General features: G+C 46.5%; 3 protein-coding genes and 1 pseudogene across 4 annotated transcripts in view; 2 read left to right on the top strand and 2 right to left on the bottom strand.

The window, feature by feature from the left end:
- LOC135537110 (zinc finger protein 850-like) overlaps window positions 1-24079 on the bottom strand; it is a 27777-nt gene extending 3698 nt beyond the window's left edge. Inside the window, exons 1-14 of one of the 2 annotated variants that reach the window (XM_064963304.1) lie at window positions 23572-24079; window positions 22583-23164; window positions 20891-20954; window positions 14857-15092; window positions 12977-13373; window positions 6750-7071; window positions 6330-6419; window positions 6127-6222; window positions 5823-5952; window positions 5424-5607; window positions 4663-5159; window positions 1339-1557; window positions 528-711; window positions 3-149 (exon numbers count right to left, since the gene is read on the bottom strand). In XM_064963304.1, the coding sequence (XP_064819376.1) occupies window positions 3-149; window positions 528-711; window positions 1339-1557; window positions 4663-5159; window positions 5424-5607; window positions 5823-5952; window positions 6127-6222; window positions 6330-6419; window positions 6750-7071; window positions 12977-13373; window positions 14857-15092; window positions 20891-20954; window positions 22583-23164; window positions 23572-23580 (3157 nt within the window). In that variant the 5' untranslated portion in view covers window positions 23581-24079. The remainder of the gene's footprint in view (window positions 1-2; window positions 150-527; window positions 712-1338; window positions 1558-4662; window positions 5160-5423; window positions 5608-5822; window positions 5953-6126; window positions 6223-6329; window positions 6420-6749; window positions 7072-12976; window positions 13374-14856; window positions 15093-20890; window positions 20955-22582; window positions 23165-23571) is intronic. The other variant, XM_064963305.1, reaches the window with a different exon arrangement.
- A 3072-nt stretch (window positions 24080-27151) lies between these two features.
- LOC135537117 (gastrula zinc finger protein XlCGF52.1-like) lies at window positions 27152-31740 on the top strand. The gene is made up of 6 exons (XM_064963316.1): window positions 27152-27168; window positions 27247-27766; window positions 28038-28156; window positions 28916-29109; window positions 30629-30797; window positions 30925-31740. The coding sequence occupies exons 2-6, from the start codon at window positions 27247-27249 to the stop codon at window positions 31201-31203; spliced, it is 1281 nt and encodes a 426-aa protein (XP_064819388.1). The 5' UTR covers window positions 27152-27168; the 3' UTR covers window positions 31204-31740.
- Window positions 31741-33204: 1464 nt separating this feature from the next.
- LOC135537115 (zinc finger protein 189-like) lies at window positions 33205-38457 on the bottom strand. Its single transcript, XM_064963311.1, has 3 exons — window positions 37740-38457; window positions 36941-37539; window positions 33205-36211 (listed from the first exon to the last, which is right to left on the bottom strand). Exons 1-3 carry the CDS (start codon window positions 38218-38220, stop codon window positions 35900-35902), a joined length of 1392 nt encoding a protein of 463 aa, XP_064819383.1. The 5' UTR covers window positions 38221-38457; the 3' UTR covers window positions 33205-35899.
- A 348-nt stretch (window positions 38458-38805) lies between these two features.
- LOC135537119 (bifunctional apoptosis regulator-like) lies at window positions 38806-65004 on the top strand (annotated as a pseudogene).
- The last annotated feature ends 5698 nt before the right edge of the window (window positions 65005-70702 follow it).

The following is a 70702-nucleotide window of genomic DNA, read 5'->3' as shown; positions in this document are numbered from 1 at the left end:
ACTGATACGATGACGATCCCAACCAATTTCTTCTCCGTCTGAATTGATCAGACCACCAATTCCCTCTTCTTCCTCATCGTCATCTTCGACTTGGTTCTCAAACTTTTCAGAAACTGACTTCGGGCCCTGCAATGCTGAAGATCCAGGACCTGATGATTCAGCCAATACATCAACAACCATCTAGTTCACTATGAAGGACTCAGCCAATACATCAACAACCATCTAGTTCACTATGTAGGACTCAGCCAATACATCAACAACCATCTAGTTCACTATGTAGGACTCAGCCAATACATCAACAACCATCTAGTTCACTATGTAGGACTCAGCCAATACATCAACAACCATCTAGTTCACTATGTAGGACTCAGCCAATACATCAACAACCATCTAGTTCACTATGAAGGATTCAGCCAATACATCAACAACCATCTAGTTCACTATGTAGGATTCAGCCAATACATCAACAACCATCTAGTTCACTATGAAGGATTCAGCCAATACATCAACAATAATATTTTACTTACTGAGGTAATCCCAATTAACTTCTTCTCCTTCTGAATTTATCAAACCACCAACTTCTTCCTCCTCCTCCTCCTCCTCCTCCTCCTCCTCTTCTTTACTATCGATATATATGGTAGATGTTTGACTGCAGCCTTCACCGTGGCCTGGGTCAGGACCCAGAGAGCTTTCATCTTTGACCACGGTTCCCTAAATGGCAGAGGAGTCACACAGTACGTTGAGTTAAGAGACTGTTTAGTTTAAAAAAAATGTATTCCATCCTACTCTGATGAAATATGTGTATTTTTAAGCAATAAGGCACGAGGGGGTATAGCCGCGGTGTATTGGCCATATACCACAAACCTCCAAGGTGCCTTATTGCTGTTATAAACTGGTTATCAACGTAATTAGAGCCCAAAAATGTAATGTGTTGTCATACCCGTGGTATACGGTCTGATATACCACTGCTGTCAGCCAATCAGCACTCAGGGCTTGAATCACCCAGTTTATAATGTCAGATATACCACGGCTGTCAGCCAATCAGCATTCAGGGCTCGAACCACCCAGTTTATAATGTCAGATATACCACGGCTGTCAACCAATCAGCATTCAGGGCTCGAACCACCCAGTTTATAATGTCAGATATACCACGGCTGTCAGCCAATCAGCTTTCAGGGCTCAAACCACCCAGTTTATAAAATGCTTTTATCCTCTGGCATTTATTTGTACTTTTAAACTGTGCAAATATTGTAGCCAAAAATCAATCAATTAATTATGTTAGTGATGTCCTATTCCCCCATCTGGTTTGAAAATCCCACAGGTAGTCTGATGATTTACCAGAGCATCACCACCAGCAGTCTGAAATCCTCCAGTAACAGCAGCAGACCCCTCTCCAGTGTGGGACGACCTCAGGAGCCGACCCCTCTTCATGTTAGCAGACCCTTTATCTCCAGTGTGGGACTGTCTGTGTTTCCTCAGGTTTGCTGTTGAGTTGAAGCTCTCCCCACAGACAGAGCACTGGTAAGGTCTCTCCCCGGTGTGCATCCTGCGATGGACCTGTTGATAGAAGAATTTGTATGTTTAAGATAATGACTAAAGTATTCCACCCTGAAACCATATAATTGTATGAAATGTGTTAAGAGTCAAAATGTGTTAGAGTCATAATCCAATAATATGTGTGACTAGACTTTTTAAGACTAGGCCATTGTGTTACTATTTCGCAATATGAGCTGGGTATAGTTGAGACATTCAAGGACAACTGAACTGTCGACTTGTAATAACGGTGAAACTAATAACTGGAAAGAGGCCTCCCCACCCTAGGGAGGAGAAAAACTGTTAGAAACGGTTTGCAGAAGATAATGAAACATGTTGCAGAAGTGTGATAAACTATGTATGTGAACTGTGGAAAAATACAGCCCACCTAAAGCGAGGTGGAGTTTCTACTGATGTGAGTTCATTTGTGTGTGTGCTATTAAAAGACTGTGTTCTCATTTTGAAGACAGAGCGCTCTCTGAATAAAGTATTGATCTATTGCAGGCTGAGACTCTGTCTATTTCTTTGAACTGGAGCTTTACAACCTTCAGGAATTAGACAGAGATACAAAACAGTTCAGTTAGAACATTGGGATAGAAATTCTCATGACACCTGTCAAGTCAGAATTTAATTAAAGAGCTGGGTCACAACTCACCTTACATTATTTCTATCCCTTTAATGATGTAAGGGGAAAAGGGGGAATGTGGAGATAACTAGTGAACTACGTCGGTTGACATAATCCGCCTCTACCCTCCGTTCTATTGGCGAACGTGCAATCACTGGAGAATAAAATGGATGAGCTCCGTTTCGAGACTGCCATATCAACGGGACCTGGAATATCCTATGCTCCTTGGAGTCGTGGCTGAACAAAGATATAGATTGTATACATCTAGCTGGTTTTTCTATGCATCGACAGGACAGAATGGCAGCGTCAGCTAAGCTCAAAGGGGGAGGTGTCTCTTAACAACAGCTGGTTTGTTCGATCTCTAGAATTAAGGTTCTGCTCACCCGAGTTAGAATACCTCATGATAAGCTGTAGACCACACTATTTACCAATATAGGGCCATAAACAAGAAAACAAAAATGCTCATCCAGAGAAGGCGCTCCTAGTGGCCGGTGATTTTAAAAAGCAGGGAAACTGAAATCTGTTTAAGCTAATTTCTACCATCACCTTTCCTCCACACACAGAAACGCATACAAATTACCCTCCATTTGGCAAATCTGACCATAACTCTATCCTCCTGATTCCTGCTTAGAAGCAAACACTCAAACAGGAAGTACCAGTGATGCAGCTCAATACGAAAGTGGTCCGATGAAGCGGATGATAAGCTACAGGACTGTTTCTCTTCAGCACAGACTGGAACATGTTCCAGGATTGAGGAGTTCACCACATCAGTCGCCAGCTTCATTAACAAGTGCATCGACGACATCGTCCCCACAGTGACGGTACGTACATATCCCAACCAGAAGCCATGGATTACAGGCAACATCCGCACTGAGCTAAAGGCTAGAGCTTTGCTTCCAAGGAGCAGGACACTAATCCGGATGCTGATAAGAAATTTTGCATCCGACTGCAAGGCACTACAGAGGGTAGCGCGTACGGCCAAGTACATCACTGGGGCCAAGCTCCCAGCCATCCAGGACCTCTATACCAGGCGGAAAGCCCTAAACATTGTCAAAGACTCAAGTCATAGACTGCTCTCTGTGCTAATGCACGGCAAGCGGTACCGATGCACCAAGTCTGGAAACAACAGGACCATGAACAGCCTCTACCGCCCCAAGCCATAAGACTGCTGAACAGCCTCTACCCCCCCCCCAAGCCATTAGACTGCTGAACAGCCTCTACCCCCCCAAGCCATCAGACTGCTGAACAGCCTCTACCCCCCCAAGCCATCAGACTGCTGAACAGCCTCTACCCCCCCAAGCCATCAGACTGCTGAACAGCCCCTACCCCCCCAAGCCATCAGACTGCTGAACAGCCTCTACCCCCAAGCCATCAGACTGCTGAACAGCCTCTACCCCCCCAAGCCATAAGCCCATGAACAGCCTCTACCCCCAAGCCATCAGACTGCTGAACTGCCTCTACCCCCCAAGCCACCAGACTGCTGAACAGCTTCTACCCCCAAGCCACCAGACTGCTGAACAGCTTCTACCCCCAAGCCATCAGACTGCTGAACAGCCTCTACCCCCCAAGACATAAGCCCATGAACAGCCTCTACCCCCAAGCCATCAGACTGCTGAACAGCTTCTACCCCACAAAGCCATCAGACTGCTTAACAGCCTCTACCCCCCAAGCCATCAGACTGCTGAACAGCCTCTACCCCCCAAGCCATCAGACTGCTGAACAGCTTCTACCCCCCAAGCCATCAGACTGCTGAACAGCCTCTACCCCCCCAAGCCATCAGACTGCTGAACAGCCTCTACCCCCCAAGCCATCAGACTGCTGAACAGCCTCTACCCCCCCAAGCCATCAGACTGCTGAACAGCCTCTACCCCCAAAGCCATCAGACTGCTGAACAGCCCCTACCCCCCAAGCCATCAGACTGCTTAACAGCCTCTACCCCCAAGCCATAAGACCATGAACAGCCTCTACCCCCCCCCAAGCCATCAGACTGCTGAACAGCCTCCACCCCCTAAGCCATAAGACCATGAACAGCCTCTACCCCCCCAAGCCATCAGACTGCTGAACAGCCTCTACCCCCCAAGCCATCAGACCATGAACAGCCTCTACCCCCCAAGCCATCAGACCATGAACAGCCTCTACCCCCCAAGCCATCAGACCATGAACAGCCTCTACCCCCCAAGCCATCAGACCATGAACAGCCTCTACCCCCCCCAAGCCATCAGACCATGAACAGCCTCTACCCCCCCAAGCCATCAGACTAATTAATAGTTTATCTATCATATCAACCTCACATCTACCTCACATCTACCTCACATCAACCTCACATCAACCTCACATCTACCTCACATCTACCTCACATCTACCCTGGGGCGGCTGGGTAGCTTAGTAGTTAGAGCATTGGACTAGTTACTCATTGTGTATATTGTCTACACCTGTTCTTTACAAAGCATGTGACAAATTAAATTTAACATTGTGGGGAAGTGTGGTAATAATGGCTAAAGGACCTTGAGGGAGGATGCGTAGGAGAACCTCATCCCACAGACATCGCAAGATTGAGGTTTCTCTCCTGTATGTGTCCGCTGGTGGTCCTTCAGACGCTCAAATCGAGGGAAACGCCGTCCACACACGGAGCAGGAGTAAGGTTTCTCTCCAGTGTGTACCTTCTGGTGTTTTAACAGATTCCCTCGCTGGATGAACCTCTTCCCACAGACAGAGCAGTGGTAAGGTTTCTCCCCTGTGTGCGTCAGAAGGTGTCTCTGTAGGGTGATACCCCCTGTGGAGAAACCTCTACCGCACACAGAGCAGCGGAAGGGTTTCTCTCCACTGTGTGTGCGGAGATGTGCAACTAGCTTCGATGGTTTAGGGAACTCCTTTCCACACACCGAGCAGAGGTGAGGCTTCTTGGTTCTGTATCGTTTCATCTGGATTTTTTGGTGTTGTTCAGGTTCTGTTGATGTAGAGGGAATCTCACCGCTAACAAAGACTGGGACAGGGCTTTTTCCTGTGTGGAAAAGCGAAAAGGTTAAACAATGGATCTGCGTCCCCAAATTAAACCCTATTCCCTACATAGAGCCCTAAGGGCCAAAGTGTAGAGCAGGTTAAACAAATACTTAGCCGCTATGCTAAAACTAGCTGACCGACTAACTAATACAGAGGCTGTGTACCAAATAGTACCATATTCCCTATAGGGCTCTGGTCAAAAGTAGTGCAGGGAATTGGGTGCCATTTTGAAGAGCTCAATCAAAATGATCTTTCTGCCTCTTACTAGAAAGAGAAACGTGACCAACTTCCTCTCCGTCGGAATTGATCAAACCACCAACTTCCTCATCCTCTTCTTCTCTCGCCTCCTTCCCCTCCTCTTCTTTCTCCAGTTCTTCAACTATAATTTTCAGTCCCAGAGTTTCACCCAGGGACTCTTTGGGTTTGGGTCTCGATCGGTCACCAGGGTCCTAGAATGGAAATTTAATTCAATATTAGTTTTTTTTAAACAAGATAGGAATAACAAAGCTCTTGGCCCTAACTACCTATGTAGGTTCCCTAGATGACAGAATATTGACGTCTCCTCTTGAAACACTTGAAACACTGTCAGTCATAATTTAAATGGAACCCTATTCCCAAGGCCCAGGCTATTGCGATTTGGGACGTGGCTACAATTGTCTCCCACCTTGCCGCGGTCTCGCTCCACCTGTCCACCATCTCCTGTGTGAGTCTGCTGGTGTTCTCTCAGGGGACCAGGCCGTGAGAAGCCCTTCCCACACACAGAGCAAGGGAATGGTTTCTCTCCTGTGTGAGACCTAAATCAAATCAAACTTTATTTAAAAGTGTATTTAAAATCACAACACTTAACAATGAAATATAGGAGATTTTAAAAAAACAACAGAAGGCAATAAAAGAGATTAATAAAGGAACATCAAATAAAAGAGATGACAAAAATAATAGTGAAATCATCGATTCAAGTCCATACTAACCTCTGGTGATCCCTGAGTCCTGAGGGTGTGAAGAAGCTCTTCCCACACACAGAGCAGCGGTGAAGTCTCTCTGCGGTGTGCTTCAGCTGGTGGGCCCTAAGATAAGATAAAAGTAGATAAAAAAAACAACAACAAAAAACTTCTGACTACTTGAAATGACCCTGTAAACCGTATAATTGATACATAAAAACCATAGGTTACACCTCAGGTTTCTCTGCTGGGTGTAGCTTCTCCCACACTCGGAGCAGCGGTACGGTCTCTCTCCCGTGTGCAGCAGTTGGTGTCTCTTCAGGCTGATCAGTTATAAAGATATGTTAGTTAGAGGTAGTTTAAGTTTTATTACACCACAGAGCAGCCAGTCAAAACAAACCAATGAACTCCACGAGCAAATGGCATGTGCCAACCTAAATACATATATAATATACTTAAAGAGGACGGACGAGGATCGTGTTCACTAGGAACCAAAAGGATGCACACGGCCGTAACAGAGAAGGGATGAATTGTTCAATATGAAGCGCTAGTTTTCGTTCTCCTTTGCAAAAACATTTTGCTATGGTGTGCACTAGAATCTAGGTGTGCACTAATTAATACAACACTGGTCTACACTGATAACAACAACACACCTAATCATCTGGGAGAAGGTGTTCCCACAGTCGGGGCAGGAGTAAGGTTTCTCTCCGGTGTGGACGATCTGGTGGAGCGTCAGGCTCCCCTTCTGGGCGAAGCTCTTCCCACACACTGAGCAGGAGTAAGGCTTCTCTCCAGTGTGGATTCTCATATGGACTTGTAGCTTGTATGCAATGGGAAACTCCTTTCCACACACAAGGCAGGAGTGGACTCTTCTGTGACAGCTGTGATGCTGTTTATGTTGTTGTTGTTTATGCTCTACGGCTGCAGGGAGACTCTCCTCAGTAGTCTCAGAGTGGTGGTTGTTAGAACTGTGTTCTGTGTGGATGAGGAAAATAGTTTGGGTTAAATATACTAAACCATAACTAACTAACTAACTTAACATGAGAGCTGAAGGTCAAAGGGTAATGAGTCATTTAAAAGAAGGTCAAAGGGTAATGAGTAATTTTAAAAAAAGGTCAAAGGGTAATGAGTCATTTTAAAAAAGGTCAAAGGGTAATGAGTCATTTTAAAAAAGGTCAAAGGGTAATGAGTCATTTTAAAAAAGGTCAAAGGGTAATGAGTCATTAAAAAAAAGCTAGAATCTACAGTTGCTACATCCATTTTTGGACTTAAAATTAAAAAAGGAACTCTATGGCCATTTTTTGACCTCAACATTGTTGTCCAGATCACGTTATGAACCTGTAGCCCTGCAGATCAAAAGCTAGGTATTATTTTTTTGTATCCGGATTTTACCATCAGTGGCATATTTGGGGGTAATCACGTTTTTTTTTTAAACTACAACGAGCTTCAGGGAGGAGTGAGGTTGATTTCCTGATCTCTACTTCCCCCTGCTCCGCCCCCTCGAATGCGGGGAAAATGTGTGTGTTCCTAGTTAAACAGCCTGGAGATTGTAATCCTGAAGATCATAAAAAAATAGCTGTATTTACTAGTCTCCTATAGCATTCAATAGGCTACAAGCGTGCTATGGTAATCTCCCAACATCTTGTTCATATTTTCGTCGTCATGGTAGACTTCGATCACGTTACCTTGGTATCGGCTCCATCTATCAGCTGGGTTTACTAATGATAGAGAACACACAATCCTAACAACAAATCTGATTGGTCTTTTCTCCCCCCCCCTTTCAGAAAATACCGCCTGCCGACCACAGCCTACTGTTTCTTCCTAGCGTGGATACTTCAAGGAAAAAGACTTGGGGGGGGGGGAAACAAGAGTGGCTTCACCTGCCTTGGTGGTTGGGCGCATTCTCCTGGTGGTCAGTCCACTACAGAGGTTTCATCCAGGTTGATGAGGAATATCTATCTCCTAATGGTCAGTCCACTACAGAGGTTTCATCCAGGTTGATGAGGAATATCTATCTCCTAATGGTCAGTCCACTACGGAGGTTTCATCCAGGTTGATGAGGAATATCTATCTCCTGGTGGTCAGTCCACTACAGAGGTTTCATCCAGGTTGATGAGGAATATCTATCTCCTGGTGGTCAGTCCACTACAGAGGTTTCATCCAGGTTGATGAGGAATATCTATCTCCTAATGGTCAGTCCACTACAGAGGTTTCATCCAGGTTGATGAGGAATATCTATCTCCTGGTGGTCAGTCCACTACAGAGGTTTCATCCAGGTTGATGAGGAATATCTATCTCCTGATGGTCAGTCCACTACAGAGGTTTCATCCAGGTTGACGAGGAATATCTATCTCCTAATGGTCAGTCCACTACAGAGGTTTCATCCAGGTTGATGAGGAATATCTATCTCCTGGTGGTCAGTCCACTACAGAGGTTTCATCCAGGTTGATGAGGAATATCTATCTCCTGATGGTCAGTCCACTACAGAGGTTTCATCCAGGTTGATGAGGAATATCTATCTCCTGGTGGTCAGTCCACTACAGAGGTTTCATCCAGGTTGACGAGGAATATCTATCTCCTAATGGTCAGTCCACTACAGAGGTTTCATCCAGGTTGATGAGGAATATCTATCTCCTAATGGTCAGTCCACTACAGAGGCTTCATCCAGGTTGATGAGGAATGTCGATCTCCTGATGGTCACTATAGAGGCTACATCCAGGTTGATGAGGAATGTCGATCTCCTGATGGTCACTATAGAGGCTACATCCAGGTTGATGAGGAATGTCGATCTCCTGATGGTCACTATAGAGGCTTCATCCAGGTTGATGAGGAATATCGATGGTCAGTACAGGGGCTTCATCCAGGTCCTCTGGATGAACTGTAATACATGTGCAATCATTTTTTCAAATGGTATCTGAGTTGTTTAAAAACATATTAAATGTAATCCTAAAGTAGAACGGGATAAGACCAGGAGTTTATATTCACTCACTGCACCAGCTGTATGTTCTTAGCCTCGTCGTTCAGCCACGACTCGGTGAGACATAAGATATTACAGTTTTTAATGTGCCGTTGGTAGGATATACGTGCTTTCAGTTCGTCCCATTTCATTTCCCAGCGATTGAACGTCAGCTAGCAGAACAGAAGGCAAAGGGCTAATTAGCCACTCGTCGCATGATCCTCGCTCGGCACCCTGATCTTTTGCCTCAAAATCTCTGCTTCCTTCTCCAGTAAATCACGGGGATTGAGTCCTGGTCGGGTGTCTGCAGAATATCCATTGCGTCTGACTCATTGAAGTAGAACTCCTCGTCCAATTTGAGGTGAATAATCCCAGTTCTGATGTCCAGAAGCTCTTTTCGGTCACAAGAGAGGGTGGCAACAACATTATGTACAAAACATGTTACGAACAATGCGAAAAAAAAGAACAAAAAAATAGCGTGATTGGTTGAAAGCCGATAATAAGGCAGCCCTACCCTCATTCTCCTGGTTCCAAAAAATAAATAACAATAAGGAGGGGTCTTGGGTCTGTATCTTCCTGGTATCCAATAAGGAGGGGTCTTGGGTCTGTATCTTCCTGGTATCCAATAAGGAGGGGACTTGGGTTTGTATCTTCCTGGTATCCAATAAGGAGGGGACTTGGGTTTGTATCTTCCTGGTATCCAATAAGGAGGGGTCTTGGGTCTGTATCTTCCTGGTATCCAATAAGGAGGGGTCTTGGGTTTGTATCTTCCTGGTATCCAATAAGGAGGGGTCTTGGGTTTGTATCTTCCTGGTATCCAATAAGGAGGGGACTTGGGTTTGTATCTTCCTGGTATCCAATAAGGAGGGGTCTTCGGTCTGTATCTTCCTGGTATCCAATAAGGAGGGGTCTTCGGTCTGTATCTTCCTGGTATCCAATAAGGAGGGGTCTTCGGTCTGTATCTTCCTGGTATCCAATAAGGAGGGGTCTTCGGTCTGTATCTTCCTGGTATCCAATAAGGAGGGGTCTTCGGTCTGTATCTTCCTGGTATCCAATAAGGAGGGGTCTTGGGTCTGTATCTTCCTGGTATCCAATAAGGAGGGGTCTTGGGTCTGTATCTTCCTGGTATCCAATAAGGAGGGGACTTGGGTCTGTATCTTCCTGGTATCCAATAAGGAGGGGACTTGGGTTTGTATCTTCCTGGTATCCAATAAGGAGGGGACTTGGGTTTGTATCTTCCTGGTATCCAATAAGGAGGGGTCTTGGGTCTGTATCTTCCTGGTATCCAATAAGGAGGGGTCTTGGGTCTGTATCTTCCTGGTATCCAATAAGGAGGGGTCTTGGGTTTGTATCTTCCTGGTATACAATAAGGAGGGGACTTGGGTTTGTATCTTCCTGGTATCCAATAAGGAGGGGTCTTGGGTTTGTATCTTCCTGGTATCCAATAAGGAGGGGACTTGGGTTTGTATCTTCCTGGTATCCAATAAGGAGGGGACTTGGGTTTGTATCTTCCTGGTATCCAATAAGGAGGGGACTTGGGTTTGTATCTTCCTGGTATCCAATAAGGAGGGGACTTGGGTTTGTATCTTCCTGGTATCCAATAAGGAGGGGACTTGGGTTTGTATCTTCCTGGTATCCAATAAGGAGGGGACTTGGGTTTGTATCTTCCTGGTATCCAATAAGGAGGGGACTTGGGTTTGTATCTTCCTGGTATCCAATAAGGAGGGGACGTGGGTTTGTATCTTCCTAATGTCCAATAAGGAGGGGACTTGGGTTTGTATCTTCCTGGTATCCAATAAGGAGGGGTCTTGGGTTTGTATCTTCCTGGTATCCAATAAGGAGGGGACTTGGGTTTGTATCTTCCTGGTATCCAATAAGGAGGGGACTTGGGTTTGTATCTTCCTAATGTCCAATAAGGAGGGGTCTTGGGTTTGTATCTTCCTGGTATCCAATAAGGAGGGGTCTTGGGTTTGTATCTTCCTGGTATCCAATAAGGAGGGGACTTGGGTTTGTATCTTCCTGGTATCCAATAAGGAGGGGACTTGGGTTTGTATCTTCCTAATGTCCAATAAGGAGGGGTCTTGGGTTTGTATCTTCCTGGTATCCAATAAGGAGGGGTCTTGGGTTTGTATCTTCCTGGTATCCAATAAGGAGGGGTCTTGGGTCTGTATCTTCCTGGTATCCAATAAGGAGGGGTCTTGGGTCTGTATCTTCCTGGTATCCAATAAGGAGGGGTCTTGGGTCTGTATCTTCCTGGTATCCAATAAGGAGGGGTCTTGGGTCTGTATCTTCCTGGTATCCAATAAGGAGGGGTCTTGGGTTTGTATCTTCCTGGTATCCAATAAGGAGGGGACTTGGGTTTGTATCTTCCTGGTATCCAATAAGGAGGGGTCTTGGGTCTGTATCTTCCTGGTATCCAATAAGGAGGGGACTTGGGTTTGTATCTTCCTGGTATCCAATAAGGAGGGGACTTGGGTCTGTATCTTCCTGGTATCCAATAAGGAGGGGTCTTGGGTGTGTATCTTCCTGGTATCCAATAAGGAGGGGACTTGGGTTTGTATCTTCCTGGTATCCAATAAGGAGGGGACTTGGGTTTGTATCTTCCTGGTATCCAATAAGGAGGGGACTTGGGTTTGTATCTTCCTGGTATCCAATAAGGAGGGGACTTGGGTTTGTATCTTCCTGGTATCCAATAAGGAGGGGACTTGGGTTTGTATCTTCCTGGTATCCAATAAGGAGGGGACTTGGGTTTGTATCTTCCTGGTATCCAATAAGGAGGGGACTTGGGTTTGTATCTTCCTGGTATCCAATAAGGAGGGGACTTGGGTTTGTATCTTCCTGGTATCCAATAAGGAGGGGACTTGGGTCTGTATCTTCCTGGTATCCAATAAGGAGGGGACTTGGGTTTGTATCTTCCTGATATCCAATAAGGAGGGGTCTTGCAGTGGGTGGAGCATCTCAGATAGAACCAAGTTCTATTTGAGCGCTTTTGGCTACACAGACGCTAGTTCATGTGTTGGAGTGGTGTGGGTGAAATGATTGATTGACATGTAGTGTATGTGTGCATTTTATTGTTGCTCTGCTCGTGCAAAGTGGCCTGAGAGGTTTGCGTGTAACAACTTCCTGTGGAGTTGTGGAGGCAAGCTGTGGAACATTCCTTTAATGATATATACCCAGTGATTCTTGTAGAATATAACTATAAATAAATATTTAAATGAGTTTAGTTCAACTGTCGTACCCCATCAGAACCCAAAATATAAAATTGTTTTGCTCTAATGTTTGTAAACAATGTACATTTTTAGCAAACACTTTTGTAGACTTAAAACTATACATTTTGATATCATAGATGGTCAGTCCTTGCATTCATTGCTCGGTCTATGCATTTGAGAGTGGTTACATTTCTCCAGGCCCGTTCCTCAGCTTTTTACCAAAACAGGGGCGGGGTGTCGTCTTTGTTATTGTTTCAATTAAGGACTCTTGCTTTAATGATTTATATTTTATAGGAGAAGCCCTCCTTACTTCGTTTTATTAGTATTTGGTGTGTAACTAAACCGGTCTGACATAATAAGGTGTGACCATGACATGTGACAGAACATGTACTCATTTTATTAGTAGTTGGTGTGTAACTAAACCGGTCTGACATAATAAGGTGTGACCATGACATGTGACAGAACATGTACTCATTTTATTAGTAGTTGGTGTGTAACTAAACCGGTCTGACATAATAAGGAGTGACCATGACATGTGACAGAACATGTACTCATTTTATTAGTATTTGGTGTGTAACTAAACCGGTCTGACATAATAAGGTGTGACCATGACATGTGACAGAACATGTACTCATTTTATTAGTATTTGGTGTGTAACTAAACCGGTCTGACATAATAAGGAGTGACCATGACATGTGACAGAACATGTACTCACCAAAAACAGGATCCTCCTCCTCCTCCTTCACTATGATCTTCAGTCCTGGTACACCAGCTTCAGCTTGACCCAGGCTCTCTCCAGCATGTGACAGCTGGAGTCCACCACTAGGGGGCAGCGTGACGGTCTCTTCCGCATGCGCCTGCTTCCTGTGTCTCCTCAGACTGGAGGCAGTGAAGAAGTCCTTGTGACAGTAGGGGCAGCGGTAACCTTTTACCCCGGTGTGTGTCCTCTGGTGTGCCCTGAGGAACCCCGGCTGGGTGAAACTCTTCCTGCACTCGGAGCAGCTGTACGGTCTCTCCTCGGAGAAGCTCTGCTGGTGTCTCTTCAGGTCTCCCAGGGAGAGGAACCTTTTACCACAGTCGGGGCAGGGGTGTGGTCTCTCCTTGATGTGTACCTACACCCAGGACCACATTGGAAATAAGTGTAATTAAAAGGAATATTTTTTTTAACTATCAGAGTTTTTGCTTTGGACAATAAGTGCTCAATCTACAAAACTTGACATGCACAATTATTATTTAAAAAAAATGGGGGGGGGGGGTTGTACAAACATTGGCTAATGAATGAAAATACCCTAAATATATTGTTTGACTAAAGTGATCCTTTAGTCAAACCTGGAATCTGTATTTGGTGAAACTGCCATGTCCATTTGGGATATTACAGTAATAAAGAAGTTACTAAACTGCCACGTCCACTTGGGATATTACAGTAATGAAGAAGTTACTAAACTGCCACGTCCAATTGGGATATTACAGTAATGAAGAAGTTACTAAACTGCCACGTCCAATTGGGATATTACAGTAATAAAGAAGTTAATGGAAACACTTTACTTTTCCCTCGGACATCATGTGCGCGAGAACACCATGTGTTTTGTGCGCTAGAACACCATGTGTTTTGTGCGCTAGAACACCATGTGTTTTGTGCGCTAGAACACCATGTGTTTTGTGCGCTAGAACACCATGTGTTTTGTGCGCTAGAACACCATGTGTTTTGTGCGCTAGAACACCATGTGTTTTCTGCGCTGCTGGATCCTCAACGACATTAGCGCCTTGGTGAACAGTCTGGGTGAACAGCCTGGGTGAACAGCCTGGGTGAACAGCCTGGGTGAACAGCCTGGGCGAACAGCCTGGGCGAACAGCCTGGGCGAACAGCCTGGGCGAACAGTCTGGGCGAACAGTCTGGGCGAACAGTCTGGGCGAACAGCCTGGGCGAACAGTCTGGGTGAACAGCCTGGGTGAACAGTCTGGGTGAACAGTCTGGGCGAACAGTCTGGGAGAACAGCCTGGGAGAACAGTCTGGGCGAACAGTCTGGGCGAACAGTCTGGGTGAACAGCCTGGGTGAACAGTCTGGGCGAACAGTCTGGGCGAACAGTCTGGGAGAACAGTCTGGGCGAACAGTGGCACTGTTTCCCCCCTTTACGGATTTCAGCTTTAACATTTTCATTGTCCTCTGGGATTTCTTTTTAAAATGGTTTTAAACTGAACAACAATTTATATAAAGAAATAGGGGATACATCCCAAATGTTCCTGTATTCTATATATAGGATCCCAGTGCGTCCCAAATGGTCAAAAGCTGTGCATATATATATATATATGACCAGAGCTCAATGGTAATAGGATCCCATTTGGGACATACTTTTGACCAGAGCCCAATGGTAATAGGATCCCATTTGGGACATACTTTTGACCAGAGCCCAATGGTAATAGGATCCCATTTGGGACATACTTTTGACCAGAGCCCAATGGTAATAGGATCCCATTTGGGACATACTTTTGACCAGAGCCCAATGGTAATAGGATCCCATTTGGGACATACTTTTGACCAGAGCCCAATGGTAATAGGATCCCATTTGAGACGCACTCAAACCAACTGAACCTACCCTCTGGTGTGACTCCATGTAACCCCGGGCTGAGAAGCGCTGACCACAGTCTGGACAGGAGAAGGGCTTCTCTCCCCTGTGGGTGGTCAGGTGGACACGCAGCTTGTAGAAGGTAGGGAACTGCTCTCCGCACTTCTGACAGGTGTTGGAAGTGTGGTTGTGGTTCTCCTGGTGTTGGACAGGTAGTCCTCCCGGTGTAGAGGGGACGGAGCCGGGAGGAGGGGCAGGACTGTCTCCTGTGGGAATGAGATAGGTTTATGCTGCAATAGTTTGTGTTGGGGGGATAGGGTCAGTCTTATGTCTGGAGTATTTATCCGGGGTCCTGTGTGAATTTAAGTATGCTCCCTCTAATTCTCTCCCTCCCTCCCTCCCCTCCAACTGACATTTACTCCTGAGGTGCTCTGGATAAGAGCGTCTGCTAAATGACTTAAATGTAAATGTAAATGTGCTGACCTGTTGCACCCTCTACAACCACTGTGATTATTATTATTATCTGACCCTGCTGGTCATTTATTAATGTTTGAACATCTTGGCCATGTACTGTTATAATCTCCACCCGGCACAGCCAGAAGAGGACTGGCCACCCCTCAGAGCCCGGTTCCTCTCTAGGTTTCTTTCTAGGTTCCTGCCTTTCTAGGGAGTTTCTCCTAGCCATCGTGCTTTGACATCAGCATTGCTGTTTTGGGGTTTTTGTCTTGATTCTATACAGCACTTTGTGACATCGGCTGATGTAGAAAGGGCTTTATAAATACATTTGATTGATTGATTGATTGGTTAGACCAGAACCATGTGTTTAGACAGCTGGGGCGATTAAGGCTTAGGCATTATGATGCATTTACATGACACTTGAACATTCTATGGAGCCATGTTAGCACATCATTAGCATAACATGGGAAACATTTAAATAATTATATGTCACTATGTCTAGAATTAGAACAATATTACAATTTCAAAGTTGGTCCAACGCTCTAAATATATGTCTCTGGGTTAGACCAGTGGCCACCAGACCTGGGTTCAAATACTATCTGAAATCTTTCAGATACTGTTAGCATTTGCTCTAGTTTGCAAGGAGTACCAGATGGGCGGGATTTGCGTTTTTTTTGCGTCTACTCTTATTGGTTCCATTGGGGAAGACTTCTATTCTTATTGGTTCAATTAAGCCCAATTAATCCCAGATAAAGTATTTGGAATGACTTCAAATACACTAAACAAAAATATAAAACGCAACATGTCAAATTTTGGTCCCATGTTTCACGAGCTGAAATAAAAGATCCCAGAAATTCCCCATAAACAGCTTATATCTCTAACATTTTGTGCATAAATGTGTTTACATCCTGTTAGTGAGCATTTCTCCTTTGCCATGATAATCCATCCACCTGACAGGTGTGGCATATCAAGAAGCTGATTAAAACTTCTTATGGCTGCAGGGGCAGTATTGAGTAGCTTGGATGAAAGGTGCGCAGAGGTGCCCAGAGTAAATGGCATGCTCCTCAGTCCCAGAAGCTAATATATGCATATTACTATTAGTATTGGATAGAAAACACTCTGAAGTTTCTAAAACTGTTTGAATGATGTCTGTGAGTATAACAGAACTCATATGGCAGGCATAAACCTGAGAAGAAATCCAAACAGGAAGTGAGAAATCTGCGGTTGGTCGATTTTCAACCCAGGCCCTATTGAATTCACAGTGGGATATGGATGAAGTTGCACTTCCTAGGGCTTCCACTAGATGTCAACCGTCTTTGGAAACTTGAATGAGGCTTCTACTGTGTTGTGGGCCTGAATAAGAGCTGAATGAGTCAGGTTACTGGCAGAGAGCCATTTCCTGGTCACGCGCATTCCACATGATATCGACCTGCGTTCCATTGCTTCTCTAGACACAAAGGAATTCTCCGGTTGGAACTTTATTGAAGATTTATGATAACAAAATCCTAAAGATTGATTATAATACTTAGTTTGAAATGTTTCTTCGACCTGTAATAACTTTTTGAAGTTTTTGTCCGAAGTTATGCGGGACCTGCACGACCGTTTAGATATGTGTACCTAACGCGCTAGCAAAAGTATCTACTTGGACATAAATAATGGACATTATCAAACAAATCAAGCATTTATTGTGGAACTAGGATTCCTGGGAGTGCATTCTGATGAAGATCATCAAAGGTAAGGGAATATTTATAATGTGATTTCTGGTTTCTGTTGACTCCAACATGGCGGAAAATTGTATTTATTTTCTGAGCGCCGTCTCAGATTATTGCATGGTTTGCTTTTTCCGTAAAGTTTTTTTGAAATCTGACACAGCGGTTGCATTAAGGAGAGGTATATCTATAATTCCATGTGTATAACTTGTATTATCATCTACATTTATGATGACTATTTCTGTTGAATCGATGTGGCTATGCAAAATCACTGGATGTTTTTGGAACTAGTGAAAGTAACGCGCCAATGTTTCAGATATTTTTATAAAAATATGAACTTTATCAAACAAAACATACATGTAATGTGTAACATGAAGTCCTATGAGTGTCATCTGATGAAGATCATCAAAAGGTTAGTGATTATTTTATCTCTATTTGTGCATTGTGACTCCTCTCTTTGACTGGAAAAATGGCTGAGTTTTTCTTTGGCTTGGTGGTGACCTAACATAATCGTTTGTGGTGCTTTCGCTGTGAAGCCTATTTGAAATCGGACACTTGTGGGATTCACAACAAGATTACCTTTAAAACGGTATAAGATACATGTATGTTTGAGGAATTTTAAGTATGAGATTTCTGTTGTTTTGAATTTGGCGCCCTGCACTTTCACTGGCTGTTGTCATATCATCCCGTTAACGGGATTGCAGCCCTAAGAAGTTTTAACTAAACAGCATGATGTGCACCTTGTCTGGGGACAAAAAAAGGCCACTCAAATGTACAGTTTTGTCAAACAATGCCACAGATGTCTCAAGTTTTGAAGGAGTGTGAAATTGGCATGCTGACTGCAGGAATGTCCACCAGATCTGTCCACCAGAGAATTTAATGTAAAGTTTTAGAGAATTTGGCAGTACATCCAACCGGCCTTACAACCGAAGACCACCAGGACCTCCACATCCGGCTTCTTCACCAGCCACCCGGACAGATGATGAAACTGTGGGTTTTGCACAACCAAAGAATTTCTGCATAAACTGTCAGACACCGTCTCAGGGCAGCTAATTTGCTTGTTGTCCTCACCAGGGTCTCGACCTGACTGCTGTTCGGCGTCGAAACCGACTTCAGTGGGTAAATGCTTACCTTCGATGGCCACAGAGTTCCTCTGTCCAGTGTCTGTATTCTTTTGCCCATCTTAATATTTTATTGGCCAGTCTGAGATATGGCTTTTTCTTTGCAACTCTGCCTAGAAGGCCAGCATCCCTGAGTCGCCTCTTCACTGCTGATGTTGAGACTGGTGTTTTGCGGGTACTATTTAATGAAGCTGCAACCAGACACTCTATTGTACTTGTCCTCTTGCTCAGTTGTGCACCGGGGCCTCCCACTCCTCTTTCTATTCTGGTTAGAGCCAGTTTGCACTGTTCTGTGACGGGAGTAGTACACAACGTCGTACGAGATCTTCAGTTTCTTAGCAATTTCTTGCATGGATTAACCTTCAGTTCTCAGAACAAGAATAGACTGACGAGTTTCTGAAGTAAGTTCTTTGTTTCTGGCCATTGTAATCGAACCCACAAATGCTGATGCTCCAGATACTCAACTAGTCTAAAGAAGGCCCGTTTTATTGCTTCTTTAAATCAGAACATCCATTTTCAGCTATGCTAACATAATTGCAAAAGGGTTTTCTAATGATCAATTAGCCATTTCAAATTATTAACTTTGATTAGCTAACACAATGTGCCATTGGAACACAGGAGTGATGGTTGCTGATAATGGGCCTCTGTACGCCTATGTAGATATTCCATTAAAAATCAGAAGTTTCTGACTACAATAGTAATTTACAATATTAACAATGTCTACACTGTATTTCTGATCAATTTGATGTTATTTTAAATGGACAAAAAAAAGTGATTTTCTTTTTTAAAAAACAATTAAATTTCTAAGTGACCCCATTGAACATTATTCAGTATAAAAACACAAAGTCCAGAGGCATATTTACACTGATTGTACAAAACATTAGAAACACCTTCCTAATATTGAGTTGCACCTCGCCCTTTGATCTCAGAAGAGACTAAACTTGCCGTGGGGGCATAGACTCCACAAGGTGTCTAAAGAGTTCCACAGGGATGCTGGCCCATGTCGACTCCACAAGGTGTCTAAAGAGTTCCACAGGGATGCTGGCCCATGTCGACTCCACAAGGTGTCTAAAGAGCTGCACAGGGATGCTGGCCCATGTCGACTCCACAAGGTGTCTAAAGAGTTCCACAGGGATGCTGGCCCATGTCGATTCCACAAGGTGTCTAAAGAGTTCCACAGGGATGCTGGCCCATGTCGACTCCACAAGGTGTCTGAAGAGCTGCACAGGGATGCTGGCCCATGTCGACTCCACAAGGTGTCTAAAGAGCTGCACAGGGATGCTGGCCCATGTTGACTCCACAAGGTGTCTAAAGAGCTGCACAGGGATGCTGGCCCATGTCGACTCCACAAGGTGTCTAAAGAGCTGCACAGGGATGCTGGCCCATGTCGACTCCACAAGGTGTCTGAAGAGTTCCACAGGGATGCTGGCCCATGTCGACTCCACAAGGTGTCTAAAGAGCTGCACAGGGATGCTGGCCCATGTCGACTCCACAAGGTGTCGAAAGCATTCCACAGGGATGCTGGCCCATGTCGACTCCACAAGGTGTTGAAAGCATTCCACAGGGATGCTGGCCCATGTCGACTCCACAAGGTGTTGAAAGCATTCCACAGGGATGCTGGCCCATGTCGACTCCACAAGGTGTTGAAAGCATTCCACAGGGATGCTGGCCCATGTCGACTCCACAAGGTGTTGAAAGCATTCCACAGGGATGCTGGCCCATGTCGACTCCACAAGGTGTCTAAAGAGTTCCACAGGGATGCTGGCCCATGTCGACTCCACAAGGTGTCGACAGCATTCCACAGGGATGCTGGCCCATGTCGACTCCAATGCTTTCCACGGTTGTGTCACGTTGGCTGGATGTCCTTTGGGTGGTGGACAATTCTTGATACACACAGAAAACTGTTAAGTATCAAAAACCCAGAATCGTCGCAGTTCTTGACACAAACTGGTGCGTCTGGCTCACCCTCTGAATGGCACACATACACAATCCATGTCTCGTTTGTCTCAAGGCTTAAAAATCCTTCTTTAACCCGTCTCCTCCCCTTCATCTACACTGATTGGAGTGGATTTAACAAGCGACAGCAATAAGGGATCATAGCTTTCAGCTGGATTCACCTGGTCAGTCTATGTTTATTTTCATCATAGGTACACTTCAACTATGACCATAATTTGCAAATTAATTAATTAAAAATCCTACAATGTGATTTTCTGGATTTTTTTCTCTCATTTTGTCTGTCATAGTTGAAGTGTACCTATGATGAAAATTATAGGCCTCTCATCTTTTTAAGTGGGAGAACTTGCACAATTGGTGGCTGACTAAATACTTTTTTGCCCCACTGTGTGTGTGTGTGTGTGTGTGTGTGTGTGTGTGTGTGTGTGTGTGTGTGTGTGTGTGTGTGTGTGTGTGTGTGTGTGTGTGTGTGTATATATATCATGGAAAGAGCCGGTGTTCTTAATGTTTTGTACACTCAGTGTAAATTGTGGACCTCAAAGGGCCAGCAACTCACTTGAACATGATTTGCATAGTAGCAACATGTCTTCCTAAACCACCCGTCAGTACCTTGAGGTACTACGGCCCTTTATCAATGGGGGCCGGCCTGGGTGATTTATGGAACTTGAACATGATTTGCATAGTAGCAACATGTCTTCCTAAACCACCCGTCAGTACCTTGAGGTACTACGGCCCTTTATCAATGGGGGCCGGCCTGGGTGATTTATGGAACTTGAACATGATTTGCATAGTAGCAACATGTCTTCCTAAACCACCTGTCAGTACCTTGAGCCAGACGGACATCCTCTTGCTCTGGCAGAACATCCACTACAGCCTGAAGTTTAGAATTCTAAAATGAAGCAACAATGAGAAGTTAAAGACAGTTGAAACATAGATGTTGAAAAGTTATTGTACAGCCAGTTGTCTAGGAGTCGTGTCTCAAATAGCACCCTAATCCCTATATTGTGCACTACTTTTTTTTTTACCAGGCACCAGGACCAATCCCTATTCCGTAAATAGTACACTACCTTTGACCAGGGCCCATAGGGCTAAGTAACTGATTATAGCCAGCTCCTGTCAAAAGTAGTGCACTATATAGGGAATACGGTGCCAATTGAAACACAGCCCTAGTCCTCAATTGAGACACAGCCCTAGTCTTCCAATTGAGACACAGCCCGAGTTCTCCAATTGAGACACAGCCCTAGTCATCCAATTGAGATACAGCCCTAGTTCTCCAATTTAGACACAGCCCTAGTTCTTCAATTTAGACACAGCCCTAGTTCTCCAATTTAGACACAGCCCTAGTTCTCCAATTGAGACACAGCCCTAGTTCTTCAATTTAGACACAGCCCTAGTTCTCCAATTTAGACACAGCCCTAGTTCTCCAATTGAGACACAGCCCTAGTTCTTCAATTGAGACACAGCCCTAGTTCTCCAACTGAGACAGCCCTAGTTCTCCAACTGAGACAGCCCTAGTTCTCCAATTGAGACACAGCCCTAGTCATCCAATTGAGATACAGCCCTAGTTCTCCAACTGAGACAGCCCTAGTTCTCCAATTGAGACACAGCCCTAGTCATCCAATTGAGATACAGCCCTAGTTCTCCAACTGAGACAGCCCTAGTTCTCCAATTGAGACACAGCCCTAGTCATCCAATTGAGACACAGCCCTAGTTCTCCAATTGAGACACAGCCCTAGTCATCCAATTGAGATACAGCCCTAGTTCTCCAACTGAGACAGCCCTAGTTTTCCAATTGAGACACAGCCCTAGTCATCCAATTGAGATACAGCCCTAGTTCTCCAACTGAGACAGCCCTAGTTCTCAAATTGAGACACAGCCCTAGTCATCCAATTTAGACACAGCCCTAGTTCTCCAATTGAGACACAGCCCTAGTTCTCCAATTGAGACACAGCCCTAGTTCTTCAATTGAGACACAGCCCTAGTTCTTCAATTGAGACACAGCCCTAGTTCTTCAATTGAGACACAGCCCTAGTTCTTCAATTGAGACACAGCCCTAGTTCTCCAATTGAGACACAGCCCTAGTTCTCCAATTGAGACACAGCCCTAGTTCTTCAATTTAGACACAGCCCTAGTTCTCCAATTGAGACACAGCCCTAGTTCTTCAATTGAGACACAGCCCTAGTTCTTCAATTGAGACACAGCCCTAGTTCTTCAATTGAGACACAGCCCTAGTTCTCCAATTGAGACACAGCCCTAGTTCTCCAATTGAGACACAGCCCTAGTTCTTCAATTTAGACACAGCCCTGGTTCTCCAATTGAGACACAGCCCTAGTTCTTCAATTTAGACACAGCCCTAGTTCTCCAATTGAGACACAGCCCTAGTTCTTCAATTTAGACACAGCCCTGGTTTTCCAATTGAGACACAGCCCTAGTTCTCCAATTGAGACACAGCCCTAGTTCTTCAATTTAGACACAGCCCTGGTTCTCCAATTAAGACACAGCACTAGTCCTCCCCACCTCGTTACTAGTATCGTCCTGTTGGACAAGCAGCTCCGGTTGGTGTGGCAGCACATCTTCAGCAGCTCTTAGTCTTGTCGACCCCTCAGCGTGACCCCTTCCATGTCTCAACAAGGCTCCTGATTGGTAGAAGCTCTTCCCACAGTCAGGTGCAAGGCAGCGGTAGGGCTTCTCCCCCGTGTGGCTCTTCTGGTGTATCCTAAAGGAGGACTGCTGAGAGAAGCTCTTCCCACACACGGTGCAGTGGAACGGCTTCTCTCCCGTGTGGGTCTTCATGTGTGGGTCCCGGGACTGTTTTGTAGTGAAGAGTCGGCCACACACAGAGCAAGGGAAAGACTTCTTAGTGGATGATGTTGTGTTGTCGAGGTTGTTCTGTTGTACTACAGGGACATCAGACTCACACCACGCTCCTCTCTCTTCCTCTGAAACCTTTGAGGCCAGTGTTAAACGGTGATGGAGATAATCGTGGTTTTCCAACACCATCTCCCGCTGGCTCAACAGTGAGCTCTGGTCACCATGGTTACAGTCAGCTCCAGCGTTGTGGCGAAGAGGAGACAGACTGGACACTTGGTCTACAGACTCCTGCAGCAGAGAACAGCACAGGCTAGGCTTCACCCTTACAGGTAAACAATTTAAACAAATTCAGCACTTGGTTCAGTCTACTACGCTGGACCCGGAGTTAGGAACGTCACTACACTGCTGTGCTGTATCGTCTCCTGCCGGATACTAAAGTTTTTAAAAAATCCTCAAATCAAGAAGTTGTTGCTGTTTTTGTTCATATTGCGAAACAACACAGTTAACGCTAGACACATAAAAGGGTGACTATATGATTAGCTAAAAAACGACATTGTTATTACAACCAACAATTCAACTGACAGCAGATACTAGTTGGCATCGGCGACAAGCCAGTAAGCTAGCTACATGAAATCTTTACACTCATATATATTGAAAGAAAGCGGTTTCTCCCACCCCGACAAGTTTCCTCTCACCTCATCCATGCTGTGTTGTTTAAGATGGTCCACCGGGCAGGAATATCACAGGGATGACACACGGAACATCAGCAGGTCGGGAAAGTTGTCATGTCAACCAGGACAGGGCCATGGCTAACGGTAGCTAAACCTGTTAACCTGTTAGTCTTTCGATGTTGCCCAGGACACAATATGACGGTGATCTCCAAAAGTCGCCGTTCAACGAAGTCCCGTGGCCGATGAACGTAAGACACAAGCGAAGTTCATAGCTGAATAGTTGTATTAGCAAACGGGAAGACAAGAAGCTACAATCGGCCAACTATAAACTTGCTAGCTTAACAGTAAAAAGACTGAAGTAAACGATAAATCACAAGCGGTAGTTGATTACTCTCGTCTAGATGGTCACGTCTGACGACACCGAGGCGGAAGTCGGAAGAAAAACAACAACCAGTTTGTTTCATATTCTGAGCTTCTTCTTTTTTTAAAGAGCACTACTATATACAATGGACGTGGTGGTGAGTAGATAACAATAAACTCAAATATAACATTGATAATGTTTCGAAGGTGGGCGTATGTTTTTTAAATTTTGTGCTCAGTTCAGCGGTTTTGAACAAAGCAGCAGTTTCCTTGCCCGGTGGAAGCAGTCTAATCGATACCTTTCACCATTATATTTCCCGTTACCCGTTAGAAGTGAAGTGAAATAGCTAGAATGGTGATATGCAGCGACCATGTTGGTGATATGCAGCGACCATGTTGATGCTAGCAGTTTCCATCAATGAATATGTATAGAGATGCGTGTTCAGGCATGATGTAGAATAAACCAGAATCTGGGTTTACGAAGGAGTCAGTTGAATATTGCGATTATCCTTTAAGCCCAGGAAACAGCCATTCAACTTGCCGTTCACACATTTTTCAAACTTAATCATGTTAAAATATGTCCGGTACCTACCAAATAATTGAGTTTCGCTGAACAACTATATTCATTACAACTGTTCCTGGTCGGCATGTGCTTCGAAAAAAAAAGTTAAAGTAAATATATATATTAAAGTAAAAAAAATAATATATATATATATATATATATATATATATATATATATATATATATATATATATATATATATATATACGCACACTAAAGAAAGCTACATGTAACCATAAAAATGCTTTGTCTGGAAATAATTGTAGTGACAAATCCACTTCAGTTTTCTTCTCTCTCAGGAGACCAAACTCCCAGGGTCCCCTGGGCCCAAATGTATCCATGGGGACCAAGTAACGCAGACCCTGAGGGGGGTGAAGCAGGAGGACTGTGGGCCCCTAACAACACCCCTAACAACGTACCTGAATTTTGCCCATGTGAAAACAGAAGAAGAGGAGGAAGAGATATGGGGTGTGGCTCACCCAAGTACAGGTGCTCTTGCCTTCTCTCTCTTTGTGATTTGTTTATTTAGAACTTGCCGTGATTTAAATCTTGTGTGTTTCCTTCAGGGTTCTTCAACGTCAAGAAGGAGGAAGAGGAAGAAGCCATAGTATATCCTATACAGACTAGTGAGTACAGCATCACAGAGGAGTCATAGTATATCCTATACAGACTAGTGGGTACAGCATCACAGAGGAGTCATAGTATATCCTATACAGCATCACAGACGAGTCATAGTATATCCTATACAGCATCACAGAGGAGTCATAGTATATCCTATACAGCACCACAGAGGAGTCATAGTATATCCTATACAGACTAGTGGGTACAGCATCACAGAGGAGTCATAGTATATCCTATACAGACTAGTGGGTACAGCATCACAGAGGAGTCATAGTATATCCTATACAGACTAGTGAGTACAGCATCACAGAGGAGCCATAGTATATCCTATACAGACTAGTGGGTACAGCATCACAGTGGGTACAGCATCACAGAGGAGTCATAGTATATCCTATACAGCATCACAGAGGAGTCATAGTATATCCTATACAGCATCACAGAGGAGTCATATTATATCCTATACAGCATCACAGAGGAGTCATAGTATATCCTATACAGACTAGTGGGTACAGCATCACAGAGGAGTCATAGTATATCCTATACAGCATCACAGAGGAGTCATAGTGTATCCTATACAGCATCACAGAGGAGTCATAGTATATCCTATACAGACTAGTGGGTACAGCATCACAGAGGAGTCATAGTATATCTTATACTGACTAGTGAGTACAGCATCACATATGAGTCATAGTATATCCTATACAGCATCACAGAGGAGTCATAGTATATCTTATACTGACTAGTGAGTACAGCATCACATATGAGTCATAGTATATCCTATACAGCATCACAGAGGAGTCATAGTATATCCTATACAGACTAGTGAGTACAGCATCACAGAGGAGTCATAGTATATCCTATACAGACTAGTGGGTACAGCATCACAGAGGAGTCATAGTATATCCTATACAGCATCACAGAGGAGTCATAGTATATCCTATACAGCATCACAGAGGAGTCATAGTATATCCTATACAACATCACAGAGGAGTGATAGTATATCCTATACAGACTAGTGAGTACAGCATCACAGAGGAGTCATAGTATATCTTATACTGACTAGTGAGTACAGCATCACATATGAGTCATAGTATATTCTATACAGCATCACAGAGGAGTCATAGTATATCCTATACAGACTAGTGAGTACAGCATCACAGAGGAGTCATAGTATATCCTATACAGCATCACAGAGGAGTCATAGTATATCCTATACAGACTAGTGGGTACAGCATCACAGAGGAGTCATAGTATATCCTATACAGCATCACAGAGGAGTCATAGTATATCCTATACAGCATCACAGAGGAGTCATAGTATATCCTATACAGCATCACAGAGGAGTCATAGTATATCCTATACAGACTAGTGGGTACAGCATCACAGAGGAGTCATAGTATATCTATACAGCTTCACAGAGGAGTCATAGTATATCCTATACAGCATCACAGAGGAGTCATAGTATATCCTATACAGACTAGTGGGTACAGCATCACAGAGGAGTCATAGTATATCCTATACAGACTAGTGGGTACAGCATCACAGAGGAGTCATAGTATATCCTATACAGCATCACAGAGGAGTCATAGTATATCCTATACAGACTAGTGGGTACAGCATCACAGAGGAGTCATAGTATATCCTATACAGCATCACAGAGGAGTCATAGTATATCCTATACAGACTAGTGGGTACAGCATCACAGAGGAGTCATAGTATATCCTATACAGCATCACAGAGGAGTCATAGTATATCCTATACAGCATCACAGAGGAGTCATAGTATATCCTATACAACATCACAGAGGAGTCATAGTATATCCTATACAGACTAGTGAGTACAGCATCACAGAGGAGTCATAGTATATCCTGTACAGCATCACAGAGGAGTCATAGTATATCCTATACAGCATCACAGAGGAGTCATAGTATATCCTATACAGCATCACAGAGGAGTCATAGTATATCCTATACAGCATCACAGACGAGTCATAGTATATCCTATACAGCATCACAGAGGAGTCATAGTATATCCTATACAGCATCACAGAGGAGTCATAGTATATCCTATACAGACTAGTGGTTACAGCATCACAGAGGAGCTACCATGGTGTACCTAAGCTTCTTATCTGACCTGAGATTTCTCTGTTCCCTCAGATGACAACCCAAGCCCCACTTCTGACATTACCAGTCATAGTTCTGATGACTCCAGCCCTGACAATGGCCCTCGAGCCACCCCTGACAATGGCCCTAGAGCCACCCCTGACAATGGCCCTCGAGCCACCCCTGACAATGGCCCTAGAGCCACCCCTGACAATGGCCCTCGAGCCACCCCTGACAAGAACAACCCCCCACCATAACAGCGACCCCAGGTCTGGCCCTGCCAGTGGAGGGGCATCGGACAAGGACCCTGCATCCAGAGAGGAAGATGAGGAGGGAGAGGAGAGGAGCACCAAGATCTCAGCAAACCCAGGGACTAAGTCCAACAAGACCAAAGGCGGTCATCAGAGGCCGTTCCCCTGCTCTAGGTGTGGGAAGCGTTTATCCACCACTGTTAGCTTAGACAAACACCAGGTCATCCACACCCGACTGAGACCGTACCCCTGCTCCGTACCGGCCTGCGCCAAGAGGTTCTGCTCACCAGCCGAGCTGAAGAGACACACACTCACACACACAGGTTTTTATTTTATTTTTTACTTTGGTTCCTTTCGAAAGTATTCAGCCTAAATTTATTTTTCAAAGTTCAGTCAAGTGAAAAATCAAGAGTCGGGTTCTCAACCAATCTGGTCAAAAGATATTTTTGCCACAAGTTCTGTCCACTTTTTTTGGGGGGTTGAATTGTTTAAGGTCGTTCTAGTGTACCTTTTTTTTTTTTAAAGGCATATTCAATCATCAGACAATCAAGTTCAATTACGTTGTGTGTTTTGTGTCCTCCTGCCCAATAACAGGAGAGAGACCCTTCCCCTGTCCAGACTGTGACAAGAGCTTCACCATACTGGCTGCTTTAAAGACCCACCAGAGAACACACACAGGAGAGAGACCTTACGTCTGTGAGGTGTGTGGCAAGGTTGGTTCTTTTATTAAATCTCCTTTACTGATTGTTTGCTTTTATTTTTTTGTCATTTGATTGTTTTACTGTGAAGAGTGTTGCAAATTTAAAATACTTTTTGTAGTAATTTATAGTGTTTTTTTTATGGACAGTGATAGTCGGAATGTATAGGGGAGACAGATACAGAGAGAGAGAGAGAGGATTCGTACCCATGTCGCCAGGTGTATAAACTGAGTGTACAAAACATTATGAACACCTGCTCTTTCCATGTCATAGACTGACCAGGTGAATCCAGGCGAAAGCTATGATCCCTTATTGATGTCACTTGTTAAATCCACTCCAATCAGTGTAGATGAAGGAGAGGAGACGGGTTAAAGAAGGATTGTTAAGCCTGGAGACAAAATATTTAAGTGCCTTTGAACGGAGTATTGAGGTAGGTGCCAGGTGCACCGGGTTGAGTGTGTCAAGATACCGCAACGCTGCTGGGTTTTTCACGCTCAACAATTTCCTGTGTGTATCAAGAATGGTCCACCACCCAAAGCACATCCAACCAACATGACACAACTGTGGGAAGCATTGGAGTCAACATGGGCCAGCATCCCTGTGGAACTCTTTCCACACCTTGTAGAGGCCACGCCCCCAAGCAAGTGAGGCTGTTCTAAGGGCAACTCAATATCAGCAAGACGTTCCTAATGTTTTGTGCACTCAGTGTAAATACTCCAGACCTAAAGAGTGTTGTGATTTTAAATGCACTTTTAAATTTGATTTCATTTTAAGGGCTTCGCCCAAACGGGGAACCTGAAATCCCACGAGCGCAGGCACACCGGAGAGAGACCGTTCTGCTGCTCCTTCTGTGGGAAGACATTTGTGGAGTCTGGCCATCTGAAGAAGCACCAGCGTATCCACACCGGAGAGAAACCGTACCACTGCAGCAGCTGCCCCATGAAGTTCCCTTCCTCCAGCGAGCTCCGGTAACTCAGGGCCTGTATTCATAAACCGTCTTGAGTAGGAGTGCTGATTTAGGATCCGTTTTGTCTTTTAGATTACAATGACAGGACCGAGGGATCTGATCCTAGATCAGGTCTCCTATTGGATCTGAACAACATCACATGTACAAGGGGACCTGATCCTAGATCAGCTCTCCTATTGGATCTGATCTGAACAACATCACATGTACAGGGGGACCTGATCCTAGATCAGCTCTCCTATTGGATCTGAACAACATCACATGTACAAGGGGACCTGATCCTAGATCAGCACTCCTATTGGATCTGATCAACATCACATGTACAAGATGACCTGATCCTAGATCAGCTCTCCTATTGGATCTGATCTGAACAACATCACATGTACAGGGGGACCTGATCCTAGATCAGCTCTCCTATTGGATCTGAACAACATCACATGTACAGGGGGACCTGATCCTAGATCAGCTCTCCTATTGGATCTGATCTGAACAACATCACATGTACAGGGGGACCTGATCCTAGATCAGCTCTCCTATTGGATCTGAACAACATCACATGTACAGGGGGACCTGATCCTAGATCAGCTCTCCTATTGGATCTGAACAACATCACATGTACAGGGGGACCTGATCCTAGATCAGCTCTCCTATTGGATCTGAACAACATCACATGTACAAGGGGACCTGATCCTAGATCAGCACTCCTATTGGATCTGATCAACATCACATGTACAAGGGGACCTGATCCTAGATCAGCTCTCCTATTGGATCTGATCTGAACAACATCACATGTAGAAGGGGACCTGATCCTAGATCAGCTCTCCTATTGGATCTGATCTGAACAACATCACATGTACAGGGGGACCTGATCCTAGATCAGCTCTCCTATTGGATCTGATCTGAACAACATCACATGTACAAGGGGACCTGATCCTAGATCAGCTCTCCTATTGGATCTGATCTGAACAACATCACATGTACAAGGGGACCTGATCCTAGATCAGCTCTCCTACTTTGAGATGCTGTGTGAGTTTGGGCCCATGTGTTACTCACCTGATAACGTAATAACCACCGGACATTGTAATAAGTTACTACGTTTTTATCTGGAGAAAACATTATTATTAAGTCATCTGTTTGTTTTATTTACGACATCCGTTATGTCGTCATTTATTTCATTAAACTGTATTTTCTGTTGTTATGATTCAATGTTGTCATGTCTTTTTAAATTATTTTTTTTAACTGTCACAACTTAACTAGAACTACTAGTACTTAACCAGTCAATGTCCCGTGGTGGGATACTCAAGTGAACTAGAACTACTAGTACTTAACCAGTCAATGTCCCGTGGTGGGATACTCAAGTGAACTAGAACTACTAGTACTTAACCAGTCAATGTCCCGTGGTGGGATACTCAAGTGAACTAGAACTACTAGTACTTAACCAGTCAATGTCCCGTGGTGGGATACTCAAGTGAACTAGAACTACTGGTACTTAACCAGTGTTCATGTATTACCTGTTGCTCCAGGGTCCATGAGAAGATCCATAGTCAGGACAAGCCTCACAGCTGTTCCTACTGCGACAAGGCATTCAAACAGCTGTCCAACCTCAAGCTCCACCAGAGAATACACTCTGACCAGAAGCCGTACGCCTGCTCCTACTGCGACAAGACCTTCCGTGCTCAGGGGACCTTAAAGGTACAATATAACTATTTAGTTGTGGATTTTATTTCAGTTTACACAACACAATACTTGCTATCTACTATATACTGAAATTCTTATTAATTAACACAATTTATATTGTGTATTTTTTTTTACTTTGAAGGTGCACCTGAGGACTCACACAGGAGAGAGGCCTTACCCCTGCTTCGACTGTGACAAGCGTTTCATCACGTCCTCAGAGTTGAAGGTGCACCAGAGGATTCACACAGGAGAGAAGCCCTTCTACTGCTACGACTGTGGGAAGAGTTACTATCAGCTGAAGCAGCTGAAGGAACATATGAAGTTCAACCCGGACCACAGCACCACGCGTAGCGGACTCAATAACATAGAGGACGAGGACAAGCTCTACTCTACGTCACGTGATGATGTAATAATGTCTTGATTTCTTTTTTTTAGTTGGCTAGAAACAGACATTACATTTTTATTTTTTTTATTTTATTTTATTTAACTAGGCAAGTCAGTTAAGAACAAATTTGTATTTATAATGACGGCCCACCCCGGCCAAACCTGGACGACGCTGGGCCAATTGTGCGCTGCACTATGGGACTCCCAGTCACGGCCGGATGTGATACAGCCTGGATTCAAACCAGGGACTGTAGTGATGCCTCTTGCACTGAAATGCAGTGCCTTAGACCGCTGTGCCACTCAGAAGCCCCCTCAATATATATATATATATATATATAACTGGTTATATATTTATTTATCATCCTCGGGGATGCCATCGATGCCACATCATTGGAAAGAGAGACAGAACATTATTTTGCGAGCACTCTACTCGTTCCATGATGACGTCACAGTGGTGATGTCAACATGTCTATTAGAATGTTCTGTCGTTGTGCTGAGCAGACACAAGGTCAACGCTTTGTTTAAGATGTTGGCAAAAATGGTCATTTTGATTAAATGTTGTTTTAAAAAAAAACTTTTTTACGTTGTTTAGAAACTGACATTACATGAAAGACACATTTTACTACGTTTCCATTACAGTTTTTATGTGTGTGAAGTCATACTGTATAAACCAAAAAAAGAATGACAGCTGTTTTAGTTTTTGATACAATTTTATAAATGCCGACAGATAATTTGTGCGTCGACATGATGGGGTCTTTTTGTGTCGGTCAAATTATTTATGGGAGAAATGTGTGCAAGTATTGATATAATTAATACCCGTCATATCGAAGTAAATTTGGAGTCACTCGCGCGATGACGTGGTCTGTGGTCCTCCCTTACGACTCGTCGGGAAAGCAAGCAGTTTATTAGGCTACAGATGAAATACGTCGAAATCATGAACTTCACTGGATGGTGAAAGTGCACGGTGATCTTGATGCTCCTTTCCAATAAATGTCGAGGGTCTTATTCTGGTGATATGATAATCGATGATTGATTGCCTTTTGACAAATCAAAATATTCTCGCTCCTTATCTATAATCTCATACTTTATTGTAGACTAACCGACCCAAACTCTCTGTGAGCTGCTGGATCGAGAGCACGTGCCAAAACCAGTCTAGGAACATTTGCTATTTAACGCAACAGTTTTTGTGACAAAACTATCCGTAGTGTTGAAAATGCAACGGAAACACATTGAAAAAATTTATTCGGTACATGAAAACTTGAGTGGGAAAAGTGCATTTTGCGTTCACTACGTCATCACGCACTGATTTCATTTTACTCGCAACAATTCACATTGGTGGAAACACCACTGGTGGGAATATGCACATATTTTATGTATGCTAATTCTAGAATATTAACATGGAAATCTGTCGCCAATTGGATGGAAACCTAGTTTATGATGTAAATTGTTTCTCTTGGACAAATCTGTTGGCAATCATGTTTGTGTAAAGGTTATCGTTAAACCATATTTGTCAATACAGTATAATTAATCAATGAAGATAAGTCATGAAACGAAACAAAATCTTTCACTTTATCTGTTAAAGTAGTGTACCAAGTAACTGCAGCCATGTTTTGGATGGGGGTTACACTCCTCAAAACCAGTGGAGGCTGGTGGGAGGAGCTATAGGAAGACTGGGTCATTGTCATGTCTGAAATGGAACGATATCAAACAATACATACGTAAACCACGTTTGGCTCCATTCCATTTCAATTCTTTTCCAGCCATTACAACGAGCCCGTCCTCCTATAGATCCTCCCACCAGCCTCCACTGCTCAATAGAGTGGTTTTGCTCAGCCTCCAGTTCCAATGCCAGATCTGCTTTTGAAAGGCTTCAAAGTGGATATGAAGACGTGACAATGTGGAAAACTGTTATGCTACCAGACGTTAGCATGTGCTTTGAACTCGGTGACAAAATAAAGACAGAAATCAGATGTTAAGCTACCAGACGTTAGCATGTGCTTTGAACTCAGCGACAAAATAAAGACATATCAGATCGGAGTGCAACAACTGACCATGTTTATTTTCATCATCCATTCATTTCAGATCCAAACCAAACATTGCTCCATACACTTCATGTTATAGTGAGCACATTTTGCTGTCGGAAAAAAAAAAAAAGATAACCTCGTCGCCTGTTGCACAATCCATCCAAAGAACACTTTGAGAGAACAAAAAACTAGGCTAACAAACGACATTTGCGTATGTATATAAACATCTAAAATATATAATTACAAGTCACATGCTTATGTGACATTTTGATGTAATTAAAACAGGCCTTCTGACACAACAGCATTCCCCCATCCAAGAGAGAGCGTGACGTCGTGTTTCTATAATTAGGGCCCTGTGTTTTGACCTGGATTTGTACTTTTATTTCAAGCTTTTAATCAAAACTGTCCCCTTTTCTTTTTTTATGTCAGCTGGTCCAGCCCCGTCCTCCGGCACCACACTGAGACGATTGCTTTCCCTTTGGAATCTAATTCTCATTTCTGGAAAAGGTTTCAAATAAAAGGTTAAAATGCAGGTGATTTGACTTGATTAACCTGGAGAGCTACCCTCCTATAACCCAACCCTGTTCCTGGAGAGCTACCCTCCTGTCCCGTAGTTGTAGCTACCCTCCTATAACCCAACCCTGTTCCTGGAGAGCTACCCTCCTATAACCCAACCCTGTTCCTGGAGAGCTACCCTCCTATAACCCAACCCTGTTCATGGAGAGCTACCCTCCTATAACCCAACCCTGTTCCTGGAGAGCTACCCTGCTGTAACCCAACCCTGTTCCTGGAGAGCTACCCTCCTATAACCCAACCCTGTTCCTGGAGAGCTACCCTCCTATAACCCAACCCTGTTCCTGGAGAGCTACCCTCCTATAACCCAACTCTGTTCCTGGAGAGCTACCCTGCTGTAACCCAACCCTGTTCCTGGAGAGCTACCCTGCTGTAACCCAACCCTGTTCCTGGAGAGCTACCCTCCTGTAACCCAACCCTGTTCCTGGAGAGCTACCCTCCTGTCCCGTAGTTGTAGCTACCCTCCTATAACCCAACCCTGTTCCTGGAGAGCTACCCTCCTATAACCCAACCCTGTTCCTGGAGAGCTACCCTCCTATAACCCAACCCTGTTCCTGGAGAGCTACCCTCCTATAACCCAACCCTGTTCCTGGAGAGCTACCCTGCTGTAACCCAACCCTGTTCCTGGAGAGCTACCCTCCTATAACCCAACTCTGTTCCTGGAGAGCTACCCTCCTATAACCCAACCCTGTTCCTGGAGAGCTACCCTGCTGTAACCCAACCCTGTTCCTGGAGAGCTACCCTCCTATAACCCAACCCTGTTCCTGGAGAGCTACCCTCCTGTCCCGTAGTTGTAGCTACCCTCCTATAACCCAACTCTGTTCCTGGAGAGCTACCTTCTTATAACCCAACCCTGTTCATGGAGAGCTACCCTCCTATAACCCAACCCTGTTCCTGGAGAGCTACCCTCCTGTAACCCAACCCTGTTCCTGGAGAGCTACCCTGCTGTAACCCAACCCTGTTCCTGGAGAGCTACCCTCCTATAACCCAACCCTGTTCCTGGAGAGCTACCCTGCTGTAACCCAACCCTGTTCCTGGAGAGCTACCCTCCTATAACCCAACCCTGTTCCTGGAGAGCTACCCTGCTGTAACCCAACCCTGTTCCTGGAGAGCTACCCTCCTGTAACCCAACTCTGTTCCTGGAGAGCTACCCTCCTATAACCCAACCCTGTTCCTGGAGAGCTACCCTGCTGTAACCCAACCCTGTTCCTGGAGAGCTACCCTCCTATAACCCAACCCTGTTCCTGGAGAGCTACCCTCCTGTCCCGTAGTTGTAGCTACCCTCCTATAACCCAACTCTGTTCCTGGAGAGCTACCTTCTTATAACCCAACCCTGTTCATGGAGAGCTACCCTCCTATAACCCAACCCTGTTCCTGGAGAGCTACCCTCCTATAACCCAACCCTGTTCCTGGAGAGCTACCCTCCTATAACCCAACCCTGTTCCTGGAGAGCTACCCTCCTATAACCCAACTCTGTTCCTGGAGAGCTACCTTCTTATAACCCAACCCTGTTCATGGAGAGCTACCCTCCTATAACCCAACCCTGTTCCTGGAGAGCTACCCTCCTGTAACCCAACCCTGTTCCTGGAGAGCTACCCTCCTATAACCCAACCCTGTTCCTGGAGAGCTACCCTGCTGTAACCCAACCCTGTTCCTGGAGAGCTACCCTGCTGTAACCCAACCCTGTTCCTGGAGAGCTACCCTCCTATAACCCAACCCTGTTCCTGGAGAGCTACCCTGCTGTAGCCCAACCCTGTTCCTGGAGTGCTACCCTCCTATAACCCAACCCTGTTCCTGGAGAGCTACCCTCCTATAACCCAACCCTGTTCCTGGAGAGCTACCCTGCTGTAGCCCAACCCTGTTCCTGGAGTGCTACCCTCCTATAACCCAACCCTGTTCCTGGAGAGCTACCCTCCTATAACCCAACCCTGTTCATGGAGAGCTACCCTCCTATAACCCAACCCTGTTCCTGGAGAGCTACCCTCCTATAACTCTGTTCCTGGAGAGCTGCCCTCCTGTCCTGTAGTTGTAACTACCCTCCTATAACTCTGTTCCTGGAGAGCTACCCTCCTGTCCCGTAGTTGTAACTACCCTGCAAGATTGGGGTTGGAGTGAAACCCTCCAGGATATCCTACATTATTCTATATGTACTTCTATGACTCCACCACCACTGCTGCTGTGTGTGGCCTGGTGTTTCTGTAGGCTCTTTAGCCAGGCAAAGCCTTTTCCACAGACAGGGCATGTGTATGGTTTCTCTCCAGTGTGGGTGCTCTGGTGGGCTTTGTGGCTGCGCAGGTCCGAGAACCTCTTCCCACAGTCGGCGCACTGGTAGGGCTTCTCTCCAGAGCGATTCTGCCGGTGAACCTTTAAACCCCACGACGTGCTGAATGATTTCTTACAGTGAGCACACTGGTATGGTTTGCCTCCTGTGTGAGCCTTCTGATGCACCTGAGACAGAAACATAGAATTACATATTAGAACTTTATTTTACAGGATCTTTGTGTTTATAAAACACATCGTTCATCAAAATTGAAACAACAGGGCCACGTTCATTTGCCGAAAAATTGCTGAACTTTGTGGAATATAAATGCCATGAATAGAGCCAACGTGATTTCTTATGCTACATGTCAGAGAGGCATGTTTGTTCTAGATAGAAATAGTCTATCGGAACGTTTCATGTACAATAGGTTTTCTATTGTACATGGTTATTTGGAGACACCATAGAAATGGAATGAACGGAACCTCCAACGCGGGCAATTTGACTGGCAAACTGAACCGCCATCCACCCATTATGACATCATTGACTTGGAACGGGGAGGTGCGTTCTATTCGTTCCATTTCAATGGGAGAGACAGCTACTGAGCCAAGTCATGTCAGCGTGATTGTTAGGTTATCTTACTTGTTAGATATTACTGCATGGTCGGAACTCGAAGCACAAGCATGTCGCGACACTCGCATTAACATCTGCTAACCATGTGTATGTGACAAATAAAAACTGATTTGATTTGATATCTGTAGAAACGCTTGTGGTCAATACGCACATCCTTAACAAAAACGTAGGTGCCGGGCTAATAAAGTACTTGGGGGAAGAAAAGAACAGAAAGGCCGGCCCACTGTATAGGCTTGTCAATACAGGTGGTGATGGGGACAGTGTGAGAGTGATTCTATTTGACACACCTTAAGATAGGCCGCACTGGAGAAGCTCTTCCCACACTCAGAGCAGTAGTAGTAGTCCACTCCGGCCAGAACTCTCAGCGCTCTCTTCCGCCCCATCGCTGACATCACCACCCCACTAGCTTCCTTCATCCCCGTCTCCGCCCCATCCCCGACGACGTCGGCCCCCTCCACGGCATGCAGCCGCTGGTGTGTCCGGAGCAGTCGGACCTTGGTGAAGCCCTTCCCACACGCGGAGCAGTAGTGAGGTTTCTCTCCGCTGTGGGTTCTCTGGTGCTCTTTGAGGTGCTGGAGTCTCAGGAAGCTCCGGTCGCACTGGGAACAGTGGTGCGTCCTCTCTGCTGTGTGAACCAAGCGGTGCTTGTTGAGGTAGCGGGCGGTGTCGAAGGTCTTGCCGCAGTCGTGGCAGTAGTGAGACGGCTCACCGGTGGTGGTGGTGGTGGTGTGGATTATTCTGGGCTGGTGGATTCTGCGGTGCGCGTTCAGTATTCCAGGGCTGACAAAACTCATCCCACAGTCGGGGCAGTACAGAGGGGAGTGTTGGGGTTCCTGGGTCTGTTTTGGCTGTTTCTTTGGTCGCGTCTGTTGTTGTTGTTGTTGTTCTGATAAGGAAATAAAGAGTGCTGGGTTAAATCTGAAGAAACAGTGCCATGTTACGGTTCGTACTAGCAAACACTTAATATTGGCCTGCGTCCCAATTGGCACCTTATTCCCTTTATAGGGCACTACTTTTGACCAAGGCCTGTAGAGCTCTACAGGGAATAGGGTGCCATTTTGGGACGTAGCCATTATCTGTACATACCAGAAAAAATAAAAACCTCTATAGCTTCTTCTTCTTCTTTTTTGACCGTAAAACCACCCTCCTCTTCTTCTTCTTTAACTACAAGAGCTTTGTCCTTCTCTTCTTCCTCTACTTTGACCATGAAAGTGTGATCTTCCTCTTCTTCTTTAACTTGTAGAGAGATATCCTCTTCCTCCTCTTCTTCTTTAACATGTAGAGAGATATTATCTTCCTCATCCTCTTCTTCTTCAACTTGTAGAGAAATATCCTCTTCCTCCTCTTCTTCTTCAACTTGCAGAGAAATATCCTCTTCCTCCTCTTCTTCTTTAACTTGTAGAAAGCTATCCTCTTCCTCCTCCTCTTCTTGTTTGATGATGATGTTCAGGTCTGGAGTTTGCCAGCAGTCTACAAGTTCGAGCTTCACTAGTCTATAACTGTATTCAGGGTCCTTCGTGTTGGTATATGTGGGTGGTAGTAATCTATAAGTGTAGAGAGTATCCATGATGACTATGGGTTTAGGTTCAATGTAGCACAATATTAGAGAGTTAGTTCACTCACTGATCGCTCTTTTTTAGAGCCCGATGTAGCCAGTTTGCTCTGGGTAGCCAGTATGCTCAGCTTTTCTGACATTAACCATTCGTAGACATGTACTATGATAATTACTACATACGTGGTGTGATAGACGAATTTCCATGAAAAATAATAAACAGGAAACAGATTCTACGAAAGGACAAAACAATCGAACTTTGAACCGGAAGAGCATTAGCACATTTTTTTTAGCTCATGAGTACGTCACCGCGCGGCTGGCGTGACCAGAGTGTGAGTTTTGCCGCGTTCACAACAACTGGAAACTCACAACTAGGTAGTCGGAAAGCTCCGACATCAGTATGTTCAAAACAACGGGGGAACTCGGAAAATAAATGAGGCCCGAGGGGGGAAATGTATTTGAACAGTCATCCAACTCGAGAACTCGGGCCTCTTTCTAGAGCTCCGACTTTCCGACCTGACAACGATAAATAAATTCGTATTTTGCCGAGTTTCCAGTTGTTTTGAACGCATCATTTTCCTACAGCGAGTCTGTGGGTGTATTCATTACGCGGATTTCGCTTCAAAAGCTCTCGTCTGTTGCAAAACGTTTAGCAACGGAAACCTTTCACTCCAAACGGAAAACATTTTGCAACGAAATTAAATAAATCTAGGTCCCTCCCCGTCGGCTCTGTTTGCTTCCGCGTAATGAATATACCTCTGGCAAGAAAGAAGTGAAATGAGAAGCTAGCTGTTTAGCTACCCGTCTGACTGCTCGGAAAAATGTCGACGTGTCCTATTAGCTAGCTAGCATAATCAAAACTAACTTTGGAAAAGCATCTATTCGGCAGTGATGTGATTTTCCAGCTTGGTTGCAACGGCCGTTATTCCCGAGGTAGGAAACTAAAGATGACAAATGTTGTTTTTAATACCAAACGGTAGCTAACGGTTAGCACAATTATGTGGGAGTTTGCCACTGACTAGCTAACTAGTTAGCAGCTGTGATTTGGTCAAGAATCAGCTAGCTAAAATAATGATTGTTTTTATTGAATAGCTAGCCATATGAGAACCTGTATGAACCCCTCATTCCCAGGAACAGGTTTCCCGGTCGGTATAAGTTGATCTGAGGAGTTGACAAGGACGCATTTTTGTTGCAGTGTTAATTTGAGTTACTTCTTGTTTACTAACTCATTTAGTTAGCCAAACTGCATGTCTGTCAAAACCATATCCTACTCAATTTAAGGAACCTATAAAAGTGGGCTCCTGTTATTAGCTATAAAATACATTGTCAGAACTCAAAGCCAGTTATTCTGTAATATTTGAACATTTTTCTCGTCCCAAATGGCAACCTATTCCCTAGTAATAGTGAGTGTACATATGTCGACCATGACCCAGAGGGCTATGGAGGAGTGTCTATGCTATGGACCCTGGGCTCTGGTCAAAAGTAGTCGTTGTGATATTTCTTGTATTTTTCCCCCTCCTTTTGGATTGTGTGTATTGCCCAATATTACTGCACTGTTGGCGCTAGAAAGGTGCGCATTTTGCTGCACCTGCGATAACATTGAACATCTGTGTAAAGGACCAATAAACTTTGATTTGCGGGTAATAAGTTGCCATATGGGGTCTCACGCAGTTCATAGTTTTGTCTCTCTCTCTCTTTCTGTTTGTCTCTCTCTCTCTCAATTCAATTCAAGGGGCTTTATTGGCACGGGAAACATATGTTAACAGTGCCAAAGCAAATGGAGTAGATAATTAACAATAACAGTGAACATTACACTCTCAGAAGTTCCAAAATAATAAAGACATTTCAAATATCATATTATGTAGATATACGATATAGTGTTGGAAGGAAGTGCAACTAGTGAAAGTTTTTTTTTTTTTACAACCAAATTCTGTTTCTTGCTCTTTCTCTTTCTCTCGCGCTTCTCTCTTGCGCTCTCCTCTGTCCCCCTCTCACTTATTCTTTGGTTCTCTCTTCTCCAGACCCCAGATCATCCAGCAGATGGAGGGGGGTGCCGCTGCTACCCCCGCCCCCAACCCTCTCTCCGATCTCTCCTCCCCCCTAACCCCTCCTGTGACCTGTAACCCCCCTCCCTCTCCGTACCCCCGGCCCTCTGCCAAAACCTCCATCAGCGAAGACCAGTTTGGGTGCCACTGTTGCTACGACGTCCTGGTCAACCCGACAACGTTGAACTGTGGCCACAGCTTCTGCCGCCACTGCCTGGCTCTCTGGTGGGAGTCGAGTAGGAAGACTGAGTGCCCCGAATGCAGGGAGAAGTGGGAGGGCTTCCCCAAAGTCAACATCCTGCTGAGGTAAGGTACTGGGGTGCATGAACTCAACGTACTGGTACTACTCTCTAGACCTCACCATGTTATCACCATACTTAGGTGCCGATACCACATGTATTGCAATTCTATATAGTAGATCTCCAGGAAGAAGGTTGGTCTGAACCTACAGGACAGTAGATCTCCATGAAGATGGTTGGACTGAACGTACAGGACAGTAGATCTCCAGGAAGAGGGTTGGACTGAACCCACAGGACAGTAGATCTCCAGGAAGAGGGTTGGACTGAACCTACAGGACAGTAGATCTCCAGGAAGAGGGTTGGACTGAACCCACAGGACAGTAGATCTCCAGGAAGAGGGTTGGACTGAACCTACAGGACAGTAGATCTCCAGGAAGAGGGTTGGGCTGACCTGGGCTACAGTCAGTGGTAGGCAGGGTATCAGCGTGGTAGATCAGTAGTAGTAGTGGGTTGGGCAGACCTGGGCTACAGTCAGTGGTAGGCAGGGTATCAGCGTGGTAGATCAGTAGTAGTAGTGTGTTGGGCAGACCTGGGCTACAGTCAGTGGTAGGCAGGGTATCAGCGTGGTAGATCAGTAGTAGTAGTGGGTTGGGCAGACCTGGGCTACAGTCAGTGGTAGGCAGGGTATCAGCGTGGTAGATCAGTAGTAGTAGTGGGTTAGGCAGACCTGGGCTACAGTCAGTGGTAGGCAGGGTATCAGCGTGGTAGATCAGTAGTAGTAGTGTGTTGGGCAGACCTGGGCTACAGTCAGTGGTAGGCAGGGTATCAGCGTGGTAGATCAGTAGTAGTAGTGTGTTGGGCAGACCTGGGCTACAGTCAGTGGTAGGCAGGGTATCAGCGTGGTAGATCAGTAGTAGTAGTGGGTTGGGCAGACCTGGGCTACAGTCAGTGGTAGGCAGGGTATCAGCGTGGTAGATCAGTAGTAGTAGTGGGTTGGGCAGACCTGGGCTACAGTCAGTGGTAGGCAGGGTATCAGCGTGGTAGATCAGTAGTAGTAGTGGGTTGGGCAGACCTGGGCTACAGTCAGTGGTAGGCAGGGTATCAGCGTGGTAGATCAGTAGTAGTAGTGGGTTAGGCAGACCTGGGCTACAGTCAGTGGTAGGCAGGGTATCAGCGTGGTAGATCAGTAGTAGTAGTGGGTTGGGCTGACCTGGGCTACAGTCAGTGGTAGGCAGGGTATCAGCGTGTCACCCACCACTTTGCATTGTGACACGTTTTACGTTATGTTTAACTTCAACCAATGAGGCTCCAAAGGCAGCCTTGCCATCCATGTCAACACGGACAATTTATTTGATAGACTTCTTCATCCCATTAACCTGATTTTCTCTTCTGTTCTATTGGTTTTCTTATCAACTTTCTTTACCTTTTACTCCTCCCTCTCTCTCATCCCCTCCTCTCTCATCCCCTCCTCTCTCCATCCTCTACCCCTCTCTCATCCCCTCCTCTCTCCATCCTCTACCCCTCTCATCCCCTCCTCTCTCCATCCTCTACCCCTCTCATCCTCTACCCCTCTCATCCCCTCCTCTCTCCATCCTCTACCCCTCTCATCCTCTACCCCTCTCATCCCCACCTCTCTCATCCCCACCTCTCTCATCCCCACCTCTCTCATCCCCACCTCTCTCATCCCCTCCTCTCTCCATCCTCTACCCCCCTCTCATCCCCTCCTCTCTCCATCCTCTACCCCCCTCTCATCCCCTCCTCTCTCCATCCTCTACCCCCTCTCATCCCCTCCTCTCTCCATCCTCTACCCCCCTCTCATCCCCTCCTCTCTCCATCCTCTACCTCTCTCTCATCCCCTCTCTCCATCCTCTACCCCCTCTCTCATCCCCTCCTCTCTCCATCCTCTACCCCCCCCCTCTCATCCCCTCCTCTCTCCATCCTCTACCCCTCTCTCATCCCCTCCTCTCTCCATCCTCTACCCCTCTCTCATCCCCTCCTCTCTCCATCCTCTACCCCCCTCTCATCCCCTCCTCTCTCCATCCCTCTATCCCCCCCTCTCATCCCCTCCTCTCTCCATCCTCTACCCCCCTCTCATCCCCTCCTCTCTCCATCCTCTACCCCCTCTCATCCCCTCCTCTCTCCATCCTCTACCCCCTCTCATCCCCTCCTCTCTCCATCCTCTACCCCCTCTCATCCCCTCCTCTCTCCATCCTCTACCCCCTCTCATCCCCTCCTCTCTCCATCCTCTACCCCCCTCTCATCCCCTCCTCTCTCCATCCTCTACCCCCCTCTCATCCCCTCCTCTCTCCATCCTCTACCTCTCTCTCATCCCCTCTCTCCATCCTCTACCTCTCTCTCATCCCCTCCTCTCTCCATCCTCTACCCCCCTCTCATCCCCTCCTCTCTCCATCCTCTACCCCTCTCTCATCCCCTCCTCTCTCCATCCTCTACCCCTCTCTCATCCCCTCCTCTCTCCATCCTCTACCCCCCTCTCATCCCCTCCTCTCTCCATCCTCTACCCCCCTCTCATCCCCTCCTCTCTCCATCCTCTACCCCCCTCTCATCCCCTCCTCTCTCCATCCTCTACCCCCTCTCATCCCCTCCTCTCTCCATCCTCTACCCCCTCTCATCCCCTCCTCTCTCCATCCTCTACCCCCCTCTCATCCCCTCCTCTCTCCATCCTCTACCCCCTCTCATCCCCTCCATCCTCTACCCCCTCTCATCCCCTCATCCCCTCCATCCTCTACCCCCTCTCATCCCCTCCTCTCTCCATCCTCTACCCCCTCTCATCCCCTCCTCTCTCCATCCTCTACCCCCCTCTCATCCCCTCCTCTCTCCATCCTCTACCCCCTCTCATCCCCTCCTCTCTCCATCCTCTACACCCCTCTCATCCCCTCCATCCTCTACCCCCTCTCATCCCCTCCTCTCTCCATCCTCTACACCCCTCTCATCCTCTCCATCCTCTACCCCCTCTCATCCCCTCCCTCTACCCCTCTCTCATCCCCTCTCCATCATCTACCCCTCTCTCACCCCCTCCTCTCTCCATCCTCTACCCCTCTCTCATCCCCTCCTCTCTCCATCCTCTACCCCTCTCTCATCCCCTCCTCTCTCCATCATCTACCCCTCTCTCACCCCCTCCTCTCTCCATCCTCTACCCCTCTCTCATCCCCTCCTCTCTCCATCCTCTACCCCACTCTCATCCCCTCCTCTCTCCATCCTCTACCCCCTCTCTCCCCCCCTCCTCTCTCCATCCTCTACCCCTCTCTCATCCCCTCCTCTCTCCATCCTCTACCCCTCTCTCATCCCCTCCTCTCTCCATCCTCTACCCCTCTCTCATCCCCTCTCTCATCCCCTCCTCTCTTCATTCTCATCCCCTCTCTCACCCCCTCCTCTCTCCATCCTCTACCCCTCTCTCATCCCCTCCTCTCTCCATCCTCTACCCCTCTCTCATCCCCTCCTCTCTCCATCCTCTACCCCTCTCTCATCCCCTCCTCTCTCCATCCTCTACCCCTCTCTCATCCCCTCCTCTCTCCATCCTCTACCCCTCTCTCATCCCCTCCTCTCTCCATCCTCTACCCCCCTCTCATCCCCTCCTCTCTCCATCCTCTACCCCTCTCTCATCCCCTCCTATTTTAGGAATAAGGCTTGTTTTTCTTTTGAAGCCAGAAGGAGGCTCGTATCAGCTACATTCATGTCTTTACTAGACTATGGGGATATTTTATGTATGAATGCTTCCGCTCAGTGTTTGAGATCAATTGACACTCTTTACCACGGCACTTTGTGATTTATTTTAAACTGCAAAACCCTTACCCACCACTGCACTTTGTATACCAGAGTTAGCTGGCCTTCTCCAGTCGTAGGCTCAGTCACTGGTAGACTTTATTTACTAAACCCTTACCCACCACTGCACTTTGTATACCAGGGTTAGCTGGCCTTCTCCAGTCGTAGGCTCAGTCACTGGTAGACTTTATTTACAAAACCCTTACCCACCACTGCACTTTGTATACCAGGGTTGGCTGGCCTTCTCCAGTCGTAGGCTCAGTCACTGGTAGACTTTGTTTACAAAACCCTTACCCACCACTGCACTTTGTATACCAGGGTTGGCTGGCCTTCTCCAGTCGTAGGCTCAGTCACTGGTAGACTTTATTTACAAAACCCTTACCCACCACTGCACTTTGTATACCAGGGTTGGCTGGCCTTCTCCAGTCGTAGGCTCAGTCACTGGTAGACTTTATTTACAAAACCCTTACCCACCACTGCACTTTGTATACCAGAGTTAGCTGGCCTTCTCCAGTCGTAGGCTCAGTCACTGGTAGACTTTATTTACAAAACCCTTACCCACCACTGCACTTTGTATACCAGAGTTAGCTGGCCTTCTCCAGTCGTAGGCTCAGTCACTGGTAGACTTTATTTACAAAACCCTTACCCACCACTGCATTTTGTATACCAGAGTTAGCTGGCCTTCTCCAGTCGTAGGCTCAGTCACTGGTAGACTTTATTTACAAAACCCTTACCCACCACTGCACTTTGTATACCAGGGTTAGCTGGCCTTCTCTAGTCCCTCGTAGACTCAGTCACTGGTAGACTTTATTTACAAAACCCTTACCCACCACTGCACTTTGTATACCAGGGTTGGCTGGCCTTCTCTAGTCCCTCGTAGGCTCAGTCACTGGTAGACTTTATTTACAAAACCCTTACCCACCACTGCACTTTGTATACCAGGGTTAGCTGGCCTTCTCTAGTCCCTCGTAGACTCAGTCACTGGTAGACTTTATTTACAAAACCCTTACCCACCACTGCACTTTGTATACCAGGGTTGGCTGGCCTTCTCCAGTCGTAGGCTCAGTCACTGGTAGACTTTATTTACAAAACCCTTACCCACCACTGCACTTTGTATACCAGGGTTGGCTGGCCTTCTCCAGTCGTAGACTCAGTCACTGGTAGACTTTATTTACTAAGCCATTTGGGTTTACTACCTTTTTATGTGGGCATTTTCATTCTTCAGAAATGTGGTGGGTCGTCTCTTCGTTCGCTGGACTTTATCCTGCTGACTGTTCCAAAGGTCCCAACTGAATTTGGTAAAAGGGCTTTTATGTACTCTGCACCAACGTCTTGGAACACCTTACAAAATACTTTTAAACTGGAAGAACTTGTCCCGATTGGTGTTTTTACATCACTGATGAAGGACTTTGAGGCTGATTCCCTGACCTGTCAATGTTTTTAATTTGCTGTTTTATACTCTTGTGAATTCAATGGTTTTTACTAGATTACTTGTAGTTTTTCATGTCTGTCTGTCTCGTTTTTTTTGTAATGACTTGGTGCTGCCTATCTTGGCCAGGGTGCTCTTGAAAAATAGATTTGAATCTCAATGAGCCCTTCCTGGTTATAAAGATTACATAAAAAAATTCATTAATAAATAAAATCTTGCTCATCCCCTCCTCTCTTCCTCCTCTACCCCTCTCCCTACTTTCTACCTGCCCCCTCTCTCTTTCAGAGATGCAATAGAGCGGTTGTTCTCAGAGGTGGTGGGTAGGAGGAGAGCAGAGATCCAGAGGAACCCCAAGATCTCCCAGAGCCTGCTGGCCTTTCAGAGGTACCAGACTAACACACTCAGAGCCTGCTGGCCTATTTGAGATTGCTCAACGTAGCCACCCTTTGCCTTGTTGACAGTTTTGCACACTCTTGGCATTCTCTCAACCAGCTTCATGAGGTAGTCACCTGGAAGGCATTTCAATTAACAGGTGTGCCTTGTTTAATAGTTTATTTGTGTTATTTCTTTCTTTCTTAATGCGTTTGAGACAATCAGTTGTGTTGTGACAAGGTAGGGGGGGGGGTATACAGAAGACAGCCCTATTTGGTAAATGACCAAGTCCATTTTATGGCAAGAACAGCTCAAATAAGCAAAGAGAAACAACAGTCCATCATTACTTTAAGACATGAAGGTCAGTCAATAAGGAACATTTTAAGAACTTTGAAAGTTTTCTTCAAGTGCAGTCGCAAAAACCATCAAGCGCTATGATGAAACTGTCTCTCATGAGGACCTCCACAGGAAAGGAAGACCCAGAGTTACCTCTGCTGCAGAGGATAAGTTCATTAGAGTTAACTGCACCTCAGATTGCAGCCCAAATAAATGCTTCATAGTTCAAATAACAGACACATCTCAACATCAACCGTTCAGAGGAGACTGAGTGAATCAGGCTTTCATGGTCGTTTGCTGCAAAGAAACCACTACTAAAGGACACCAATAACAAGAAGAGACTTGTCAAGAAACACAAGCAATGGACATTAGACCAGTGGATATCTGTCCTTGATGAGTCTAAATTGGAGATTTTTGGTTCCAACCACCTTGTCTTTGTGAGACGTAGAGTAGGTGAATGGATGATCTCCGCATGTATGTTTCCCACTGTGAAGCATGGAGGAGGAGGTGTGGTGGTACTTTGCTGGTGACACTGTCAGTGATTTATTTAGAATTCAAGACACACTTAACGAGCATGGCTTCTACAGCATTCTGCAGTGATACACCATCCCATCTAGTTTGCACTTAGTGGGACTATCACTTGCTTTTCAACAGGACAGTGACCCAACACACCTCCAGGCTGTGTAAGGGCTATTTGACCAAGGAGAGTGATGGAGTGCTGCATCAGATGACCTGGCCTCCATAATCACCCGACCTCAACCCAACTGAGATGGTTTGTCTGTATAACCTACTTTGTCACAACACAACTGATTGGCTCAAAATGCATCAAGAAGGAAAGAAATTCCACAAATTAACTTTTAACAAGGCACACCTGTTAATTGAAATGCATTCCAGGTGGCCTACCTCACGAGGCTGGTTGAGAGAATGCCAAGAGTGTTCAAAGCTGTCATCAAGGCAAAGGGTGGCTACTCTGAAGAATCTCAAATATAAAATATATTTGGATTTAACTTTTTTTTGGTTACTACATGATTCCATATGTGTTATTTCATAGTTTTGATTTTTTCACTGTTATTCTACAATGTAGAAAATAGTAAAAAATAAAGAAAACCCCTTGAATGATTAGGTGTGTCCAAACTGTTGACCGGTACTGTACATATAAATGTATGGTACATATACATACAGTGCCTTCGGAAAGTATTCAGACCCCTTGACTTTTTCCACATTTTGTTATGTTACAGCCTTATTCTAAAATTGATTAAATTGTTTATTTTCCCTTGTTAATTTATTATTAAAAAACTATCACATTTACATTAGTTTTCAGACCCTTTACTCAGTACTTTGTTGAAGCACCTTTGGTAGCGATTACAGCATCGAGTCTTCATGTGAATGATGGCACACCTGTATTTGGGGAGTTTCTCCCATTCTTCTCTGCAGATCCTCTCAAGCTCTGTCAGGTTGGATGGGGAGCGTCGCTGCTCCAGAGATGTTCGATCAGGTTCAAGTCCGGTCTCTGGCAGGGCCACTCAAGGACATTGAGTCTTGTCCAAAAGACACTCCTGCGTTGTCTTGGCTGTGTGCTTTAGGGTCGTTGTCCTGTTGGAAGGTGAACCTTTGCCCCAGTCTGACGACCTGCTCCAGAGCGCTCAGGATTTCGTCAAGGATCTCTCTGTACTTTGCTCCGTTCATCTTTGCCTTGATCCTGACTAGTCTCTTTGCCGCTGAAAAACAGTATAATGCTGCCACCACCATGCTTCACCATAGGGATGGTGCCAGGTTTCCTCCAGACATGATGCTTGGCATTTAGGCCAAGGAGTTGGTTTCATCAGACCAAAGAATCATGTTTCATCAGGTCTGAGAGTCTTTAGTGCCTTTTGGTAAAACGTCAAGCGATCTATCATGTGCCTTTTACGGAAGAGGGGCTTCCGTCAGGCCACTCTACCAAAAAGGCCTGATTGGTAGAGTGCTGCAGAGATGGTTGTCCTTCTGGAAGGTTCTCCATCGCCACAGAGGAACTCTGGAGCTCTGTCAGAGTGACCATCGGGTTCTTGGTTACCTCCCTGACCAAGGCCCTTCTCCCGATTGCTCAGTTTGACCTGGCGGCCAGCGCTAGGAAGACTCTTGGTGGTTCCAAACGTCCTTCATTTAAGAATGATGGAGGCCACTGTGTTCTTAGGGACCGTCAATGCTTCAGAAATGTTTTTGTTCCCTTCCCGAAATCTGTGCCTCGATGCAATCCTGTCTCTGAGCTCTACGGACAATTCCTTCGACCTCATGACTTGGTTTTTGCTCTGACATGCACTGTCAACTGTGGGACCTTACAGAGACTGGTGTGTGCCTTTCCAAGTCATGTCCAATCAATTGAATTTACCACAGGTGGACTCCTCAAGTTGTAGAAACCTGTCAAGGATGATCAATGGAAACAGGATGCACCAGTGCTCAATTTTGAGTCTCATAGCAAAGGTTCTGAATATTATTATTATTATTTATTTATTTTTAAATTTGCAAACATTTCTAAACCTATTTTAGCTTTGTCATTATGGGGTGTAGATTGATGAGGAAAATATTTTATTGAATCCTTTTTAGAATAAGGCTGTAACATAACAATGTGGGGAAAGGGGTCTGAATAGTTTCTGAATGGCCTGTAGCTACAGAAGCATGTAGACACCCCTTCAAATGAGGGGATTCGGCCTGCTGCTGACAGGTGGATATCCTAGATCAGCTCCTCTGCTTGGTAGCATGGACACCCCCGGCTGTATAAACATGTTGCTCAGGGCCCCCTCTGTAACCGGTCTGTAGCATGGACACCCCCGGCTGTATAAACATGTTGCTCAGGGCCCCCTCTGTTACCGGTCTGCTACCGGTCTGTAGCTTGTCTGTTACCGGTCTGTAGCATGTCTGTTACCGGTCTGCTACCGGTCTGTAGCTTGTCTGCTACCGGTCTGTAGCTTGTCTGTTACCGGTCTGTAGCATGTCTGTTACCGGTCTGTAGCTTGTCTGCTACCGGTCTGTAGCTTGTCTGTTACCGGTCTGTAGCATGTCTGTTACCGGTCTGTAGCATGTCTGCTACCGGTCTGTAGCTTGTCTGTTACCGGTCTGCTACCGGTCTGTTACCGGTCTGTAGCTTGTCTGTTACCGGTCTGTAGCTTGTCTGTTACCGGTCTGTAGCTTGTCTGTTACCGGTCTGTAGCTTGTCTGTTACCGGTCTGTAGCTTGTCTGTTACCGGTCTGTAGCTTGTCTGTAACCGGTCTGTAGCTTGTCTGTAACCGGTCTGTAGCTTGTCTGTTACCGGTCTGTAGCTTGTCTGTTACCGGTCTGTAGCTTGTCTGTAACCGGTCTGTAGCTTGTCTGTAACCGGTCTGTAGCTTGTCTGTTACCGGTCTGTAGCATGTCTGTTACCGGTCTGTAGCTTGTCTGTTACCGGTCTGCTACCGGTCTGTAGCTTGTCTGTTACCGGTCTGTAGCTTGTCTGTTACCGGTCTGTAGCTTGTCTGTTACCGGTCTGTAGCATGTCTGTTACCGGTCTGTAGCTTGTCTGTTACCGGTCTGTAGCTTGTCTGCTACCGGTCTGTAGCTTGTCTGCTACCGGTCTGTAGCTTGTCTGCTACCGGTCTGTAGCTTGTCTGTTACCGGTCTGTAGCTTGTCTGTTACCGGTCTGCTACCGGTCTGTTACCGGTCTGTTACCGGTCTGGAGCTTGTCTGTTACCGGTCTGGAGCTTGTCTGTTACCGGTCTGGAGCTTGTCTGTTACCGGTCTGTAGCTTGTCTGTTACCGGTCTGTAGCTTGTCTGTTACCGGTCTGTAGCATGTCTGTTACCGGTCTGTAGCATGTCTGTTACCGGTCTGTAGCTTGTCTGTTACCGGTCTGTAGCTTGTCTGTTACTGGTCTGTAGCTTGTCTGTTACCGGTCTGTAGCTTGTCTGTTACTGGTCTGTAGCTTGTCTGTTACCGGTCTGTAGCTTGTCTGTTACCGGTCTGTAGCTTGTCTGTTACCGGTCTGTAGCTTGTCTGTTACCGGTCTGTAGCTTGTCTGTTACCGGTCTGTTACCGGTCTGTTACCGGTCTGTAGCTTGTCTGTTACCGGTCTGTTACCGGTCTGTAGCTTGTCTGCTACCGGTCTGCTACCGGTCTGTTACCGGTCTGCTACCGGTCTGTTACCGGTCTGTTACCGGTCTGTTACCGGTCTGTAGCTTGTCTGCTACCGGTCTGTAGCTTGTCTGTTACCGGTCTGTAGCTTGTCTGCTACCGGTCTGTAGCTTGTCTGTTACCGGTCTGTAGCATGTCTGTTACCGGTCTGTAGCATGTCTGTTACCGGTCTGTAGCTTGTCTGTTACCGGTCTGTTACCGGTCTGTAGCTTGTCTGTTACCGGTCTGTTACCGGTCTGTAGCTTGTCTGTTACCGGTCTGTAGCTTGTCTGTTACCGGTCTGTAGCTTGTCTGTTACCGGTCTGTAGCTTGTCTGTTACCGGTCTGTAGCTTGTCTGTTACCGGTCTGTAGCTTGTCTGTTACCGGTCTGTAGCTTGTCTGTTACCGGTCTGTAGCATGTCTGTTACCGGTCTGTAGCTTGTCTGTTACCGGTCTGTAGCTTGTCTGTTACCGGTCTGTAGCTTGTCTGCTACCGGTCTGTAGCTTGTCTGTTACCGGTCTGTAGCATGTCTGTTACCGGTCTGTAGCTTGTCTGTTACCGGTCTGTAGCTTGTCTGTTACCGGTCTGTAGCTTGTCTGTTACCGGTCTGTAGCTTGTCTGTTACCGGTCTGTAGCTTGTCTGTTACTGGTCTGTAGCTTGTCTGTTACCGGTCTGTAGCTTGTCTGTTACCGGTCTGTAGCTTGTCTGTTACCGGTCTGTAGCTTGTCTGTTACCGGTCTGTAGCTTGTCTGTTACCGGTCTGTAGCTTGTCTGTTACCGGTCTGTAGCTTGTCTGTTACCGGTCTGTTGCTTGTCTGTTACCGGTCTGTTGCTTGTCTGTTACCGGTCTGTAGCTTGTCTGTTACCGGTCTGTAGCTTGTCTGTTACCGGTCTGCTACCGATCTGTAGCTTGTCTGTTACCGGTCTGTAGCATGTCTGTTACCGGTCTGTAGCTTGTCTGTTACCGGTCTGTAGCTTGTCTGTTACCGGTCTGTAGCTTGTCTGTAACCTGCCTAACCTGTCTGTCTGTGTCTCCTGTCTGTCTGTGTGTCTCCTGTCTGTCTGTGTGTCTCCTGTCTGTCTGTGTGTCTCCTGTCTGTCTGTGTCTCCTGTCTGTCTGTGTGTCTCCTGTCTGTCTGTGTGTCGCCTGTCTGTCTGTGTGTCGCCTGTCTGTCTGTGTGTCTCCTGTCTGTCTGTGTGTCGTCTGTCTGTCTGTGTCGTCTGTGTGTCTCCTGTCTGTCTGTCTGTGTGTCTCCTGTCTGTCTGTCTGTGTGTCTCCTGTCTGTCTGTGTGTCTCCTGTGTGTCTGTGTGTCTCCTGTCTGTCTGTGTGTCTCCTGTCTGTCTGTCTGTGTGTCTCCTGTCTGTCTGTGTGTCTCCTGTGTGTCTGTCTGTGTGTCTCCTGTCTGTCTGTGTGTCTCCTGTCTGTAGGTATGGTGATCAGGCAGCCAGAGGAATCCCCAAGACCAGTCCTGGTAGAGGAGCAGGAGGGTTCTTCTCTGGAGTTCTCACTGCACTCACCTGTGTCGCGGTAAGAGACAGGGAGGGGCTTTGATGGGGAGAGGTCAACGGGAAGGAGTCAGCGAGGGGGGCCTGGGGAGAGGTCAACGGGAAGGAGTCAGCGAGGGGGACCTGGGGTGAGGTCAACGGGAAGGAGTCAGCGAGGGGGACCTGGGGAGAGGTCAACGGGAAGGAGTCAGCGAGGGGGGCCTGGGGAGAGGTCAACGGGAAGGAGTCAGAGAGGGGGGCCTGGGGAGAGGTCAACGGGAAGGAGTCAGCGAGGGGGGCCTGGGGAGAGGTCAACGGGAAGGAGTCAGAGAGGGGGGCCTGGGGAGAGGTCAACGGGAAGGAGTCAGCGAGGGGGACCTGGGGAGAGGTCAACGGGAAGGAGTCAGCGAGGGGGACCTGGGGAGAGGTCAGCGGGAAGGAGTCAGCCAGGAATGATTATAGTGTGTGTGGGGGACAGGAATGATTGTAGAGTGTGTGTGGGGGACAGGAATGATTGTAGTGTGTGTGGGGGACAGGAATGATTGTAGTGTGTGTGTGGGGGGGGACAGGAATGATTGTAGTGTGTGTGGGGGGACAGGCATGATTGTAGTGTGGGGGGGACAGGAATGATTGTAGTGTGTGTGTGGGGGACAGGAATGATTGTAGTGTGTGTGTGGGGGACAGGAATGATTGTAGTGTGTGTGTGGGGGGGACAGGAATGATTGTAGTGTGTGTGTGTGTGGGGGACAGGAATGATTGTAGTGTGTGTGTGGGGGGGGGGACAGGAAATATTGTAGTGTGTGGGGGGGGACAGGAAATGATTGTAGTGTGTGGGGGGGGACAGGAATGATTGTAGTGTGTGTGGGGGGACAGGAATGATTGTAGTGTGTGTGTGGGGGACAGGAATGATTGTAGTGTGTGTGTGGGGGGGACAGGAATGATTGTAGTGTGTGTGTGTGTGGGGGACAGGAATGATTGTAGTGTGTGTGTGGGGGACAGGAATGATTGTAGTGTGTGTGTCAGCTTACTTTTCTGTATGTGTTGCAGAAAGGGTCACAGTGTGTCGTGGTGGGTTTGGGGGGGGTGTGTTGAAGGGTCACAGTGTGTGTGGTTTTGTCTATTTGTTTTGTCCATGTGGCAGTAAGAGAGCAACGTCTGTGTATATCTTTCCGCGTGGCAGTCCTGTCTGTCTGTCTGTCTGTCTCGTCTGTCTGTCTCGTCTGTCTGTCTGTCTCATCTGTCTGTCTCACCTCTATGCCCCTCTCAATTCTCTCCTATCTGTGTGTCTTTCCTACCCGTCTCACTTCTCTCCTATCTGTGTGTCTCTCCTACCCGTCTCACTTCTCTCCTACCTGTGTTTCTCTCCTACCTGTCTCACTTCTCTCCTACCTGTCTCACTTCTCTCCTACCTGTGTTTCTCTCCTACCTGTCTCACTTCTCTCCTACCTGTGTTTCTCTCCTACCTGTCTCACTTCGCTCCTACCTGTGTCTCTCCTACCTGTCTCACTTCTCTCCTACCTGTGTGTCTCTCCTACCTGTCTCACTTCTCTCCTATCTGTGTGTCTCTCCTACCTGTCTCACTTCTCTCCTACCCGTCTCACTTCTCTCCTATCTGTGTGTCTCTCCAACCTGTCTCACTTCTCTCCTATCTGTGTGTCTCTCCTACCTGTCTCACTTCTCACCTATCTGTGTGTCTCTCCGACCTGTCTCACTTCTCTCGTATCTGTGTGTCTCTCGTATCTGTGTGTCTCTCGTATCTGTGTGTCTCTCCTACCTGTCTCACTTCTCTCCTATCTGTGTGTCTCTCCTACCAGGTGATGCTTCTGGTGTACCACTGGTCCAGTGGAGATGGGGTTCATGACCTCTTGGTCAGTAAGCCTGTGTCAAAATGGACGCCGGAGGAGGTTCTGTTCTGGTTGGAACACCTTGGGGCTTGGACCTCTGTCTATAAAGAACCCTTCCTGCAGGAGAACGTTAACGGACGGTGAGGAATGTCTGCCTCTCTATGTCTGCCTCTCTCTCTGTCTGCCTCTGTCTCTCTCTCTCTCTCTCTGTCTGCTCTCTCTCTCTCTGTCTGCCTCTCTCTCTCTCTCTCTGTCTGCCTCTCTCTCTCTCTCTCTCTGTCTGCCTCTCTCTCTCTCTCTCTCTGTCTCTCTGTCTCTCTCTGTCTGCCTCTCTCTCTCTGTCTGCCTCTCTCTCTCTCTCTGTCTGCCTCTCTCTCTCTCTCTGTCTGCCTCTCTCTCTCTCTCTGTCTGCCTCTCTCTCTCTGTCTGCCTCTGGTCTGTCTCTCTCTCTCTCTCTGTCTGCCTCTCTCTGTCTCTCTGTCTGTCTGTCTGTCTGTCTTTCATGGTCAGGTTATTGTTGATGTTAGGTAGTGATGAGTTACCATGTAGAACTACAGTTATGTCCTGGTTCTTTAATGGTTTTACTGATATATCTCTCAGGTTATTGTTGATGCTCGTCTGATGAGGAGCTGACCAGAGCTCCCTATAACATAGACAACCAGGCCCATAGGAGAGCGATGATGGCTGAACTGAAGAGGATGAGCTGGGGGTCGAGCCACCTCAGAACCTCTGGGAGTACAAGGTGACAGAACCCAGAAATTTTATTATATATCAACTTAGAAACTGCCTGGGTCGAGACCTCAGAACCTCTGGGAGTACAAGGTGACAGAACCCAGAAATACCACTTATTATATATCAACTTAGAAACTGCCTGGGTCGAGCCATCAGAACCTCTGGGAGTACAAGGTGACAGAACCCAGAAATACCACTTATTATATATCAACTTAGAAACTGTCTGGGTCGAGCCACCTCAGAACCTCTGGGAGTACAAGGTGACAGAACCCAGAAATACCACTTATTATATATCAACTTAGAAACTGCCTGGGTCGAGCCACCTCAGAACCTCTGGGAGTACAAGGTGACAGAACCCAGAAATACCACTTATTATATATCAACTTAGAAACTGCCTGGGTCGAGCCACCTCAGAACCTCTGGGAGTACAAGGTGACAGAACCCAGAAATACCACTTATTATATATCAACTTAGAAACTGCCTGGGTCGAGCCACCTCAGAACCTCTGGGAGTACAAGGTGACAGAACCCAGAAATACCACTTATTATATATCAACTTAGAAACTGTCTGGGTCGAACCACCTCAGAACCTCTGGGAGTTGAGGGGCAAAACGACAGATTTTCACCTTGTCAGCTCGGGGGATCCAATCTTGCAACCTTACAGTTAACTAGTCCAACGCAATAACGGCCTGCCTGTTACGCGAATGCAGTAAGCCAAGGTAAGTTGCTAGCTAGCATTAAACTTATCTTATATAGAATCAGTCATAATCACTAGTTAACTACACATGGTTGATGATATTACTAGATATTATCTAGCGTGTCCTGCGTTGCATATAATCTGACTGAGCATACAAGTATCTCACTAGGCATACAAGTATCTGACTAGCCATACAAGTATCTAAGTATCTGACTAGCCATACAAGTATCTGACTGAGCATACAAGTATCTGACTAGGCATACAAGTATCTGACTAGGCATACAAGTATCTAAGTATCTGACTAGGCATACAAGTATCTAAGTATCTGACTGAGCATACAAGTATCTAAGTATCTGACTGAGCATACAAGTATCTAAGTATCTGACTGAGCATACAAGTATCTAAGTATCTGACTGAGCATACAAGTATCTAAGTATCTGACTGGGCATACAAGTATCTGACTAGGCATACAAGTATCTAAGTATCTGACTAGCCATACAAGTATCTAAGTATCTGACTAGCCATACAAGTATCTAAGTATCTGACTGAGCATACAAGTATCTAAGTATCTGACTGAGCATACAAGTATCTAAGTATCTGACTAGGCATACAAGTATCTAAGTATCTGACTGAGCATACAAGTATCTAAGTATCTGACTAGGCATACAAGTATCTAAGTATCTGACTAGGCATACAAGTATCTAAGTATCTGACTAGGCATACAAGTATCTAAGTATCTGACTGAGCATACAAGTATCTGACTGAGCATACAAGTATCTAAGTATCTGACTAGGCATACAAGTATCTAAGTATCTGACTAGGCATACAAGTATCTAAGTATCTGACTAGGCATACAAGTATCTAAGTATCTGACTGAGCATACAAGTATCTAAGTATCTGACTGAGCATACAAGTATCTAAGTATCTGACTAGGCATACAAGTATCTAAGTATCTGACTGAGCATACAAGTATCTAAGTATCTGACTAGGCATACAAGTATCTAAGTATCTGACTGAGCATACAAGTATCTAAGTATCTGACTGAGCATACAAGTATCTAAGTATCTGACTGAGCATACAAGTATCTAAGTATCTGACTGAGCATACAAGTATCTAAGTATCTGACTAGGCATACAAGTATCTGACTGAGCATACAAGTATCTAAGTATCTGACTGAGCATACAAGTATCTGAGTATCTGACTGAGCATACAAGTATCTGACTAGGCATACAAGTATCTAAGTATCTGACTGAGCATACAAGTATCTAAGTATCTGACTGAGCATACAAGTATCTGAGTATCTGACTGAGCATACAAGTATCTGACTAGGCATACAAGTATCTAAGTATCTGACTGAGCATACAAGTATCTAAGTATCTGACTGAGCATACAAGTATCTAAGTATCTGACTGAGCATACAAGTATCTAAGTATCTGACTGAGCATACAAGTATCTAAGTATCTGACTGAGCATACAAGTATCTGACTGAGCATACAAGTATCTAAGTATCTGACTGGGCATACAAGTATCTAAGTATCTGACTGAGCATACAAGTATCTAAGTATCTGACTGAGCATACAAGTATCTGACTAGGCATACAAGTATCTAAGTATCTGACTAGGCATACAAGTATCTAAGTATCTGACTAGGCATACAAGTATCTAAGTATCTGACTGAGCATACAAGTATCTAAGTATCTGACTGGGCATACAAGTATCTAAGTATCTGACTGAGCATACAAGTATCTAAGTATCTGACTGAGCATACAAGTATCTAAGTATCTGACTAGGCATACAAGTATCTAAGTATCTGACTGAGCATACAAGTATCTAAGTAGCTGACTGAGCATACAAGTATCTAAGTATCTGACTAGGCATACAAGTATCTAAGTATCTGACTGAGCATACAAGTATCTAAGTATCTGACTGAGCATACAAGTATCTAAGTATCTGACTGAGCATACAAGTATCTAAGTATCTGACTAGGCATACAAGTATCTAAGTATCTGACTGAGCATACAAGTATCTAAGTATCTGACTGGGCATACAAGTATCTAAGTATCTGACTGAGCGGTGGTAGGCAGAAGCAGGCGCGTAAACATTCATTCAAACAGCACGTTCTTGCGTTTTGCCAGCAGCTCTTCGTTGTGTGTCAAGCATTGCGCTGTTTATGACTTCAAGCCTATCAACTCCTGAGATGAGGCTCGTGTAACTGAAGTGAAATGGCTAGCTAGTTAGCGCGCGCTAATTGTCGTTGTGTTGCTAGTTCGAGCCCAGGGAGGAGCGAGGAGAGGGACGGAAGCTATGCTGTTACACTGGCAATACTAAAGTACCTATAAGAACATCCAATAGTCAAAGGTTAATGAAATACAAATGGTATAGAGAGAAATAGTCCTATAATAACTACAACCTAAAACTTCTTACCTGGGAATATTGAAGACTCATGTTAAAAAGAACCACCAGCTTTCATATGTTCTCATGTTCTGAGCAAGGAACTTAAACGTTAGCTTTCTTAAGTAATAAATACTTTACTCTGGTTGAAGTAAGCCCGTTAAGATATGCTGTGTGCATCATTTGATAAGTCATTTAGGGTTTAATGATGGTTTGAACTGTCTCTCTCCCTCTGTCTACCCCTCTCCTCTCTCCCTCTGTCTACCCCTCTCCTCTCTCCCTCTGTCTACCCCTCTCCTCTCTCCCTCTGTCTACCCCTCTCCCCTCTCCCTCTGTCTACCTCTTTCCTCTCTCCCTCTGTCTACCTCTTTCCTCTCTCCCTCTGTCTACCTCTCTCCCTCTGTCTACCTCTCTCCCTCTGTCTACCTCTCTCCCTCTGTCTACCTCTCTCCCTCTGTCTACCTCTCTCCCTCTGTCTACCTCTCTACCTCTCTCCTCTCTCCCTCTGTCTACCTCTCTCCCTCTGTCTACCTCTCTCCTCTCTCCCTCTGTCTACCGCTCTCCCTCTCTCCTCTCTCCTCTCTCCCTCTGTCTACCGCTCTCCTCTCTCCCTCTGTCTACCTCTCTCCCTCTGTCTACCTCTCTCCCTCTGTCTACCTCTCTCCCTCTGTCTACCTCTCTCCCTCTGTCTACCGCTCTCCTCTCTCCCTCTGTCTCCCTCTCTCCTCTCTCCCTCTGTCTACCTCTCTCCCTCTCTTCTCTCTCCCTCTGTCTACCCCTCTCCTCTCTCCCACCGTCTCTCAACCCCCCACCAGGCTGTGAATGCAGGTAAATCTCTGTTCCTGCTCTACGCTTTGAAGAGTTCTCCTCGCCTCACCATCCTCTACCTCTACCTCTTCGACTACTCCGAAACTTTCCTCCCCTTCCTGCACACCTGCTGTCCCGCCCTCTCACGCACCAGCGAGCCAATGGAGGACAGCCTCCCCTCAACCACCAGGTACCATTGACGGCTCAACTAGTCATGTACTGTAGATGTAGTCTGGTCATAGGATTGTATTTACTGATAAATAAACTAGGCGTGTCTGGGTACGACTGTAGATGTAGTCTGGTCATAGACAGACATATGTAGTCTGGTCAGACAACTAGATGTAGACTACTGTAGATGTAGTCTGGTCATAGACAACTAGATGTAGACTACTGTAGATGTAGTCTGTCATCTAGATAGACAACTAGACAACTAGACGTAGACTACTGTAGATGTAGTCTGGTCATAGACAACTAGATGTAGACTACTGTAGAGATGTAGTCTGGTCATAGACAACTAGATGTAGACTACTGTAGATGTAGTCTGGTCATAGACTACTGTAGATGTAGTCTGGTCATAGACGTAGACTACTGTAGATGTAGTCTGGTCATAGACAACTAGATGTAGACTACTGTAGATGTAGTCTGGTCATAGACAACTAGATGTAGACTACTGTAGATGTAGTCTGGTCTGTAGATGGTCATAGACAACTGTAGATGTAGTCTGGTCATAGACAACTAGAGACTACTGTAGATGTAGTCTGGTCATAGACAACTAGATGTAGACTACTGTAGATGTAGTCTGGTCATAGACAACTAGACGTAGACTACTGTAGATGTAGTCTGGTCATAGACAACTACGTAGATGTAGACTACTGTAGATGTAGTCTGGTCATAGACAACTAGATGTAGACTACTGTAGATGTAGTCTGGTCATAGACAACTAGACGTAGACTACTGTAGATGTAGACTCTGTAGATGTAGTCATAGACAACTGGTCATAGACAACTAGACTAGATGTAGACTACTGTAGATGTAGTCTGGTCATAGACAACTAGACGTAGACTACTGTAGATGTAGTCTGGTCATAGACAACTAGACGTAGACTACTGTAGATGTAGTCTGGTCATAGACAACTAGATGTAGACTACTGTAGATGTAGTCTGGTCATAGACAACTAGATGTAGACTACTGTAGATGTAGTCTGGTCATAGACAACAACTAGAGTCTGGTCATAGACAACTAGAGACTACTGTAGATGTAGTCAGTATGGCTGGTCATAGACAACTAGATGTAGACTACTGTAGATGTAGTCTGGTCATAGACAACTAGATGTAGACTACTGTAGATGTAGTCTGGTCATAGACAACTAGACTGTAGAGACTACTGTAGATGTAGTCTGGTCATAGACAACTAGACGTAGACTACTGTAGATGTAGTCTGGTCATAGACAACTAGACGTAGACTACTGTAGATGTAGTCTGGTCATAGACAACTAGACGTAGACTACTGGTAGACTAGACGTAGTAGTATGTAGTCTGGTCATAGACAACTAGACGTAGACTACTGTAGATGTAGTCTGGATGACAACTAGATGTAGACTACTGTAGATGTAGTCTGGTCATAGACAACTAGACGTAGAGACTACTGTAGATGTAGTATCTGGTCATAGACAACTAGATGTAGACTACTGTAGATGTAGTCTGGTCATAGACAACTAGATGTAGACTACTGTAGATGTAGTCTGGTCATAGACAACTAGACGTAGACTACTGTAGATGTAGTCTGGTCATAGACAACTAGATGTAGACTACTGTAGATGTAGTCTGGTCATAGACAACTAGATGTAGACTACTGTAGATGTAGTCTGGTCATAGACAACTAGACGTAGACTACTGTAGATGTAGTCTGGTCATAGACAACTAGACGTAGACTACTGTAGATGTAGTCTGGTCATAGACAACTAGATGTAGACTACTGTAGATGTAGTCTGGTCATAGACAACTAGACGTAGACTACTGTAGATGTAGTCTGGTCATAGACAACTAGATGTAGACTACTGTAGATGTAGTCTGGTCATAGACAACTAGATGTAGACTACTGTAGATGTAGTCTGGTCATAGACAACTAGACGTAGACTACTGTAGATGTAGTCTGGTCATAGACAACTAGATGTAGACTACTGTAGATGTAGTCTGGTCATAGACAACTAGACGTAGACTACTGTAGATGTAGTCTGGTCATAGACAACTAGACGTAGACTACTGTAGATGTAGTCTGGTCATAGACAACTAGACGTAGACTACTGTAGATGTAGTCTGGTCATAGACAACTAGATGTAGACTACTGTAGATGTAGTCTGGTCATAGACAACTAGACGTAGACTACTGTAGATGTAGTCTGGTCATAGACAACTAGATGTAGACTACTGTAGATGTAGTCTGGTCATAGACAACTAGATGTAGACTACTGTAGATGTAGATGTAGTACTGTAGATGTAGGTCATAGACAACATAGACGTAGACTACTGTAGATGTAGTCTGGTCATAGACAACTAGACGTAGACTACTGTAGATGTAGTCAGTCTGGTCATAGACAACTAGATGTAGACTACTGTAGATGTAGTCTGGTCATAGACAACTAGACGTAGACTACTGTAGATGTAGTCTGGTCATAGACAACTAGATGTAGACTACTGTAGATGTAGTCTGGTCATAGACAACTAGATGTAGACTACTGTAGATGTAGTCTGGTCATAGACAACTAGACGTAGACTACTGTAGATGTAGTAGTATGGCTGGTCAATAGACACTACTGTAGATGTAGTCTGGTCATAGTAGACTACTGTAGATGTAGTCATGTAGTCTGGTCATAGACAACTAGACGTAGACTACTGTAGATGTAGTCTGGTCATAGACAACTAGATGTAGACTACTGTAGATGTAGTCTGGTCATAGACAACTAGACTACTGTAGACTACTGGTAGATGTAGTCTGTATGTAGTCTGGTCATAGACAACTAGATGTAGACTACTGTAGATGTAGTCTGGTCATAGACAACTAGACGTAGACTACTGTAGATGTACCGTAGAGACTACTGTAGATGTAGTCAGGTCATAGACAACTAGACGTAGACTACTGTAGATGTAGTCTGGTCATAGACAACTAGACGTAGACTACTGTAGATGTAGTCTGGTCATAGACAACTAGATGTAGACTACTGTAGATGTAGTCAGGTCATACTGACGTAGATATTGTTATATCTGGTCCCCCCAACCCCCTGCTCTCCCCCCCTCCGACCCCCCTAGACTCTCTCTCTCTGCCCACCCCCTCTCTCTCTCCGCCCACCCCCCTCTCTCTCTCCGCCCCCCCTCTCTCTCTCTCTCTCTCCACCCCCTCTCTCTCTCTCCCCCCCCCCTCTCTCTCTCCGCCCCCTCTCTCTCTGCCCCCCCTCTCTCTCTCTGCCCCCCCTCTCTCCCCCCTCCCTCCGCCCCCCTCTCTCTCCACCCCCCCGCCCCCCTCTCTCTCTCCCCCCACTCCCCTCTCTCCCTCCCCCCCACCCCCCTCTCTCTCTCTCCCCCCACCCCCTCTCTCTCTCTCCCCCCCCCCCTCTCTCTCTCTCCCCCCCCCCCCCTCTCTCTCTCTCCCCCCACCCCTCTCTCTCTCCCTCCAGGGGCACCCCAGCTGGCGCCAGTGGGCGGAGTTCCTAGTTAAGTACCTCCTCCTTCCGTACCAGCTGATCGCTGAGTTTGCCTGGGATTGGCTGTCGGTTCACTACTGGACGTCACGGTTCATCATCGTCAACGCCATGCTGCTGTCTGTGCTGGAGGGCTGTGTCCTGTGGAGGCTCTATAACCGAGCTGAGATCAGGTACCGCGTTTCTCTCTGTCCGTCTCACTGTCTCCGACGAGCCCCTTTCTTTCGTTCTCTCTAATCCTCTCGCATACTTTACCCTGAATTATCCACCCCTCTTTCTGTCCCTCTCTCACACTCATCCCTTCCTCTCTACTTATCTCATCCCTCACTGCCTCTCTCCTCATCCCTTCCTCTCTACTTAGCTCATCCCTCACTACCCCTCTCTCCCCTCATCCTCTCTCCTCTCTCCCCCTCATCTCATCTCTTCCTCTCATCTCTCTCCCCTCATCTCATCCCCTCTCCCCTCATCTCATCCCTTACCTCTCCTCTCCTCATCTCATCCCTCACAACCTCTCTCTCTCTCCCCTCATCTCATCCCTCACTACCCTCTCTCTCTCCCCTCATCTCATCCCTCACTACCTCTCTCTCCTCATCTCATCTCCTCCTCATCTCATCCCTCACTACCCTCTCTCTCTCTCCTCATCTCATCTCATCCCTCATCTCATCCCTCACTACCTCTCTCCTCTCTCATCTCATCCCTCATCTCATCCCTCACTATCCCTCTCTCTCTCTCTCCTCATCTCATCCCTCACTACCCTCTCTCTCATCTCATCCCTCATCTCATCCCTCATCTCATCCCTCACTACCTCTCTCTCTCCCCTCATCTCATCTCATCCCTCACTACCTCTCTCTCTCATCTCATCCCTCACTATCTCTCTCTCTCCCTCTCATCCCTCACTACCTCTCTCTCTCCCCTCATCTCATCCCTCATCATCTCATCCCTCACTACTCATCTCATCTCTCTCCCCTCATCTCATCCCTCACTACCTCTCTCTCTCCCTCTCCTCATCCCTCACTACCTCTCTCTCTCCCCTCATCTCATCCCTCACTACCTCTCTCTCTCCCCTCATCTCATCCCTCCCTCACTACCCCCTCTCTCTCCCCTCATCTCATCTCACCCCTCTCTCTCCCTCATCTCATCCCTCACTACCTCTCTCTCCCCTCATCTCATCCCTCACCCCTCACTACACTACCTCTCTCTCCCCTCATCTCATCCCTCACTACCTCTCTCTCTCCCTCATCTCATCCCTCATCCCTCATCTCATCCCTCACTACCTCTCTCCCCTCATCTCATCCCTCACTACCTCTCTCTCTCCTCATCTCATCCCTCACTACCTCTCTCTCTCCCTCATCTCATCCCTCACTACCTCTCTCTCCCCTCATCTCATCCCTCACTACCTCTCTCTCTCCCCTCATCTCATCCCTCATCCCTCACTACCTCTCTCTCTCCCCTCATCTCATCCCTCACTACCTCTCTCTCCCCCCTCATCTCATCCCTCATCTCATCCCTCACTACCCCTCTCTCTCCCCATCTCATCTCATCCCTCTCTCTCTCCCTCATCTCACCTACCTCTCTCTCTCCCATCTCATCTCATCCCTCACTCATCCCTCACCTCTCTCTCCCCTCATCTCATCCCTCACTACCTCTCTCTCTCCCCTCATCTCATCCCTCACTACTCTCTCTCTCCCCTCATCTCATCCCTCACTACCTCTCTCTCTCCCCTCATCTCATCCCTCACTACCTCTCTCTCTCCCCTCATCTCATCCCTCACTACCTCTCTCTCTCTCATCTCTCCCCTCACCCTCATCCCTCTCTCATCCCTCACTACCTCTCCCTCATCTCATCCCTCACTACCTCTCTCTCCCCTCATCTCATCCCTCACTAACTCTCTCTCCCCTCATCTCATCCCTCACACTCTCTCTCTCATCTCATCCCTCACCTCTCTCTCTCCCCTCATCTCATCCCTCACCTCTCTCTCCCTCATCTCATCCCTCACTACCTCTCCACCTCTCCCTCATCTCATCCCTCACTACCCTCTCTCCCCTGATCTCTCCCTCACCTCTCTCTCTCCCCCTCATCTCATCCCTCACTACCCCTCTCTCTCTCATCCCTCACTACTCTCTCCTCATCTCATCCCTCACTGCATCTCATCCCTCACTACCTCTCTCTCCCCTCATCTCATCCCTCACTACCTCTCTCTCTCTCCCCTCATCTCATCCCTCACTACCTCTCTCTCTCCCCTCATCTCATCCCTCACTACCTCTCTCCTCCCTCATCTCATCCCTCTACCTCTCTCTCCCCTCATCTCATCCCTCACTACCTCTCTCTCCTCCCTCATCTCATCCCTCACTACCTCTCTCTCCTCCCCTCACCACCCCCCCTCTCTCTCCCTCACTACCTCTCCACCAGTCTGTGTAATGTAGTGAAGTCTCCTCTCTCTCCACCATCTCTGCATAGTTAGTTGTGTAATGTAGTGAAGTCTCCCTCTCTCCACCATCTCTGCATAGTTAGTTGTGTAATGTAGTGAAGTCTCCCTCCTCTCCACCATCTCTGCATAGTTAGTTGTGTAATGTAATGAAGTCTCCTCTCTCTCCTCCAGGAGTCTCCCTCAGAAGATGTGGGGTCACCTGTGGAGGATGTCCTCCCAGGGTTTTGCCTTCGCCCTGTTCTGGCCGGTGATCCCTCAGTTTGTGTGTAACTGTCTGTTCTACTGGGCTCTGTATTTCAACCCCATCATCAACATAGACCTGGTGGTGCAGCAGCTGATGCACCCGGACACACAAGGGCCGTGAAGGACTGGCCGGCTCCCTACGTAGTGCACTACTTCTGAGTCCCTTCTGGGGTAGTGTACTACTTCAGAGTCCCTATGGGGGTAGTGCACTACTTCAGAGTCCCTATGGGGGGTAGTGCACTACTTCAGAGTCCCTATGGGGGTAGTGCACTACTTCAGAGTCCCTATGGGGGGTAGTGCACTACTTCAGAGTCCCTATGGGGGTAGTGCACTACTTCAGAGTCCCTATGGGGGTAGTGCACTACTTCAGAGTCCCTATGGGGGGTAGTGCACTACTTCAGAGTCCCTATGGGGGTAGTGCACTACTTCACCAGAGTCCCTATGGGGGTAGTGCACTACTTCAGAGTCCCTATAGTGCACTACTTCAGGGGTAGTGCACTACTACCAGAGTCCCTATGGGGGGTAGTGCACTACTTCAGAGTCCCTATGGGGGGTAGTGCACTACTTCAGAGTCCCTATGGGGGGTAGTGCACTACTTCAGAGTCCCTATGGGGGTAGTGCACTACTTCAGAGTCCCTATGGGGGGTAGTGCACTACTTCAGAGTCCCTATGGGGGTAGTGCACTACTTCAGAGTCCCTATGGGGGTAGTGCACTACTTCAGAGTCCCTATGGGGTAGTGCACTACTTTGACCAGAGTCCCTATGGGGGGTAGTGCACTACTTCAGAGTCCCTATGGGGGGTAGTGCACTACTCAGAGTCCCAGAGTCACTACTTCAGAGGGGGTAGTGCACTACTTCAGAGTCCCTATGGGGGTAGTGCACTCCCTATGGGGGTAGTGCACTACTTCTGACCAGAGTCCCTATGGGGGTAGTGCACTACTTCAGAGTCCCTATGGGGGGGTAGTGCACTACTTCTGACCAGAGTCCCTATGGGGGGTAGTGCACTACTTCTGACCAGAGTGCACCTCAGAGTCCTATGGGGGTAGTGCACTACTTCAGAGTCCCTATGGGGGTAGTGCACTACTTCAGAGTCCCTATGGGGGGTAGTGCACTACTCTGACCAGAGTCCCTATGGGGGTGTAGTGCTACTTGACCAGAGTCCCTATGGGGGTGACCAGAGTCCCTATGGGGTAGTGCACTACTTCTGACCAGAGTCCCTATGGGGTAGTGCACTACTTCTGACCAGAGTCCCTATGGGGGTAGTGCACTACTTCTGACCAGAGTCCCTATGGGGGTGTAGTGCACACTTCAGAGTCCCTATGGGGGTAGTGCACTACTTGACCAGAGTCCCTATGGGTGTAGTGCACTACTTCTGACCAGAGTCCCTATGGGGGTAGTGCACTACTTCACCAGAGTCCCTATGGGGTAGTGCACTACTTCAGGGGTCAGAGTCCCTATGGGGGTGTAGTGCACTACTTCTGACCAGAGTCCCTATGGGGTGTAGTGCACTACTTGACCAGAGTCCCTATGGGGGGTAGTGCACTACTTCTGACCAGAGTCCCTATGGGGTGTAGTGCACTACTTCTGACCAGAGTCCCTATGGGGGTGTAGTGCACTACTTCTGACCAGAGTCCCCACTATGACCAGAGTCCCTATGGGGTAGTGCACTACTTCTGACCAGAGTCCCTATGGGGTGTAGTGCACTACTTTGACCAGAGTCCCTATGGGGGTAGTGCACTACTTCTGACCAGAGTCCCTATGGGGTAGTAGTGACCAGAGTCCCTATGGGGGTGTAGTACTACTTCTGACCAGAGTCCCTATGGGGGTAGTGCACTACTTCTGACCAGAGTCCCTATGGGGTAGTGCACTACCTGACCAGAGTCCCTATGGGGTAGTGCATAACTTCTGACCAGAGTCCCCTGGAGAGACTGCACCGTTTAAACACAGGATGTGGCTTTTAAATGGCCCCCTATTTCCTGTATAGTGCACTACCCATAGTGACTCTGGTCAAAAGTAGTGCACTATGTATAGGGGGGGAATAGGGTGCCAAGTGCCATAAATGAGGAGATACTATGGCCTGCCTCCCAAATGGCTCCTTATGGGGCCCACTGTGAAGGGAATATAATGTCAGTGTAGTGCAGTATCATAGCAACTGGATGGATGCCAGCGTAGGGAATAGCAGTATCAAGCAACGGGATGGATGCCAGCGTAGCCCGCAGTATCATAGCAACGGGATGGATGCCAGCGTAGCTCACAGTATCATAGCAACGGGATGGATGCCAGCGTAGCCCACAGTATCATAGCAACGGGATGGATGCCAGCGTAGCCCACAGTATCATAGCAACGGGATGGATGCCAGCGTAGCCCACAGTATCATAGCAACGGGATGGATGCCAGTGTAGCCCACAGTATCATAGCAACGGGATGGATGCCAGCGTAGCCCACAGTATCATAGCAACGGGATGGATGCCAGTGTAGCCCACAGTATCATAGCAACAGGCAGCCATCTGTGAGCCAGACAAACCAATGTCTTAATGTGTGCGTGTGTCTCAAAAGGCTCACTATCCCCTATATTATAGTGAACTACTTTTGACCCGGGTCCGTAGGAAGCCCCATAGAGCTCTGGTCAACAGCAGTGCATTATATAGGGAATGGGTTACCATTGGGGACAGACCAAGTTCTGTATAATGTTGGATGGTTTCTCCTAATGTCTTAATTAAAGTGGTATGTTTAGGCAATAAGGCCCGAGGGGTGTGGTATATGGCCAATATACCACGGCTGAGGGCTGTTCTTAGGAACAACACAACATGGAGTAGCCTAGTGGTCAGAGCGTTGGGACAGAAACCGACAGGTTGCTAGATCGAATCCCGAGCTGTCGTTCTGAACAAGTCAGTTAACCCACTGTTCCTAGGCCGTCATTGTAAATAAGAATTTGTTCTTATTAACTGACTTGCCGAGTTAAATAAAGTTTAAATAAATAAAATATATATATAAAAAATACCACAAACCCCGAGAAGCCTTATTGCTATTATAAACTGGTTAACAACGTCATGTTGTCATACCCGTGGTATACGGTCTGATATACCACGGCTATCAGCCAATCAGCATTCAGGGCTCAAACCACCCAGTTTATAATGTCTGATATACCACGGCTATCAGCCAATCAGCATTCAGGGCTCGAACCACCCAGTTTATAATGTCAGATATACCACGGCTATCAGCCAATCAGCATTCAGGGCTCGAATCACCCAGTTTATAAATATATATATATAATGAGGGTAATTCATATTGAAGGGAAGAGGTTGTGTGTTTTTCTGTTATGGGGGTCAGTGGTAATAACTGTAATCACCCTGTTCCTGGAGAGACACCCTCCTGTAGGTTTAAACTCCAACCCTGTTCCTGGAGAGACACCCTCCTGTAGGTTTAAACTCCAACCCTGTTCCTGGAGAGACACCCTCCTGTAGGTTTAAACTCCAACCCTGTTCCTGGAGAGATACCCTCCTGTAGGTTTAAACTCCAACCCTGTTCCTGGAGAGACACCCTCCTGTAGGTTTAAACTCCAACCCTGTTCCTGGAGAGACGCCCTCCTGTAGGTTTAAACTCCAACCCTGTTCCTGGAGAGAAACCCTCCTGTAGGTTTAAACTCCAACCCTGTTCCTGGAGAGATTGCCTCCTGACTAAATGTTGTTTAAATTCCAATTTGTTGAATTGTTCCTGGATTCTTTCCCACCTGTCCTCCTGTAGGTTTAAACTCCAACCCATTTGTTCCTGGAGAGATACCTCCTGTAGGTTTAAACCATTGTTTAGCATGGTTAGGGATGTAGATCGCTTCATTGGTCCCTCTCATGTAACCAATGGCCTGAAGGATGTTTTATGTTTGTTTGTGACTAAATGTTGTTTTAAATTGTCAATTTGTTGAATTGTTCATGAATAGGTTAATTCTTTCCCACCTGTCCAGAGGTTGGTTGGTTTTATAATTGCGTAGATTGAATGATTAAATATCTTGTTAGAGTTTTTTTCTCTCATTTATTTTTTAATTTAGAGGAAATCCACCACTGTGGTAGAGTGTATCAGGTAGAGGTTTTAGAGGTTTCAGGTAGCCTAGTGGTTAGAGTGTAGAGGCGGCAGGTAGCCTAGTGGTTAGAGTGTAGAGGCGGCAGGTAGCCTAGTGGTTAGAGTGTAGAGGCGGCAGGTAGCCTAGTGGTTAGAGTGTAGAGGCTTCAGGTAGCCTAGTGGTTAGAGTGTTAGAGGCGGCAGGTAGCCTAGTGGTTAGAGTGTAGAGGCTTCAGGTAGCCTAGTGGTTAGAGTGTAGAGGCTTCAGGTAGCCTAGTGGTTAGAGTGTAGCTTCAGGTAGCCTAGTGGTTAGAGTGTAGAGGCCAGGTAGCCTAGTGGTTAGAGTGTAGAGTAGCCCAGTGGTTAGAGTGTAGAGGCGGCAGGTAGCCTAGTGGTTGGTTAGAGGTGCCTAGTGGTTAGAGTGTAGAGGCTTCAGGTAGCCTAGTGGTTAGAGTGTAGAGGCTGTTCCAGGTAGCCTAGTGGTTAGAGTGTAGAGGCGGCAGGTAGCCTAGTGGTTAGAGTGTAGAGGCGGCAGGTAGCCTAGTGGTTGGTTAGAGTGGTTAGAGGCGGCAGGTAGCCTAGTGGTTAGAGTGTAGAGGCGGCAGGTAGCCTAGTGGTTAGAGGTAGGTAGCCTAGTGGTTAGAGTGAAGGCTTGAGTAGCCTAGTGGTTGGTAGGGGCGGCAGGTAGCCTAGTGGTTAGAGTGTAGAGGCTTCAGGTAGCCTAGTGGTTAGAGTCCAGAGACTTCAGGTAGCCTAGTGGTTAGAGTGTAGAGGCGGCAGGTAGCCTAGTGGTTAGAGTGTAGAGGCGGGGGCCTAGTGGTTAGAGTGTTGCAGGTAGCCTAGTGGTTAGAGTGTAGGGCGGCAGGTAGCCTAGTGGTTAGAGTGTAGGGGCGGCAGGTAGCCTAGTGGTTAGGTGTAGAGGCTCAGGTAGCCTAGTGGTTAGAGTGTAGAGGCGGCAGGTAGCCAGTGGTTAGAGTGTAGGGGCCAGGTAGCCTAGTGGTTAGAGTGTAGAGGCGGCAGGTAGCCTAGTGGTTAGAGGTAGAGCCAGGTAGCCTAGGGTTAGAGTGTAGGGGCGGCAGGTAGCCTAGTGGTTAGAGTGTAGGGGCTTCAGGTAGCCTAGTGGTTAGAGTGTAGAGGCTTCAGGTAGCCTAGTGGTTAGAGTGTAGGGGGCAGGTAGCCTAGTGGTTAGAGGTAGAGGTGGCAGGTAGCCTAGTGGTTTGTGTTCAGGGCTAGTGGTTAGAGTGTAACTAGCTTCAGGTAGCCTAGTGGTTAGAGTGTAGAGCTTGCAGGTAGCCTAAGAGTGTAGAGGTGGCAGGTAGCCTAGTGGTTAGAGTGTAGGGGAGGCAGGTAGCCTAGTGGTTAGAGTGTAGGGGCGGCCAGGTAGCCTAGTGGTTAGAGTGTAGGGGCGTCAGGACAAGGTAGTAAAAATCAGGTAGCCTAGTGGTTAGAGTGTAGGGGCGGCAGGTAGCCTAGTGGTTAGAGTGTAGGGGCGGCAAGCCTAGTGGTTAGAAGGCAGCCTAGTGGTTAGAGTGTTAACTAGTGGTTTGTGTTGGGCCAGTAACTGAAAGGTTGCGAGATTGGATCCCGAGCTGACAAGGTAAAAATCTGTTGTTCTGCCCCTGAACAAGGCAGTTTACCCACTGTTCCCGGTAGGCCGTCATTGTAAATAAGAATGTGTTCTTAACTGACTTGCCTGGTTAAATATAAGGGATGCCATTCGGGACAAACTAAGTTGTATACTGGAGATGATGACTGAGGTTGAACAGTGGTGTAATGTCCCCTTTAATTAAACTGGTAG

The sequence above is a fragment of the Oncorhynchus masou genome, unplaced genomic scaffold (assembly GCF_036934945.1).
Source record: "Oncorhynchus masou masou isolate Uvic2021 unplaced genomic scaffold, UVic_Omas_1.1 unplaced_scaffold_712, whole genome shotgun sequence".
NCBI classification, from domain to species: domain Eukaryota; kingdom Metazoa; phylum Chordata; class Actinopteri; order Salmoniformes; family Salmonidae; genus Oncorhynchus; species Oncorhynchus masou.
This window is presented reverse-complemented; position numbering and strand designations above follow the sequence as displayed.

What these genes read in the sequence shown, in the direction of transcription:
- LOC135537117 (XM_064963316.1), top strand. Translation starts at nt 27,247, where the DNA reads ATGACAACCCAAGCCCCACTTCTGACATTACCAGTCATAGTTCTGATG. An exon ending in CCTTCCTCCAGCGAGCTCCG is followed by an intron (nt 29,110 to 30,628) that starts GTAACTCAGGGC and finishes CTGTTGCTCCAG; the next exon opens with GGTCCATGAGAAGATCCATA. An exon ending in GTGCTCAGGGGACCTTAAAG is followed by an intron (nt 30,798 to 30,924) that starts GTACAATATAAC and finishes TTTACTTTGAAG; the next exon opens with GTGCACCTGAGGACTCACAC.
- LOC135537115 (XM_064963311.1), bottom strand. Translation starts at nt 38,220, where the DNA reads ATGGATACTCTCTACACTTATAGATTACTACCACCCACATATACCAAC. An exon ending in AGAGGTTTTTATTTTTTCTG is followed by an intron (nt 37,540 to 37,739) that starts GTATGTACAGAT and finishes TTTCCTTATCAG; the next exon opens with AACAACAACAACAACAACAG. An exon ending in CCAGTGCGGCCTATCTTAAG is followed by an intron (nt 36,212 to 36,940) that starts GTGTGTCAAATA and finishes TTTCTGTCTCAG; the next exon opens with GTGCATCAGAAGGCTCACAC.